Source organism: Dasypus novemcinctus, chromosome 24, assembly GCF_030445035.2.
Source record: "Dasypus novemcinctus isolate mDasNov1 chromosome 24, mDasNov1.1.hap2, whole genome shotgun sequence".
Taxonomy (NCBI): domain Eukaryota; kingdom Metazoa; phylum Chordata; class Mammalia; order Cingulata; family Dasypodidae; genus Dasypus; species Dasypus novemcinctus.
Window position 1 is genome coordinate 20,551,718 of NC_080696.1, and position 72,089 is coordinate 20,623,806.

Genomic DNA, 72,089 nt, shown 5'->3' on the forward strand with positions numbered 1-72,089 from the left:
GTACATCTGAAATCAAACAGATAGTTGAACTGATAGATAAAAAGAGAGAAAATCCAACAGGGACTTTGGGATATGAATGACAACACAAAATGCATAAACTTATGCATTATAGGCATTCCAGTAAGAGAAGAGAGGGAAAGGGAAAAGAAGGGGTTTTGGAGGAAATAATGGCTGAAAACTTCCCAGACCTATTGAGGGAGATGGATGTACATGTCCAGAAAGCACAATGCACCCCAAACAGCATAAATTCCAACAGGACTACCCCAAGACATATACTTGTCAAATTATCCAATGCTCAAGAAAAGAGAAAATATTGAAAGCAGCAAGAGAAAAGAGAACCATCACATACAAGGCAGGCTCCATAAGATTAAGTTATTTCTTTTTCTTTTCTTTTTTTCTTTTTTCTTTTTTAATTTTATTTCTCTCCCCTTCCCCCCCAACCCCCATTGTCTGCTCTCTGTGTCCATTTCCTGCATGTTCTTCTTTGTCCGCTTCTGTTGTTGTCAGCAGCATGGGAATCTGTGTTTCTTTTTGTTGTGTCATCTTGTTGTGCCAGCTGTCTGCATGTGCGGTGCCATTCTTGGGCAGGCTGCACTTTCTTTTGTGCTGGGCAGCTCTCCTTATAGGCGCAATCCTTGCGTGTGGGGCTCCCCTATATGCGGACACCCCTGAGTGGCACGGCACTCCTTGTATGTATCAGCACTGCATCTGGGCCAGCTCCATATGGGTCAAGGAGGCCCGGGATTTGAACCATGGACCTCCCATGTGGTAGACGGATGCCCTATCCTCTGGGCCAAGTCCACTTCCCCAAGATTAAGTTCTGATTGCTCATCTGAATCCATGGAGGCAAGAAGGCAGTGGTGTGACATAATCAAGGTACTAAAAGAAAAAAATTCCAACCAAGAATACTCTATCCAGCAAAGCTAGCATTCAAAAATGATGGAGACTTCAAAATATTCACAGGTAAACAGAAACTAAGAGAGTATGCCAACAAGAAACCTGCCTTTCAAGAAATAATAAAGAAAGTTCTGCAGGAGGAAAAAAAACCCAGGAGAGACAGAGTTGGAAGAGAGTGTAAGAACAACTAAAAAAACAAAAAGAAAGAAAAGAAAACCCCAACATATGACAAACACAAATACAAAGAAAATATGGGTAATGTAAGTAATTCCTTGAAAGTAATAACACTGAATGTCATGGGTTAAACTCATCTGTAAAGAGAAACAGATTGGGAGAATGGATAAGGAAATATGACCCACCTATATGCTGTCAACAAGAAACATATCTTATACCCAGTGATTCAAGGAGATTGAAAGTGAATGGTTGGAAAACAATCTTACAGGCAAATAATAACCCCCCCAAAGGGCAGGAGTAGCTATATTAGTATCAGACAAAATAGACTTCAAATGTGAAACTATTGTGTGAGACAATGATGGACACTACATATTAGTGAAAGGGATAATCTTTCAAGAAGCAAGAACAATCATAAACATTTATGCCTCTAACAAGGATGCCTCCAAGTACACGAGGCAAACACTGGAAAAACTAAGTGAGGGAATAGATGCCTTTACAATTATAGTGGGTGACTTTAATACACCACTATCAGCATTGGACAGAACATCTCAACAGAGAACCAATAAAAAAAAAAACACTTTGAATAATATATTAGAGGAGCTGAATCCTAACAGAAATTTACAGAACATTACACCCAAATACTGCAGGATATACATTCTTTTCAAGATCACATGGATCATTCTCCAAGATAGACCACATAGTAGGCCACAGAGAAATTCTCAATGAATCCAAAAAGATTGAAATCATACAAAATAATTTCTCTGACCAGAGTGGAATGAATCTGGAAATTTGCAAGGGCCAGGGACCCAGATATGGCACCAAGATATGGAAGTTAAAGAACACACTCTTAGACAAACAGTGGGTCAAGAAGGAAATCTCAAAAGGAATCAATAAGTACCTTGAAAATAATGAAAATGATAACACAACATATCAAAACTTATGGGGTGCAGCAAAAGCTGTACTGAAAGGGAAGTTCATAGCCAGAAATTCATACACTGGAAAAACAGAAAGAGCTAAAATTCAAGTCCTAACTGCACATTTGGAGGAATTAGTAAAATAAACAACAAATTAACCCTAAAAGAAGAAGAAATAAATAAATAAGAAAGATCAGGGCAGAACTAAATGAAATAGAAAATAAGAAAGTGCTAGAAAAAATAAACAAAACAAAGAATTGGTTCTTTGAGAAGATCAATAAAGTCAACAAACCCTTAGCTAGACTAATGAAGAAAAAAAGAGAGAAGATGCAAATAAGCAAAATAAAAAATGAGAAAGGGGATATCACCACTGACCCCACAGAAATAGACTATCATATGAGGATAATTTGAAAAGCTATATTCTAACAAGAAGGACAATTTAGAGGAAATGGACAAATTTCTAGAAACACATAAGCACCTACATTAGTGAAAGAAGAAATTGACAATCTCAACAAACCAATCAAAAGTAAAGAGATAGAATCAGTCATTAAAAACCTCCCAATTAAGAAGAGCCCTTGGCCAGATGACTTGACAGGTGAATTCTTCCAAACATTCTGGAAAGAACTAACACCAATCTTGCTTAAATTCTTCCAAAAAATCAAAATAGAGGGAACGTTGCCCAACTCATTCTATGACACCAACACTACAATGCCAAACAAAGACACCACAAGAAAGGAAAATTATAGACCAACCTCTCTAATGAAACTAGATGTGAAAATCCTCAAAAAAATACTTGCTAATCATATTCAACAACACATTAAATGAATTATACACCATGACCAAGTGGGTTTCATTCCTGGTATGCAAGGATGGTTCAGCATAAGAAAATCAAATAATGTAATACACCACATAAGCAGATCAAAGGAGAAAAAACACATGATCATATCTACAGATGCTGAAAAAGCATTTGTCAAAACACAGCACCCTTTCTTCATAAAAACACTGCAAAAGATAGGAATAGAAGATAACTTACTGAACACAATAAAGGGTATATATGAAAAACCCACAGCTAACATAATTTACAATGGTGAAATTCTTAAATCTTTCCCTCTAAGACTAGGAACAAGACAAAGATGCCCACTATCATCCCTTTTATTTAACATTGTGTTAGAAGTACTTTCTTGGGCACTGAGGTAAGAACCAGATATAAAAGGCATCCAAATTGGAAAGGAAGAAGTAAAAATTTTGCTATTTGCAGACGACATGACCTATACATAGAAAGCCCTGAGAAGTCTACAACAAAGCTTCTAGAACTTATAAATGAGTTCAGTTTAGTCGCAGGTTATAAGATCCATGTGCAAAAATCAATAGTACATCTGTACACCAATAATGAGCAATCTGAGGAGAAAATCAAGAAAGAAATACCACTTACAATAGTAAATTAGAAATTCAAATACCTCAGAATAAATTTAACTGAAGATGTAAAAGAGTTATACACAGAAAACTACACAACGCTGTTCAAGGAAATCAAAGGAGACTTAAATAAATGGAAGAATATTCCCTGTTTATGGATAAGAAGACTAAATATCATTAAGATGTCTATCCTACCAAAACTAATCTACATATTCAATGCAATCCCAATAAAAATCAACACAGCATTCTTTAATGAACTAGAAAAACTAACTATGAAATTTATTTGGAAAGGAAAGAGGTCCCAAATAGCCAAAGACATATTGAAAAAGAAAAACAAAATTGTAGGAATCACACTACCTGACTTCAAAACATACTACAAAGCTACCATAGTGAAAACAGCATAGTATTGGCACAAGGGTAGACATACTGACCAATGGAACCATATTGAGAGTTCTGATATAGATCCTTATATATACAGTCATCTGATATTCGACAAGGCCACTAAGCCCACTCAACTGGGAGAGAATGGCCTCTTCAACAAATGGTGCTGGGAAAATTGGATCTCCATATGCAAAAGAATGAAAGGGGATTACCACCTCACGCCTTATACAAAAATGAACTCAAGATGGATCAAAGACATAAGTAAAAGAGCCAAGACCATAAAGACTTTGGAAAACAATGTAGGGAAGCATCTACAGGATCTTGTAATAGGAAATAGATTCATGAACTTCACACCCAAAGCAAAAGCAGCAAAAGAACAAATAGAGATATGGGACCTCCTCAAAATTAAAGCCTTTTGTACCTCAAAGGAGTTTGTCAAGAAAGTGAAAAGAGAGCCTATTCAACAGGAGAAAATATTGGGTAGCCATATATATGTTAGGAGACTAATAACCTGTATATATAAAGAACTCCTATATCTCATAAATAAAAAAACAACTCATTTAAGAAATGGGCAAGAAATTCAAACAGATGTTTCTCCAAAGAAGAAATATAAGTGGCTGAAAAGCACATGAAAAAATGCTCAAAATCACTAGCTACCAGGGAAATGCAAATCAAAACTACAATGTGATACCATCTTACTCCCATAAGACTGGCGGCTATAAAAAACAAAAAACAAAAAACAGAAGACTGCAAGTGTTGGAGAGGATGTGGAGGAATGGGAACACTCATCCACTGCTGGTGGGAATGCAGAAGGACAGTTTGGCAGTTTCTGAAAAAGCTAGCTATGTATTTGCCATATGACCCAGCAATCCCATTGCTGGGTATATACCCAGAAGAACTGAAAACAAGGATACGAACAGATATATGCACACCAATCTTCATCGCGGCATTATTCACTATTGCCAAAAGTTGGACTCAACCCAAATGTCCATCAACAGATGAATGGATAAACAAAATGTGGTATATACATACAATGGAATACTACTCAGCTGTAAGAAGGAATACAGTACAAACCCATGGGATAACATGGATGAATCTTGAGGACCTTATATTGAGTGAAGCAAGCCAGGCATTGAAGGACAAATAATACATGACCTCTCTGATATGAAATAAGAAAACCAAGCTGTCTCAGAGAGCTAGGGACTGGATGATAGTCTTACAGGAAATTGGGGTGGGTGAGAGGAAGGTTGTCTGCTGACACCTATGTGGGTGAAATCTATGACAAAGTGGAGGTAAGTATTTGTACAGGGAAGGGATAAGATGGGGGCATAGGGATAGCTTTGGGTGGAGCTTTGCATGCTTGAGGGGGGCTAGCATTGGGAGGATGGGTCAGATGGCCCAAGAAAATGAGGGGAGGCTGGGGGGAACAGTTGAACATGGGAGATTGTCGGGTATGTGGTTGAAACTATAATGTTGAGAAAACTCTTTAGAAAACATAATAAGGAAGGATGGCCTGTTTAAGGTGCTCAAAGGGGAACCTTCTGGCACAGAAGCAGGCTTCTAGGGAATGTGTGAGTGCTTATCTCATCATAGTGTGCTAGATCATTGAGTAAAGACCCAAAGAATGAGTGGGAAGTTGTACCCACATCCTGGGGTGGCCTAAAGTTCTGAAATAGAGGGAATTGTGTCTCTCAAGAGAATTGGTGTCTCCCAATGTGGGAGGACAGTCTAGTATGTGAAGCCCTTAGCATTGTTGCAAGTATCTGTGAATCTGGTCTTTCAAGCAGTGAAGATTGCTTGTCACTGTGGGCCCTGAAGGGAGGGAAGAGAGGAATAAAGTAGATGGAAGCAGGGTAACTGGGGGGCAATGGAAGTGCTCCACAAGATCGTGCAATAATGGATATAGGACATGTTAAATTACACCAAAAATGTATAAAAGTCCATAGGCTAAAATGTAAACTATAATGTAAATCATAAGGTAACTAAAAATTTAGAAAATTGTACAGTCTAAAATATAAACCATAGTGTAAACCAAAATGGATCCATGTTTTATAGCTATGTTTCAATATCTGTACATCAGCTGCAGCAAATATAACATGAACATGTAAAAAGATAATTGCTGGAGAGGCAGAAAATGGTTTGATGTTGGATATATAGGAGTCCCCTATATTGTACATGTGACTTTACTGTGATCTAAAACTTTTTTGAAGACAAAATTAGAAATTAGGAAAAAAAAATAGGATATAGGCATTGAGGAAGAAATGAAAGAAATTGCCTTACCACTCTACATACAGGGCAACACCTATTACAGTGATGAAAGACAAAGTGTCAAAAACAAAGCTTTATGACATTTTTCATTTTTTAATACCCCAACTTATTTTTACTTTACTTTAGCTTTTCTAAATTATTATGTATTCTATTTTTAATCCTTAAACCTATCACTACTATTTCATTTTCCTATTAATTGAATTTGGCTTCATTTTTTAAAGACATTTTGGACTACAGAGGGCTTCAACTATGGCAGGGAGGAATGCTGGAGTGGGGTGTTATTGATGGAGGACTCATGGTTGGGAGGGAGTTCTCCAGGGCATGTATATGGGGTATATAAAGATGTTCAGATAATCGTTGGGTATTTTCATAGTAGTTAGAATTACAAATGACAAGTGAGGGAGTGCTGAGCTCCTAGCCAGGAGAGTTCTGTTGCATTCCCCCAATGGAACAGCCACCATCCCTCAAGTGCAAAGGCAAAGACCAATGAAGAAGGATGCTCCAATGATGAGCCCTTAATACTGATGACTATGCTTATGAGCCTGTGTGCCTGAAATTTCAACTAGGCCTAGAGCTGCAGGGTGCCTAAGAGTTATCACCTGAGAGCCTCCGTGTTGCTCAAATGTGGCCATTCTCTAAGCCAAACTCAGCATATAAATGTATTATCTTCCCTGCACCATGGGACATGACTCCCGGGGATGAGCCTCCCTGGTGCTGAGGGATTACTACCAATCACCAACAGGTGATGCAACTAGAAAAAGACCTTGAATAAAAGGGAGAAATGGTAAAAGCATTCAGCCAGATCCCATTGACAGCCAAAGTAGATACAATCCCAGGTACCTGTGCTCCTCAGAGCTATGGACACACACAGGTTCTATGATCATGGCAATTGGCTCTGGATTTCAGTGCCTCATCAGTGGGCCCTACTTTGGAATTTGTGTTCCTGAGTGTGATGGAGTTGGACTCAGATGTTAACTTTCTACACATGCCTCTTCTGTCACTTTTACTGAACCTGTGGTTGGTGCTGGTGTTGGTGTATACCCAGGAGACTTGAATCTCTGGGCTGACCATGTGCCACCTGGGTTCTGAGCCTCAGCAGAGTTGCAGGTCCTCTTCTCCAGTTTGTTGGACTTCCACAGGTCAGCTAACAAGGAGATGAAGATGGTTAACCACCATAACAGGGAACCAAGAGTGCCTTCAAGTCCAAGCAGGAGAATCACATCCATCAACCATGTGGGATCTAAGCCCCTCTTGATATAGAGTAGACATCATCAACCCAGGGTCCACAGGATGGAGGAGTAAAATATGGATGAACTTACTGGTATTCCATGATACCAATTCATTCTAAAATGAACTTACTGGTATTTTACTGTAGAACTATTATGACTAGTAATGGAAGAAACTGTAGCATTGATGTGGAGACAGTGGCCACAGTAGTTGCTGAGGGCAGGGAGAGGGAAGAAGAGGTGAGATGTGGGGGCATTTTCGGGACTTGGAGTTGTCCTAAGTGATATTGCAGGGACAGATGCTGGACATTATACATCCTACCATAACCCACTGAATGAACTGGAGGAGAGTGTAAACTACAATGTAAACTATACTCCATGTGGTTCAGCAGTGCTCCAGAATGTATCCACCAAATGCAATGAATTTGCCACAATGATGAAACAGGTTGTTGATGTGGGAGGAGGGGGGGTGTGGGATGTGAGGTATGTGAGAACCTCTTATATTTTTTAATGTAATATTTTTTGTGATCTATATATCTTAAAAAAAGAAAATTTAATAATAAAAAAACCACTTAGCTTAGTATTATAGGGTGCCTAAGATTTACCTCCTTAGAGCCTCCTTTTTATTCAAATGTGGCCTCTCTCTAAGCTGAACTCAGCTTATAAATGCATTACTTTTCCACCAGAGTGGGACATGACTTCTGGGGATGAGCCTCCCTGGGACCAAGGGATTGCTACCAAGCACCAACTAGCGATGTAACTGGAAATAGGTGTTGATCAAAAGGGGGAAAGGGTAAAGACAAAAGTGTTTATATAGCTAAGAGACATCAAAGTGAGTCAGGAGGATATTCCAGAGGTTATGCTTATGCATGTCTCAGCAGGATCTCATTGACAACCAAAACAAATATTGCCTCAAATAGTAGAGACATCCAGACACTATAGGCAGGGTAGACATCTCAGGAGTTTGGTGCCCTGCCAGTGGACCCTACTTGGGAATTTATGCTCCCCAGTGTGACAGAGTTGGACTCAGTTATGATTTCCCTACAAATGGCTCTTCTGATCGAGTTGCAACACCTACTCTCCAGTCCATTGGACTCATCCATGGCAACTAACAATGGGATGATGATGGACTGTGACCATCCCAAGGAACTGAGGGAGTCTACAACTGCAAGCCAGAGAGTCCCATCCAGCTACCCTTTGGGATTGAAGCCTCCTCTCAATTAGAAGTGGAGTGGGTATCACCATCCCAGAATCGTCAGGATGGGGGAATGAACTATGGACTGAAGTAGACTTACTAATATTCTACTCTGGACTTATTGTGATTCTAGTAACAAAAGAACTTATGCCATTGACATGGAGGCAGTGGCCACTGGAGATTCTGAGGGCAGGGAGAAGAAGAACCAAGTACAATGTGGGGGCATTTTCAGGACTTGAGAATTGTCCTGAATGACATTGCAACAATAGATATAGGCCATTACATATCTTGACATAACCTACAAAATTGTGTGGGAGAGAGAGTAAACTACAATATAAGCTATAATCCATGCTAGTGGCAATGCTTCAAAATGTGTTCATCAATTTTATCAAATGTACCACACTAATGAAGGATGTTGTTCATGTGTGAAAATGTGGGAGGGGTTGGAGTAGGGCATTTGGGAATCCCCTATATTTTTTATGTAACACTTATATAATCAAAGTATCTTTTAAAATAAAATAAAAAAGTATATTTTAAAAAATAAAACAAAATAGAAAGCTACAGTGGTCAAAGCTGCATGATATTGGCAAAAGGATAGACAAACTGACCAATGGAATTGAATTGAGAATTTTGATATAGAGCCTCACATATATGGTCAATTGATTTGACAATGTTATTAAGCCCACTCAGCTGGAATGGAATGGCTTCTTTGAGAAATGGTGCTTGGAGAACTGGATATCTGTATCCAAAAGAAAGAGAGGATCATCATCTCATGCCCTATACAAAAATTAACTCAAGATGGATCAAAGATCTAAATAATAAGAGCCAAGACCATAAAGCTCCTAGAAGATAATGTAACCAATCATCTATGAGATCTTGTAGTAGGAAATGATTTCATAAATTTTATACCCAAAGCATGAGCAATGAAAGAAAAAATAGATAAATGGGATCTTCTCAAAATTAAAAACTTTTGCACTTTAAAGGAGTTTGTCAAGGAAGTGAAAAGGCAGCCTACTGAATGAGAGAAAATATTTGGTAACCAGTTATCAGATAAGGGCCTAAGATCCTGCATATAAAGAGAAATCTTACATCTCAAAAATAAAAAGACAAACAACCCATTTTAAAAGTGGGCAAGAGATTTAAATAGACACTTTTCCAAAGAAGAAATACAAATGGTTAAAAAGCACATGAAAAGATGCTCAACAAAATTATTAGGGAAAGGCACATCAAAACTCTATGAGCTATCTTTCACCCATTAGACTGGTGGCTATTAAAAAACAGAGAACTACAAGTGTTGGAGAGGATGTTGAGGAGAGGGGTCACTTATCCCCTGTTGGTGATAATGTAGAATGGTGGAGCTATTGTGGAGTACAGTTTGGTGGTTTCTCTGGAAACTACAGAAATGCCATATGATCCAGCAATCCCACTGCTGGTTATATACCCAGAAGAATTGAAAGCAGAGATATCAACAGAGATATGCACACTGATGTTCATAGCGACATTAATGACACTTGCCAAAAGTTGGAAGCAAACAAAATGTCCATCAATAGATTAATGGATAAGCAAATTGTGGTATATACATAAAATGGAATATTACTCAGCTATAAGAAGGAATATAGCATTAACACACATGATAACAAGGATGAATCTTTGTTTTTAATTTTTTAATTTATTTCTCTCCCCCCCCAAGTTGTCTATTCTCTGTGTCCATTTTCTGTGTGTTTTTCTGTGACTGCCTCTATCCTTATCAGCGGCACCAGGAATCTGTGTTTCTTTTTGTTGCATCATCTTGTTGTGTCAGGTCTCCATGTGTGCGGTGCCATTCTCGGGCAGGCTGCACTTTCTTTTGTGCTGGGCGGCTCTCCTTATGAGGCGCACTCCTTGTGCATGGGGCTCCCTATGCAGGGGACACCCCTGTGTGGCAGAGCACTCCTTGCGCGCATCAGCACTGCACATGGGCCAGCTCCACATGGTTCAAGGAGGCCCGGGGTTTGAACCACAGACCTCCCATGTGGTAGGTGGACGCCCTATCCATTGGGCCAAGTCCGTATCCCTGGATGAATCTTGAAGACCTTATGTTGAGTGAAATAAGTCAGCCACTGAAGGACAAATATTAAATAACTTCACCAATATGACTTAAGCAAACTGAGCAGACTCACAAAGCTATAGTCTAGAAGATAGGTTATCAGGAGATAGAAAGGGAGTAGAGTGGGTGATCTGATGCTCAATATGGGCAAGTCCTACAGTAAGGTGGAAGGGTGTTGTTGGGCTGTGGTTGGGTGTGATATTGGTACAAGGATGTGAGAGGGGTTGACAGTGCTGTAATGTGAGGGGGAGTAAGGTGGGGGGGTTGGGCTGGACTATCCATGGAACTGGGGAAGGGCTGGAGGAAGGAACAGGTGAACTCTGGTGATTTGTAGGTTTGTGGTTGAAACTACAATGGTGGGAATATTCTTATGGCAAATAAGACAGAGAAGGGTTACTGGTGCAGGGTGTTGGGGGTGGGGGATATTTGGGGTAGGGTGCACCTGAAGCATGCTTCTATGGAATATGAAAATGTTCATCTTGTCATAGTGTGTTATCTCAGTGTAGAGCGACCCACACAATAAGTAAGAAAACATTAAACTTCCATCCTGGGGAGTTCTGCTATGTTCTCAATTAGAGGGACAAGAGTCCCTTGAGAACATAGGCAATGCCTAATAAAACAAAAAGATCAATATTTTAACCCCTCAATATTAATGCATGCTGCTATGAATCTTATTCTTCAAAAATTGAAACAGTGGTTACCATAGGCCCTGAGGGGAGGTGGAGGAAAGAATAGAATAGGTGGAACAAAGGGCACTTTTAGGGCATTGAATTGTTCTGCATGATCTTGCAATATAAGCCATTATAAATTTTGTTAAAACCTATAAAACCTATAAAAGTGTATGGTGCAATATGTAATCCATAATGTAAACCATTTACCATAGTTAGTAGCAATGCTTCAATATTAGTTCCTCAATTGCAAAAAATGTACCATACTTATGTAGGATGCTATCAATAGGGGAAAATGTGAGAAGGGGTCGGGGTGGGATATAGGGGAATCTCTTATATTTTCTATGTGACTTTTCTGTAACTGAAAGCTTGTTTTAAAATAAAGCCAAACAACAACAACAACAAACTCCAAAAAATTCCTGGGGGAACATACAGAAGAAATTGTCACGATACAGAAAAGATAACATATCTTATGTTGATAAAGACATTAAAACCTTTTAATTTTTATTTATTTTAGTTTTGTATTTTATTTGTTTTTTAAATTATTATTATTATTCATTTTTTTTTGCTTTATATTTTGGGAGATTTTGGATTTCAGAAGGGTTGCAACTCTGGCAGGGGAAGATCACTGGTGATGTGGGGTGTCAGTGATGGGAGATGTGTGGGCTGGGTGCACCCGGGGATGCCTTTAGGGAATATGAATATGTTCAAGTGGTCATGGGGTGTTGTCTTGATGAGTGAAGACCCATAAAATAATTGAAAGAATATTGAATTTCTGTCCTGCGAAGTCCTGCTACATTCTCTAATAGAGCAGCAAGAAGAATATCTAGAGTACCTGGGCAGTGCCTAGTGAAGGAGGACAGAACAATACACCAGGCCCTTGACACTGATCGTTGTACTTATGAACCTTGTTCTTGTGAAATTGAAACACTTAGCCTAATATTACATATTGTCTAAGAGTTACCTCTTGAAAGCCTCCTTGTTGCTCAGGTATGGCCTCTCTCTAAACCAAACTCAGTATAGAAACTCACTACTTTCCCCTGGCATGGGACATGACTCCTGGGAATGAGTCTCCCTGGCACCTAGGGATTATTACCAAGCACCAATTAGAGAAGCATTTTAAAAAAGACATTGACCGAATGGGAGGACTATCAAATAAAAATGAGTTTTATAGCTAAGAGATTTCAAAGTGAGTCAGTAGGTCATTCGGGGGTTATACTTAAGCATGCATCAGGAGGCTCTCTTTGACTGTCATAATAAACAGTGCCTCAAGCAGGGGGCCTCTTGAGGGCTCTAGAGACATTTAAACACAATAAGCAGGGCAGATAATCTCAGGAATTTGGAACCCTGTCAGTGGGCCTTACCTTGGAATATATGTTCACCAGTGTAACAGAGTTAGACTCATTTATAATTTCCTTATACATGGCTCTTCTGCCTCTTTTATCTGAACCTATAATTAGCACATTACTAGTTAAATAAGTGTACCTGAGACTTAAATCTTCAGTCTGTTCATATGCTAACTGAGCCCTGAAACTCAGCAGTGTTGCAACCTACTCTCTAGTTCATTGGACTTGCCCAAGACAACTAACAAAATGATTATGATGGACAATGTCCATATTGAAAAACAGAGTATCTACAATTGCAAGCAAGATGGTTCCATCCCTCAGCCCTAGGGGATCTAAGCCTCCACTCAATCATAAACAGAGTGGGCATCACCATCCTAAAATCCTCAAGATTGAGGAATGAACAAACATAAGGTGGGAATGCAACTATGGACTAAGTAGGCGTATTATTATTCTAGCAATGGAAGATCTTGTAACATTGATATAAAGGCAGTGGTCACCAGAGGTTCTGAGAGGAGGGAGAGGGAAGAATAGATGTAACATGGGTCATTTTTGGGACATTAGAATTTGTTCTGAATGACATTGCCATGATGGATACAGGCCATTGTACATTTTGTCAAAACCTATAAAAATGTGCAGTGCAAAGTGTAAACTATAATATAAACTATTGACCATGGTTAGTAGCAATCCTTCAATTTGTGTTCATCAATTGTAGCAAGTGTGCCACAGTAATGAAAGATGTTGCTAATGATGAAGAAGTGGAGGAGGGGAAGTGGGTGTGGTATATGGGAATCTCCTAATATATAGATGTAGATATATAGATATAGATATATAGATATAGATATAATTTTTGAAGTACTGGGACCAGGGATTGAACCCAGGACCTCATATGTGGGAAGTCAGCATTCAACCATTGAGCTATATTTGCTCCCCTGAGTTGTTTTTTTCATTTGTTTGCTTGCTGTTTGTTTTTAGGAGGCACTGGGGACTGAACCCAGGATGTTCCATGTGGGAAGCAGGCACTCAACCACTTGAACCACATCTGCTCCCCCCTATATATTCAATGTATCATTTATGGAATTTAAAGCTTCTTTAGGGAAGTGGATGTGGCTCAACTGATAGAGCATCTGCCTACTACATAGGAGGTCCAAGGTTCACTACCCAGGGCCTCCTGGCCTGTGTGGTGAGCTGGCCCATGCACTATGCTGCTGTGTGCAAGGAGTGCTGTGCCGCTCAGGGGTGCCCCATGCACAAGGAGTGCACCCCGCAAGGAGAGCCACCCTGCAGGATAAAAGTGTAGCCTGCCCAGGAGAGACACCACACATATGGAGAGCTGATGCAGCAAGATGACACAACAAAAGAGATACTGATTCCCGGTGCCACCTGATGAGAATGCAAGCAGACACAGAAGAACACACAGCGAATGGACATAGAAAGCAGACAACTGGGTGAGGGCGGGGGGAGGGGAGAGAAATGAAAAAAAAAAAGCTTCTTTAAACATAAAATATAAAAATTTTTAAAAATTAATGTAAAAAAGAATCCCTATTTTAGTGAAAACTCAAATACTAATTCTTAGATATAGGGGATGATTTTATAACTGATCTCATAATTGATTCACTGACCATCTTCTTCACCTGTAAAATCCATACTTACCATTGCAAAGACATGTCAGATGTGCATGCTTGATACACCACTTTCCTGACCAGTGCTGTGCAATAGAGAAGGAAATGTTCAATATATGCCCAATCCAATATGGTAGCCATTAGCCACACGTAACTATTGAGTGCTTGAAATGTGTCTAGTGCAATGTGTCCAGTGCAGCTGAGGAACTGAACTTTGAATTTTATTTGATTTAAATAATTTAAATGTAAACAGCTCCACTATATCTGACAGTACAGTTCTGTAACATCCACAATGACTTATTAAGAGTCATTGGATTTGTTTCCAAATATCTTTAGGCCTTTTGTACTTCACTTTTATTAAACACTGTGAAAACCTGTGAAACACAAGTGTGAAATAAAGAAAACCCAACTGAACACTTTGGAAAGAATTTATGAAAGGAAGTCACATAAACATTGTCCATTTAGAACTGTGTAAGATAACAGTATGAGTTAGGGAATATTATAAAAGTTTATCAAATTTTCTGCACTCTAACCATTTAGCAAGTGCCTTTAATTTCTTATTGCACTTAAAAATCAAAACTGTAATTAGAGATGATGTATTAGATGTGTGGTTTATGGGAGAAAAAAATTGTGTATCTCCAGTCAGAAGATCTATTCTCGAGAAGAGAAAGTTTTTCTATGAAAAAAATAGACAACTGTATATATGTGTAATTAAAAAAAATTATATTTATTCTTTTACTGACTTTTTCAAGGAACTATTGGCTTTAATAGTAGAGAGAGTTTCAATGCATTTTTCATGTCTGTTGTATTCAGAAGGAGGTATTTTCTTTTTATTATATATTTTTAACAATTTTTGCTTGTGTTTGCTAGTAACTTTGGCAGGAAAACATGATACAAATGTTGTAACAGACATTTGGGGTCCATATCGTTTAATTGCTTCCAGTAGTTTCATTCTCTGAAACCAGAATATCTACATCCCAGGGAACTGAGGACTCAGTAGTACAAAACCTCCAGTTTCAGCAATGTTTGAAGAATCATGGACAGTGGCATAGCTGGGGCAAGAATGAAAAAGAGTGAACAGATTTGCTTAGATCCTTGTTGAGTTTGACAATTTCAAGGAGTCAACATGGGGCCATTACAAACCAGTCAATTTAAACTGGTCTCAATTCCTTTTGTAAAGGAGCACTAGAGGGTGGATTGGGAGGATGCTGTTAGGATTCAGAAATAATACTTGATGCTTAGTTCTATGCACTGGGCTCTTTTCTAAAGGCTTTGCATTTGGATTTTCTCATTTAAACTCCATTCCTTATGAAGCGGGTTCTGTTTTCATCTTGATTTAGCAATAATTAAGCTGAGCCACAGAGAGGCTAACTAGCTTGCTTAGTCACTCCAGTCAAAGGAGTGAAGCCAGGATTAGGACCTACATATTTTTACTTGATCGAGAGGGAATTTAAAGATATTTTGAGTTATTTTTTTAGAACAGATGGAGAAACCTGGGTTGAAATGGAATTAATGGACACATTTTAAAATAGCTGATCCATAGAACTAACCCTTGTAACCCCCAGGCATGCCTTTAGATTTTACTAGATTCTGTCTGGTTTAACAACCTTTTCTCTTTATTATTTTGATCCCCTTAATACATAAATATATTTTCATGGTAAAATACTTAATCAGTAAATAATAAAGAGAAACCTCAAGGTCCCTCTTCACTTCTTATTCAACTCTATTTACGTATATCTTTTCCCCATGCAAATATATACAATGCATATTGGACCCATCTTGTTCCAAGTCATGGGTTTTGGAACTCTTTCTACGATCACTCATATAAGTCTCTCTTATTCTTCTTAAAGATTCCTACATATTCTGATCTTCCAGGAGGCAAAGGATTTGTAGCAGTTTGATATGGTTATGAATTCCAAAAATAGATATTGAATTATGTTTGTAATCTGATCTGTATCTGGGCATGATTGAGTTATGAGTAGGGTGTTGAGTCAGCACCCCCTGTAGGGTGGAGACTAACAGATACAAGGCATAGCAAAGAACAGAGTTGAGGTTTTCTGATGTTGGGGTTTGATGCTGAAGATTTAAACTGAAGCCCCAGGAAGTAAGCTTCCAAATGAAAGAGAAGCCAGCCCCAGGAAGAAAGGAATCTTGAACCCAGATAAAAGCTAGCCCCAGTAATATAGGAACCCAGGAAGCCTGAACCCTCGCAGACATTGGTGGTCATCTTGCTCCAAATAGACTTTGGTGAGGGATGTAACTTATGCTTAATGGTCTGGTATCTGTCAGTTCCTACCCCAAATAAATACCCTTTATAAAAACCAAGCAATTTCTGGTATTTTGCATCAGCACCCCTTTGGCTGACTAACAAAGAATTTCGTACCGAAGAGTGGGGAAGCGCTTTTGCAATGAACGAAATGCTGGAATGGTTTTATAAATGGGTAAGGGGTATTTTTTGGAGGAATTGTGAGATGCTTGGAAGAAAAGACCTACAATGCTTTGAAGAGACTGCTGATAGCAATATGGATGCTAAAGAGACTTTTTATGATGCTTTAGAAGTAAATGATGAAATTATTACTGGAAACTGGACGAAAGGCAATCTATTTTTTAAAGTTGCAGAGAACTTAGCAATATTAACTCCTGGTGTTTTATGGAAGGCAGAATTTGAAAATGGTGAGCCTGGGCATTTAGCTAAAGAAATTTCCAAAGTAAACTGAGAGAATGCAGCTTGGCTTTGCCTCGCAGCTTATAGCAAAATGCTAAATGAGCGGTATAAGCAGAGAACTGAATTGTTCGGCACAAAGAAAACGGAAACTGATTCTGGAAATTCCAAGCATCTGGAAATCAAGCTCCCAGATGAAAGTGCCCCATTGGAGGACTTAACTAAACTTGGAACTTGTAAATCAGGATGGAAGATGCAGTTATGTTGGGAAGCCTTGTGGAAAGTCTTACTGTCTGATGGCTTGGACCCCTGCTTCCTGCATGCTAAACCAACAAGTTTTTTGAGAGAGCTGTATGAACAAAACTATTGTCAGCCTGGAATGAAAAGGACATGGAAAGGAGAAATTGAAGGAGAAACAGCTTTAAGAGGAAAACCATGGAAGCTGAGATCTGGAATTAGGACATCACCTTGGGCCAAGAGAGGAACCCCACCCATGTGTACAGAGAGGATGAGTTTGCCCCAGCAGTTGAAGAGGGTGTATGTTCCTGTCTGATGTTCTGGGAGAGTTTTGCTGCCCCAGAGTACAGAGAGGGTGGAGCACATTCCCCAAGGTTAGGGCAGTTAAGGTCAACACCCCACAGGTTTGAGAGGGGTGGACCTGTCCCCCAAAGGTTAGGGAAGGGCAGGTGGTCAAATCATTGCTCTGAGAGGGTTGAGCCTGTATGTCTAAGGTTAGGGGGAATGTTGTCTTCACTTCACTGTAGTAGGGGGGTTAAGACTCAAACCCAAAGATTGGATGAGGTGTGGCAATCACCCCGACACTCTTGGAGGGAGAGGTCTGGAGGTTAGTGGACACCCAGATGCTTGATGAGGGTGGAACCAAGAAAATGGCTGTTGGGCAAGACCATGGAAAGGGTGGGTACCCATATGGCCCCAAGGAGAAGAAACATCATTCTAAGAATGACTCTCAGACTAAAATCGAATGTAGGATGCTCTGCAGGTTTACTGAACTGTAGAGGACCCCTGACTCATGTTTCCCTCCCAATTTTTCCTTACTGTAATGAAAATGTTTATCCTATGTCTGTCCATTTGTATATTGTAAACAGATAAATTGTATTGTAAGTTTCAGCAGTCTACAGCAGACAGGACTTTGTCCCAAGACAAACTGTATTTCTTCAAATTGATTGTGATATGATTTAGTACTTGCATTGTAAGTGATTGTTTTTTTTTAAATATTGTAATGCCCTTTTGGAATTCAGAGGGTAGAGTTTAGCAGTTTGATATAATTGATGAATTCCAAAAGAAATATTGGATTATGCTTGTAATCTGATCTGTACTGGGCATGACTGAGTTATGATTAGGGCATTGAGTCTCCGCCCCATGGTGGGACTCACAGATAAAAGACATGGCAAAGAACAGAGTTGAGGGTTTCTGATATTGGAGTTTTGGTGTTGGTGTTTGATGCTGAAGACTTAAACTGGAGCCCCAGGAAGTAAGCTCCCAGAGGAAAGAGAAGCCAGTCCCAAGAAGAAAGGAACCCTGAACCCAGAGGAAAGCAAGCCCCAGGAACATAGGAACCCAGGAAGCCTGAAACCTTGCAGACATTGGCAGCCATCTTGCTCCAAAAAGACCTTGGTGAGGGAAGTAACTTATACTTTATGGCCTGGTATCTGTAAGCTCCTAACCCAAATAAATAGCCTTTATAAAAACCAACCAATTTTTGGTGTTTTGCACCAGCACCCCCTTGGCCGACTAATACAGGAGTATAGTGGTTAAAAAATATATATATTGTTACATATAGTAACATTTGCTCCTTTAATGTATAGTTCTATGAATTTTGACAAATGCATAATCATGGGACTTCCACTGCAATCAACATAGTAGAATTCCATCACCCCAAAACTCCCCTTAGTACCCTTTGTAGGCAATTCTTCACCCTCAGTTCCTGATCCGTGGCAACTATTGATCTGCTCTCTGTTCCTTTACTTTAGTCTTTTCCAGAATGTCATATAAATGGAATCATACAATAATCTTTTGAGGCTGGCTTCTTTCACAGTGGAAAACATTTCTTGTTGACGGTGTTGTTGCATGTATCAATAGTTCATTTTCTTTTTACCTTGGAGTATTATTTCATGGTATGGATGTACCACAGGTTGTTTGTACATTCATTCATCAAAGGTCATTTGTGTATTTTCCTGCTTTTGGTGATTGTGAATGGAGTGTTATAATCACTTGCTTTTGTGGGAATAGATGTTTTCATTTTACTGGTGTAAATACCGAGGAGGGGATTTCGGGGCTTTATGGTAAGTATATGCTTAATTTGATAAGGTAATCGTAGCTGACAATATGATAGCCAGGCCCTGAACCTCAACAGACTTCAGGTCCTACACTCTGATTTATTGGACTTATCCCACTCAGCTAACATGGAGTTGAAGAATGCCAACCACTACACCATGGAGCCTAGAGTGCTTACATCTGAAAGCAGGAGAATTGCATCCAGTATCCATGTGGAATCTAAGCCCCCTCTTGACATAGATGTGGAATGGACACAACCAAGCCAAGGTCCACAGGAAGGAGGAATACAGTAAGGATTAGAGTGGACTTAATGATATTCTATTCATGAACTATTGTGGTTAATAATCGAGAAAATGTGGCATTGGTGTGGAAAAAGTGGCCATGGTGGCTGCTGGGGGTGGGGAGTGAGGGGAAGAGATGAGATGTGGAGGCATTTTCGGGACTTGGAGTTGTCCTGGGTGGTGCTGCAGGGACAATTGCTGGACATTCTATGTCCTCCCATGGCCCACAGGATGGAACGTGGGAGAGTGTCGGCTATGGTGTGGACCACAGGCCGTGGGGTGCAGCGATGCCCAGGGATGTGCTCACCAGGTGCAATGGATGTGTCATGATGATGGGGGAGAGTGTTGCTGTGGGGGGGTGGAGGAGGTGGGGGTGAATGGGGACCTCATATTTTTTTAATGTAATATTTTTTTAAAAAATGAATAAATAAATTAAAAAAAGAAGTAAGTGTTGTGTCCATCTTTTCACGTATAGCCACTCACCTAATGAGAGGTATTATGAACATCACAGAGCTCCTCAAAGATTTTTAAAGACAACATTGCTCTATAAGGAAAGTTAGCAAGTGTCTTGGAATTTCCTTGGTGATATTTATGCAGAAGGATTACAAAAAGCAAATTTATCTCTTAAGAAATCAACATGAAAGCATGCATGTCAATTGCAAAACTTCCATCTTCTGTGGTAACATCCAAGAAGGGTTTTCTTGTTCTTTCATGCTTAGTTTTCATTTCTCTGGAGGGAATAGTGATGGAGTAACTTGATACATAGCAAATATCGTGTTTTAAACAGAACCATTCCATTGTGATGGAAGCTTTTTCCAGTGATAGAAAATGAGCACTGAAGGACCATTAAATAAACACTGTTATGTGGTGACATTATGCAGGCAACATTGTTAAGAGTAAAAGATATTTTTTATTATATCACGTTATTAGTTCCATCAGTTTGCATCAGATCAGTGGATGGGATGGCCATGGGTTTCTTCTGCTCATATAACTGCATAGATTTATTGTTTTGAAACAAAATCTATACTCTCTAGAATAAGCAAGGACAGTGGGACTTATAACTACCTATTCTCAGAAAAGGAATGTTTTAAATTTTTGTCGTGATTGTAAGAAAATCAGATAAAAAATAATATATAGGAAAGTGAAGTTTATCTCATAAAAAAGGAAATCTCCCACCCTTTATGAGTGCAATAAAGTTATAGCATCAGTTTAATGTAGATAAAAAAATTTCATTTGGAAAAAATTTACATTTTGCTTTAAAGAATAGTAAGTCAAATCCAGTTAATCAAATTAACAAGCCATTGTGATTTTTTCCCACCTTTTAAAATAAAGATTTGTGATTAAAAAAAAAATCCAGCATAGCTTTTGGCTAAGAATGATATGATTTTGTTCAAATGAACAATAACTAATCTTAAGAGCATAAGGATAATGCACCACGTTATTTCTAACTGTAGTTTTAAGCTACCATAATTATTAAACTAAGCAATCTATTGAATGGAAGAACATCATTAAGTGCTAACTGTGAATTGGTCTTCAAATAAATTGGAAAGAAAGTCTGAAGTTCTGAGATGATAAATTTTCCCACCTTTTGCAGTAGATTTTATTGCTTATAACACCCTTTTAGTAATTGTTAACTCTTGAAATGTAATTTTTAGTAGTGATGGAGAAAAATAATGTATTGGCAATAGAAATCTACTCAGTTTCAAATCTCAAGCAATTGTTTTAAAGTGCTCATATGATGGAATGAAATGCTTTGTATTGTGACCTTTTATTTCATAAATGACAAGTTCTTAATTCTTGGTTATTGGCTAATACCCAAAGTTAAATGGTCGAAATGTATGGGAGATGATTAGTAATTAATCATGCCTCATCCATGTGCCAGGAAAGTCAAACCACCAGGAGTGCCTCTTGGTTCACTATTATGTTACTAAAACTCAATTTACTTTTTTGGATTAGTAAAGTGATACATTGTTGATTTTGGAAATTTGTAATATTAGATGATTTCTTTGCATGTGTTCAGCAAACCATAAAATAGTTTTTTTTTTTTATAATTTCTAGTTTCATGCAAATATAGATTATTATATTAGGTCAATCCACAGAGTTTACAGAAGGAGGGCCTCTAGGGGATGGGCTCACCTACAGAGGAATGAGTTCTTGATGACACTACTAAAGTGAACAGTTTACAATTTCTCCTTGAAAAAAGAAAACAAAACAAGGATGCAGTTTTGTGATGTACACAGATTTATTACTTAGACATTGTATGGTTTTAGATTTTGTAAGTCATATATACTAATGCTCACAGAATTATCTGTATTCTTTGATACCCCACAAGAAGGGTTTCCGTGATTTCCGTGTGTATGAACAAGATAATTCTTTGAGGGGGATGGGGTATCAGCTAAGCCAGAAGCTTATTTCCAGTGTTAAGTTCGAAGTTCCAGAATATATATTGAGTTATTTACAATTTCTTTTTTCAAATATTTCTGTTATACATACACGCGCATGCACACACACACTCAATTTTTATCGCTCCTTCCCCAGACCTATTAAAGCAGAAACTCTGAGGATGGATCCCCCACAATCTATGTTCTAACAAGTCTTTGGGGGATTCTGCTACGTATTTAAGTGTAAAAACTACTGACCTAGGTAGTGCTACATTACAAAGAAGTAAATTTAGCATAGAGCTTTTTTTTCTGGAATTGTGGAAAGCTTCTTTGCCCTTGGGCCACAGGGCACACCTGAAGTGGGAGGAAATGTATACCTGGGGGAGGGGCAGTGAGCAGCCCTCTTTCAGGGTCTTCTAAGATTTGACCTTGAAATATCCCAGCTCCATTCTCCTTGGGTGGGATAATTCTTGGGTGTGTTTTCCATACTTTCCCGTATGTTCCTGGAGTTCTCCCTGCAGAATTGAACTCTAGTTGTCCCCCACAATAACTGGCTTAGCACCTTAGCTTTTATGGGCAGCTTTTCCTTCTTTGCACTACTCCTTTCCTTGGAAGTGTTCTCTGAATCCCCAAATTAACCACACTCAAATTCTTGTCTCAAGGATGCTTCCCAGATTTCCCCAGATTCAGCCACTCACATATGGTAAGTGCTTGATAATCATGATGAATTCAACTTTCCCTTCATTCTAACCTGGGTGAAGAGGCATTACTCCATTTATAACAGTCCTGACTGTAGGCAGAAACAGACCCAAAACCACAGGGGCTAAGGCCAAGAAGGTGGGCTTTAGAGGCAGATTTCTGCTATCGAATCTGGGTTTGTTTCTCACTTGGGCTCAAGTCTTAACCACTCTGTGCCTCAATTTCCTCTTCTGCAAAACAGGCACATTTACAGATGCCTCAGTGAGTTGTTATGGAGATTTAATGAGTTAAACATGCAAGGTGGCACGTGGTAAACACTTCATTAACGTTATTATTATTTTCCCAATTTGTTCTTTTTCTCCTGGCAAGTGATTTCTGCTCTATTTCCCCGAAGGACTTTTTCAGCATTTTTTCATCATTCTCCAAGCTGTTTATCAAGGGGTGTTTTCTGTTGAGCCTGGGGGCTTTGTGCAGCAAGGAGCACTCTAATAGGACTCAGTTATTGACACTGCATTTTATAATAAACCCTTGGCAAGTAGATTCTTAAAGAAATTATTCTACTGACTCTTCTTAACAACCTTAGGATGTTGGTAATGTTAATTCTTCCCTCTGTCTAACAACTGGGAAAATTGACACTGGAGAGGTAAAATAATTTGTGTAATTCTACAGAGCTATCAGCTGGTAGGGAGAAGATCCAAACCCAAGCCTCTTGACTGGAGATGCCACCTCTCAGCTTTTAAACATTATACTGTACAAACAGAAGAGTTTGTTTTTGTTACCTCCCTATTAATGATTCTCTTACTTTAGTGTGTGTCAGAATAGCTTGGATGGATAGCTAAAATACAGATTGCCAGGCCCTTGAACTGGAGAGTCTTAGCTTATAGGTGTAGGGTGAGGCTAACAGTGTGTATTTCTAGCAAGTTTCAGATGCTGCTGCTGCTGCTTCATGAATTGGGACCACAGTTTGTGAATCATTGCTCTGTGTGAAAGCTTGGTTGGGACATTTGAGCAAAATAAATAAGATAAAAATGATTGGGACTAAGACCTTTTTTCCTTGATATGTTTGACATATGTGATGAGAATGCCTCCTAGGGCAAGTGTCAATTGGTTGTCCTTAGGACATTATTACCAAAATTTTTAAATGAGGCATATTTTTCATGGCTGCATGTACCAATACTACCATGGGGAGGAAACAGGCTAAGCTAGACAGTTTTTTGGTCTTCTTTCTCTTTTTTGACTGGTTGTAACTGAGTTGTGTGGGTGTCCAACAAATGCCCTTTTGGAAATGCTGGGTCATTGTTGTAATGGAAAAATAGTGTAGGGGAAAGCTTACTTAGATATCTGTTGGTCTTTCTTTGGATCATTCAAATTGCCACAGATTCTCCCAAATGAAATTTTAAATATTAGATAGCATCAAGCATTAAAATTTTTGTCTCAGCAGTGGAACAGAATCCTTGCCAATACATTTCATGTCAAACCATCTAATATATAAAAGGTTGCAGAAGGAATACTGCTGATGTTGAAGTGGGGGACAGGGAAGGAGTAAAGGCCTAGGACTCCAGATTTTGCCTCCCCCTCAGGAGAAGACCCCTAAAATTTAAAACAGGCTCAACTACTCCCCTCCACCACCACCAACAAAGATCCTAACATTTGAGATTCTTAAATATTTCTATGATGTCATTTAGAGGAGTTAGTTGAAAACTTCATTATTCCCAAATTCACATCTTGTCTTATTTTTGAGTTTTTATGGATGTCTTAGGGTCCTATATAAATAAGTGAGCAGAATGTTATGGAATAAACATGGGTTTGGGTGCTAAGAGACTTTTCTGCTAACCCCGCTCTCTTGTGAACCAGCTTTGTTACTTGAGGACATGAGTTAATCTCTCATTTGTAGAATGAGGTAGCTGAACTAACTGATCTCTTAGGGTTTGTTCCTTGAAGTCACAACCCTCTCTGGTTCTTCATAATGCCTGCATATAATGACCTTACTGGTGGTGGAAAGATTATCTTGGGAAATGCTGGATAAACTAAACCCCTTTCTTTCTTCAAACATCTGGTCTAATTTCCTTCTGCTAGGTAAATAGGCACTCTGGTGGCCTTCCAGTTCAGGTAATTGCATTCTGCCCACCATGATTTTCCTTGCATTGTCAATTGGCCACAGTATTCTTTTCTGTTTCTCCTCACTAACGTCTCTCTTAATAGTGTTGTCTCTTGTTTCCTAGAGTGGAACTCAAATTTCAGCTTCATTGGGGGGATTTTTGTGTTTTAAAAAACCAAATTCCATCTCCACAACTGGCCTTTTGAGAAGCCGTAGACATTTCAAACTTTCTAGATGTTGTGGAGGGGTTGGCTCAAAAACACGAGGTAAGCTTTTCTACTGGTCTACTTTTAGTAGTGCTATCTCTGAAACTTTCCTAAAAGGTGTCTTACTGGAAACTACACTGATAATAATGGTGAATATTTATCTAAAATGTTTCCAATTGGAAACCACAGTGACCATAATTGCTAATCTCCTTTGAATGTTTATGGTGTCATATACTCTTTTATGTGTTTTCCATGTATCCATTTATTACTGTTACTCCAATTTGGCAGAAGAGGAAACTGAGGCATAGAGATGCTGAGTTACTTGCTTATAGTTAAAAAGGTGGCATCTGGGTTTTGACTGGATTCTGGGTCTAATTCTTGACTCTATAGTTCTTCAAACCGTCCAAGAGGGGAGAGGATGGATCAGTTAGGATAGACATCCATGAAATGAACCACTAAAAATAGTAGGGTTGACCCAAATCAGGCAGATGCAACAAACTCTCCAAGATACACATTCATGTGACAAAGGCACTATGTTAAATAGTATAGATGTTAGACTCTTTGTCATATAAATAATGTAAAGGACTATGTATATTTTGTTGGTCTATGCATTTCTTTTTCTAGTTTGGAAGGAGACTCAAAGCAGTATGAGCAGCAGTTACCTTTGAGGTAAAGCTTTATTTTATTTAAACAATTATTTTTACCTTTCATAATGTTTGATTTTTTTGTACTATGATCATATGTTATTTAAAAAAAATTTGTAATTGTCAACAAGAGTTATCTTTGTCTTCTTCTATGTCCCTATGTCAGAAATAAAACATAATAGTTAGTTGTTATGGGCAATGTGTTCTAAAGTTGAGCTTAGAATTTCCAGGCTAAGAGCTGGAGAGCTTCATTATTTTGAGCTTTTGGGCTGGCTAGTGGTAGACGGATAAAGGTGAATCTGGATTGGCTGCTGCTGGTGGTGGTGGTGATGATGATGGTGAATCTAGGCTGGTGGTGATGGTGGTGGATGAATCTGGGCTGGTGGTGGGGCTGATGTGGGTGCTGGGGCTGCTGCAGGTTGATTTCTGAGGCCCTCAACCTTATAAGCAGAGCAAGGACATGGGTCTGATTTTGTTCTTTTTGACCCCTCTCATAAAAAGAGAAGCCAGAAAATATATCATAGCCTCAAAATGCCTTTTTTCTGTTCTTTGATGTTGCAATACATTTTTCTTAGAGAAAAAGATATTGAGATTTCCAAGTCAAGTTCACAATTAAAAACAAAAACAAAAACAAAGCCTGAGCAGTGCGAGAGTCATCTTAACATGACTAGCCTACATGACCATATAACTGGGAGACCTCGTTTGGTACAAAGGCATCAAGGGGAAGGAGTATGGACTCTTTTTTGGACTACCTCACCTATTGGGTCCTGAACTATCTCAGATTCTGCTACCACTGTGTTAATGAAGCAAAAGACCCCGGAAAGCCAGCTGGCCACTTCATGGGAATTGCTAGTACTAAATGTGAGCACACATAGCAGTCAGTTATCTCTTTGGGGCTTAAGTTACCCCATTCAGTGTCTGCTTGTGCAGACAATGGGCGCAGGCCAGTGACACCAGAGTAATCCTTTTACCTGCCCTATCTGAAGTGACATTGGAATGAAGGGCACTCTCCGAGGATATCAGTTTTCTAGGTAAGTTCTACAAACAAGCCCCCGCGGATCCTGAGCTTCCTAATTGTGCTTCCACTCTAGCCCAAAAGGAAACCACCCTACTTGTCACCCCCGTAAACAGATGAAAGACTTACTGCATGTCGGGTGGAATTCCATTGTTGTGGTGTTTACTTATGGGTCACCCAGCTCCTCCAGCTAAACACAGACTGCAGGGAGACTGGGTTTCAGACCAAGCGCCCCACTCTGAAAGCATAAACAATGATTAAATCCTATTATAAAAAGAGTTGGAAGAGCAGACAGGGCTTTCTGTCTGTCTCAGTGAATAAATTCAGCTTCAACATGCCTACGCCCTGCCATTACCCAATACTCTGTCTTGTCATTTTTCTTTCAATGAAGCCACACCTTCCATCTTTTACTGCAAGGAAAAGTGGTGACAGACACTTAAGAATTTTATTTTCTTTTTGAAGGAATTCAGATGACAGCAGGGCTGTGATGAGAAAGATGAAGCAGAAGAGCAGATAGGGAAGGAATGGAGAAGGAGTGTTCAAATTTTGTGTTGTCCAAAAAAACAAAGGCTGCTGGGCTGAATCAGAGACTGGAATCAGTTCTGGGGATAAGATGCACCTACTTTTCTCTGCATTGTATATACTAGCTCTACTTTTATGCCAGTGGAAACTTCCAGGAAACTAGGAATGGTGGTTCATTCACATTTAATCAATATGCATTTCCAACAGGGCTCTGGCTGCTGGAAAAAGAACAGGAGGACAGTCCCAATTCTACAGGCCAGAGACCACTCTATTAATGTTATACTTTCTGGCTTTTTCTCAAACCAAGCAAACCTGATTATGCCACCCTCTTGTTTTATACCTTTATATGATATATTTTAACATCCAAACAGCTTAGCAAGATGCTGGTCCCAACCTTCTCTTCCAACCTGCTCTGTGCCCCTTCCCCTCTGTTCTCTGATCTGTTAATCAAATATACCAGCCACAAACCCTGCCATTACCTTGAAGTGCTGTTGTCCTGGAACGCCTCTCTAGTCCTCTTCATCTACCTTGCCTCTGTCCATTGGAGAGCCAGCTCAAAGGCCATTTTGACAGGGTAGGCATACCTCAGTCTTCCAGGGAATATTGATTGCCCCTCACTTGAGAGTAAATTATTATCAGAAATAGATTTATTTGTGTTTAACTCCTCCAAAAGTTTCTTGGGAATTGCAGGGAAGTACATTTTGCTCATCTCTATGTCTTCAGTTCCCAGCAGGGTACTTGGGAATCAGCGGTCAATAAACAGTGAAATCAAATATCCAAGATCATCAGAATTTTTCATGCAGAGAATTAGGAGAAGAAAACAAAGTGAAATACACTAAATGCTAGGGCATCTTGGGACAAAAATACAGTTTTTCCTTTGGTCTGCCTGGGTCTTGTGCGGAATTCCCTCTGCTTTGTGCCAGATGTGGGCCTGATTCACTGGCAGGCATGCCCTGGAAGCTCCTTTTTAAGATTCTCTCCTTGGTATCAGTTTCTTTAATTTTTTTCTAAAAATAGAGGTAGATTTATTATTTATTTCTGATATGAAATATATGCATGCTCATTGTAAAACATAAATGAATGACCCAGAAATGTAAAAAGTAATAAAACCCACCAAAAACCAAAAAAGTGAAATTTGTCTTAAGTCCCACTGCACAGAGATAATACAGTTTTCGTTTTGGTAAAAATTCTCCCAGACATCTATACAAATCCACACAAATGAAAACATGCTCAGTTTCATGCATTTATTCTCAAAACATATGAAACTTTGCATAAGCAGAATCATACGGTATCTGCTCTTATATAACCTCCTTTTTTCCTCCATGTGTTGGATACGTTGCATATCAATATATAATACTCAGCATCATCTATGTTACTGGTTGCAGAGTCTTCCATTCAGTGGTTGTCTTACAATGTTTTTCAAATATCTGCTGATGGATCTTGGGGCTATTTCCCATTTTTCACTACTATAAACCCCCACTGTGCCTGGCATTCCTGCTCAGTAGAGTCACACTGCATGTGGGGTTTTGGGAAAGACGATGTGTACAACAAACTTTGTGTGGAGTCAAAATCACCATGGAGATGACAAATGGGAAATGTATTCTTGGTCCAAGTAGTCCAGCATTGCCAGGTTTCCTCCGGCTTTGGGTCAGATGGTTGTTTCCCACACAAGCACCTGATGAAATAGCTGGTTTGTATTTTGGTTGGGGCCACACATTAAGTGAAAGATGAACACCTTTGACTAGGTAAATGATAAAAGAGGATATTTACCTTTAAACCCTGGAACCCAGTCCAGCACGGTAAGATGTTTTTATTTAGGTGAGACCTTTCCAAAGATGCGCAGAGGAGGCCAAGAGTGGATCCCTGCCTCACTCCTGATATCAGCCTGCTGTGTGAGGGACAGGGGCAGAAATCATCTCATGATTTAAAGGTCCTCTCTCTCTGTCACTGTTTCTAGCTCTTGCTCTGTTTAATCCTCTTACAGAGACCCTGTACTTCCTTTTGCAAAGGTAAAATTTGAATCCAGTGTCCAATTAAGTCAAATTTTAGAAATAGGTTGACTGGACCAAACTGTACCAGGTCAAAAGTTGATCCATTTGTCATCCTCATAAAAATACAAACAAGTGTTTATTTCCTCCAAATGAGTGTTGTTGATTTAATTCCCCTTTGCCAGTCTGACAGGACCCAGATGTTTCCTTTTTTATTTTTCTTTGTATTTCTTTGGTAATTTTGTTATAACAAAATCATTTTACTAAGCTTATTGGCTATTTATAATTATTGTGACTGGTCCAATATTTTCCTTATTCTCAGTTGTGTGGTCATTTTTTTCTCTTAGTAATTTTTCTCTTAGTAATCTGTGTACTGGGGATATTAACTCTCTGTTATATGCCTTGCAAATACTTTTCCGGCTTTGTAGTTTGTCTTAATCTTATTTATGGTGCTTTTTTCCCTAGTACTGAAGTTTTTTATTTTTATGTAGAATCAGTATAGCTATCTTCCTGTACTTTTCTAACTCATTTTCTTTTCTTTCTTGAAGGGCAGAGTGTTGGATTTTAATTTAAGTTTTTGACAACTTTTGGAATTTGGGATAAGTGGGTGTTTGTTGTACCTATTATATTATATTAAATAATTTCATAATATTTTCATGCTCCTAAAATAGTGATGATAATGTTTTAAAACATATGGAAGTGAACAGAGATTCTGCAATTAAGTTGTGAAATTAGTAAATTAGTTCAAGTATACCTCACTTTGGTAGCTCACATAAAAACTTCTGAACATAGAAAATATAAATTAGAGGATAATGAATTAAAAAACTTAAAGAATCTTCTTTTTTAAAAAAGGATCATTCTTGAAATATCAACTTCTTTTACTTAAATAAATTATGTGTAAATTTTTTTTTTGTAAATTGCAAGACACTAGTCAAATGAAAATGTTTGATGTTATTACTATTATTAATAGAAAGAAAGAGAACTTAGTATTAAGTCCATGGGAAAATAGAATTTTATTTAACATTTGTTAAGACACAGAGCAGTTTCAGAATCAAATCTTACATAAAGTAGCTCACATCAGCATTGGAACCAGTTCTGTAGTTTATATCTTATTGGATATAAGAGTTGATAGATCACTTTGATATCACCTTCTCTCAAGGAACACATGCTTCCAGGGACACTTTCAGTCCAGTTCTCAGTTCTGAACTCCACACCTTTCAGAATACTACATGAGATAGTTCAAACTGCCCATATAACTCAATTTTCCTTAAAATTGGTCACAAAGCCCCACCACATCCCTTTATGCAACGCATCATTTTTCTATCAATATTAGATGGCCAGGACATTGTACAAATCGATGTTGTCTACAGTGGTACCAAGAACAGCACAACACATCAGGAATGTGGTGTCCCACAGGCTGCCACCACATGGACCTGCTTAAGATAAGGGGGTGACCCCTGACTGCCAGTCAACGTCTTCCTCTACAGACTACTCCCAGAATGAATTAACTGCGGCTGCAGTGACACCTTCCTTGACCTGTGGGGGCAAAAGCAGACAGCCCCTCCCCTTTTCCTTCTGAAGGAAGGTGCTGGCCTGTTGGCAGGTGCTGGCAGGACTGGGAGCTCCTAATCCCCTCCCTTCCTGCTTCTCCTCTCCTCTCTCGTCCTCACTCCAAATGCTTCCAGAGCAGACACAATGAGAGAGGACTGAAGAGAGAACACCACCTTACAAAGAACTATCTCGACAGTCACATGGGTGACCGTTTGTTGCCACATTGTGTTTGGAACAGTCGATAGCTCTCTGTTAGGCCTGGGTGCTTTATTTTCTCTGAGATATGGCAGGCTCCAACAGAGGATAAAAATTGATAAATTTTATCAAATTTCAGGAGGACAGAGGAAAAGAGGAAATTTTCTAGGAAAAGGGAAATGGGGCTAAATGAATTTTTAAGGAAAATGTAGCCTTGGTCTGACCTCAAGGCCATGAAACATTTTAAGAGATTAAAATCACCAATTTGTATATTTCTCCAAAATATAATATGTTCTGAAGTCCTTGTTCTCCAGTGCCCAGATGCCCACCGGTACCTTGGATGAGACATACCACACCAACTCACTCCCATCTCTGGATCCCGCTTTTCGGCTTCCCAGTCTGTGGGACACACACATGTACACATATACACCTCTGAGTCTTTTCTCGATGCTACCATGGACTTGGCCTCTAAACCCATGGGTTTGTCTCTAAACCCCACCCACTAACTCCACATTGGTACTCCCCCTGTGTTCTTTACTGTCCCAGCTACTTCTTGTCTGGATGTTAATGGTCTCCATTGGACTTCTTGGCTTTCTGCTTTTATCCTTAATATCCATCCTTCTACTCCCTTGCCAGATGAAACTTCGGAAACCAAAGCTCTGGTTATTTCATTCTTAAGAACAAAAGTGCTCAATGGCTTTGCAAATTCTAGAATTCACATATCTGACCCTACACTGCCATTTCTTCCAGTTCCCTCCACCTCATTTCCCTTCCTCCTCTCCATCTGAACTGTCTAAGCTCAGTGGGATGCTTTCTCTGTTTTGTTACATGTACCTCTTGGATTATTTATGCCACCTGGAATCCTTCCCTTTCTACTGTTGCATTTTCCATTCAAAACCATATTTCATGATCCAGAAGAAATATCACCTCCTCTTTGGAGTTTGCCCTGATTTTCCAGGAAGAAATGATATTCCCTTTTGTGTATTCTCCATATGAATTAAAGCATATGTGTTTTTTTGTGCTGTGAAAATAAATGTTTAAAATTTACAAATACAATGCATCTGTATTGAAAAATATTCAAACACAACAAAAAAGTGAAAATTTTTCATGTCCCCAAATCTTCTATACCTTTTGACCACTCCTGGCAGTTAACTGCTACCAAGAGTTTGGTAAGTATGTTTTTCAGATTTCCTTCTGCATATAAAACCAGATATAAATGTACAGGTATATTTGTTTTAAACTAATTTTGGGTCATCTTATACTGCAAATATGACAAGGTTGCTTGGTGGAAAATAATCTGAGTTTGGAAGTCAGAATTACACAATTAAGAATCACCTGGGGAATGTTAAAAAAATCCCAAAGCCCAGGTTTCACCCTAAACCCTTTAAATCAGTATCTCTGGGAAAACGACTCAAGCACCGGCACTTTGTAAACTTCCCAGGTCCTACTAATGTGTAGTCAAAGCCGAGAACTATTGTTTAGACCCCTAACCCCTAACCCCTAACAAGAGAATACTTGGTCTACCTTACAGGTTTTTTTGATGGCAAAATGAGATAAGAGTTGTGAAAACAATTGTAAAATATAAGAAATATTAGAAGAAAAGACAAAAGCTCTCATGATTGGTTTTCATTTGGCCAGTCACAGGCAATATAACCTTTCTACACATGCCTCTTCTGTCACTTTTACCAGACTTGTGGTTGGCGTTTGGGTTGGTGTATACTCAGGAGACCTGAATCTGAACTGCCCATGTGACATCCAGGCCCTGAGCCTCAGCAGATTTGCAGCTCCTACCCTCTGGTTTGTTGGACTTACCCTGGCCAGCTGACAGGGAGGTGAAGAGGGTCATCCATCACACCAGGGAGCCAAGAGTGCCTACAGCTGCAAGCAGGAGAATTGCATCCATCATCCATGTGGAATCTAAACCCCCTCTTGATGTAGAGGGGGACTGAACATACCCATCCCAGGGTCCACAGGCTGGAGGAATAGAATATGGATTAGAGCGGACTTACTGGTGTTCTGCTGGGGAACTATTGTGATTAGTAAGAGAAGAAATTGTAGTAGTGATGTGGAGAGGGTGGCCATGGTGGCTGCTGATGGTTGGGAGGGGGAAGAAGAGATATGGTATGGGGGCATTTTCAGTATTTGGAGTTGTCCTAGGTGGTGCTGCAGGGGTGGATGCTGGACGTTGTGTGTCCTGTCATGGCCCACTGGGTGGACTGGGGGAGAGTGTGGACTAAAATGTGGACCACTGTCCATGTGCTGCAGTGGTTCTCCAGAATGTATTCGCCGGGTGCAGTGGGTGTGCCACATGATGGAAGAGTCTGTTGATGTGGGAGGGGTGGTGTGGGTGGGGTGGAGGGTATATGGGGGTCTCATATTTTTTGAATGTAGCTTTTAAAAGAAGATAAAGGAAAAAATAAAAAAAAAACCCAAAGTATTTAGGAAATGTTTAAAAGGTCTAAAATTCAAATGGTTAGAAAACAGTATTTCTGAAGAAGAGTAATATTTGGGTTGCATCCAGCACTGCTACCAACTCAGAGATGATTGCTGTGTATGGTGCCTCCCCATTTATCTAATTGAGAACAACACCTCGACTTCACAGGGCTATAGTATTGTGAAGGTACGCAAGAGAATGTCACAGAAAATTGCAATATAAATATTTTACACTAGCAGTGATAAGAACAAATTACTTCCTCTGGGAGTTCTGCCTCAGCTGTGTGACCATTTGCAAATTAGTCAAATGTCCAAATGCCAGAAGGTTCAAGGTGTTATCTTTTCCCTTCTGTTCTTCATGTTGACCTCAAGCCTCAGGAAAGAATGAGCAGAGACATGAATGAGATGGTCTTCCAATTTAAGATCTAAATTGGATGACTGCTTTTACCCTGGGTGTGCCCTGAAATAGACTGACAAGTGTGCCAGTTGCCTGAGGTCTGAACACTCAGATAGTTTCAGAGCCACTTGCAAACCCTCTCCTCGCTCTGAGAGTCACAATGGGTCAAGCATGTTGAGAGCTCTGAGAAGTCCTGTAGTAAGAGAATCCTGTTTATCTCATTTGCATCTACATGTCCTAAACTTCATGGAGCTGTTTATTATCATCTCTTGAGTAACCATGGAAGCATCTGGAAGGAGAACATTGAAAGACCTGGCGCATATGACAGTTTAGTGGAATTCAAGACTATTCAATCTGGGCTTAGTCTAACAGACTTTACCCTTCAACCCTACTACTTTTCAAATGAGTAAACTGAAGCCTAGAGATGTTAAGCACAGGGAATGAAATTCAGACCATTTTGATCCCTGTCTGCTTTCAATAGGCATGTGCTCCAGGGATCAATCAGTGGCAGTTAAACCCTCTCTGGAAGTAGTAAACTATCAATGTATAATGCAAAGAGAATAAATTAAATGCTCAGTTGAGTGGCATAGGCTGTAAGCAGTGGTGTGCTGCTAAACAAGCTCTCTGGAGGAAAAAAAAGCCTGATCTGTAGCAATTGCCAATCTCCATGATATAAATACCCCCACCACAGCTTCTTTCAAGCTACTAACATGTCATCCTGAATGTGGAATTGGGAAGAAACGAGAGCAATCAGTCACTGTAAGGCGGCAGCTGTCACTGCAGGATGGTATATGAGTTCAGAGAAGAGGGAGGTTGGCGATGGCTGGAATTCAACCTGATAAATGGTAAAGTCTACTACTTTTCAGATGAGTAACACTTTGATGGTTTTGAGGAGTACTGAACAGGTATTTTGCAGAATATTCCCCAGTTTGGGTTTGTCTGATATTGGTCTTGGGGTTACGGGTTTTGGAGAGGAAGAATAAAGAATGCAGAAATGAAGTGCCTTGTCCATCACATTTTATCAAGGGTACATGCTAGCAACATCACTTATCACTGATAATGCTAACCTCCAGGTAGGGTTTTCCAGGTCTTTCCACATCCTCCCTTCCCTACTATACTCTTTGGAGGAGGTACTTCATCCAAGCATGTTATCTTACTCTGACTTTTTATTATGCCTTCCTTACTCCATTTCATGATATTTCCTCCATTTCAATCAGTTCCAGATGCCATCAGATGGGATATTAAAACCTAATATTACCTCTGTTGCATCTATGTTTCCAACTTGCTAGTGACACTATCACATTAAATGCAAATCCTATGGTACTTGGACCCTACAAGGTGTCATTACTTTGCTGAACACTGCTCCACCCAGACTCACCTGGGTGCTGCCCTCTGGCTGTTCTCTGTCTTAGTGTTGCCTTCAACTCTGATAAAAGCCCCTGTCTTAGTTTAAGTTTCCCCAGAAGCAGAACCTGAGACAGGGATTTGAGTGCAGGTGGTTTCTTTGAGAGGTGATGCCAGGTAGGAAAATGAAAGAGCAAGACAGGAAGGGGAAGGAAGCCATCAAGGTTGGAGCAGGTGGGTACTAGGGGTTCAATCCCACTGATGTCCTCTTGGGAGGTTGTGTATGACACAGCTGAGTCATCTCCACTGAGGGACAATGAAGCTGGGGCGTTTATCCTCAAATCCCTATTCCATCAATTGAGGTGTTAAGTTCCTGACACTTATAACTTATCCCAGACCTTTGGTGGGCAGAGAAAGCCCTCAGGCAGAGTTGCATGGACTTGCAGTAAAAAATCAGGCTGCGTGGTCTGGAAGGTCCAGTGCTGAGGGGACAGGAGGGCCACTGTAGTAGGTTCAATGGTGAACCCCAACAACACATGTTCTCAGTCTTAACCCGTGTCCTTGCGAATATGAACCCATTGTCAATAGGACCTTTCGAAGATGTTATTTTTAGTTAAGGTGTGGCTAATGGAAGCATGGTGGTCCTTAGTCCAGGTTACTGGAGGCCTTCTGAAAAGAACATGGAAATTACAGAAGCAGAGAAAGGAGAGGGCATTGCCATGTGACAGGAAGCAGGGAACCCCAAGGATTGCAGCAAGCCAGCATCGGAATGCTACAGACTTTGGGGGAGAAAACATGCCTTGATTTCAGACTTCTAGCCTCTGAAGCTGTGAGCCAATAAATTCCTGTTTTTCAAGCCCACTGATTATGCGGTATTTGTGATAACAGTGCTGGCAAACTAAGACAACCTCCCTCACCTCTAGGTGTGGGAGTCAAGATGAATCCAAACAGTCAAAATGAGAGAATCCTAGATAGAGAACAAACTACAGAGGCCAGTTATGGATCAAGGTCTCTTACTAACAGAAGTAAGCTCATGTCTAGGAAAATAACCTTCAGAGAGATCTTCTAGATGAAGTAGTAGAAGTAATAATAATAATGATGATGATTATGATGCAGTGATAACACTAGCAGGAACAGGAGAAATACTTTAAAGTCTATAAAGCTCTATCACATATGCTATGTGATTAAAAAGAAATTTTTTTTTTGAGTTTCATGAGAACCCTATGAGGTATTAGGAACCTGTATTATTTGTATTTTCCAGGACCTCAAGGTCCAGAGAAGTGAACTAATAAGTGGCAGAGTCAAAACTGGTCACCAGTTCTACTGAGTCCAAGACTATTGTTCTAGAGTTAACAGGTTATTAGAATTTCTATCTACTTTGGGATCAGTGTCTGGGGAATCAGTTTGCAGCTCAAATATTCTTTACCCTATTTCTGGTGGTAGAGACAAGCCAGGAGCAGGACTGCCAATTTTAAGATAAATCCAGTCTTTAAAATTCTAGATGGTTTTGAGAAGTACTGCCAAATGAGAAAATAGAATATAGTAATTCTGGAATAACCAGATAAATTTCCTTTTTACTGATTCAGTTTCATGTTTCCCAGTTTAGCCCACATCCTACAACAAGCAAGAAAACTGTACTTTAACCTAGAAATGGACAGAATTAGAAATACAGAAGTATAACAGTTAAGAATCCAGGTTAATCACTGAAAAAAACAAGACTCATAGTCATTCTGGAAGTTCTAACAAACACATCAGACTTCAATTTATAAAAATTGAAATGTGGTATAGATATAAAAAAGGTTGCATGTTGTAACACTGTAGTGACTTATAGTTTGTATCTGTCCAAAGCTTTTATCAGAAAGGGGAAAAACAAACCTTGGGATCACAGGATAAGAGAAGGGTGTGTGTGTGTGTTTGTGTGTGTGTGTGTGTGTGTGAGGGGGTAGATGGGATGAGTGTACTGGATGGCCCTTGAGCATTAATTAAGGTTAGTTTTCATGCTATTTAAAATCCCAGTTCTCTGCAATACACTTTCACAAAATTCAGTGTTCTCTTCCTATTAAGTTCCTCTATTTTTCAGAAGTTCTCTTCCCCTGTAACTTCTGTTGAGAATCCCAAGTATTCCAGTGTTTACTTTAAGCTTTATGCTTTTCATTATTACTGATAACATTTTGTGTTTTTATTTAACCCATGCAATTGAGGGAATTTCAACATGGCCATGTCTTAGCACTTATTGCCTGGACAGCACATATCAGACTGTATGCAGCCAACCCAGCCAGTGGTCATGTCTTTCAACATGTAAAAATGCCTAAGTGCAAAATATGATTGCAAACTTAAGCAAATATCAGAATCACCTGGAGAGCTGGTTAAAAGAAAAAAGGCTAGATATCACCCACAGAGATTCTGATTCAGTAGGTGTGAGGGTTAATTTCAGGTATCAATTTGGCTAGGTTATGGTGTCCAGGGGTTTGGCCCACTTGTTACTGTGAGAATATTTTGTAGCTAGGATTTGCATTTACAATAATCTTGATTGCACCTACAATCAACAAACTAGTTTGCCATGAACAATGTGGGAAGTCTCTTTATCCAATTAGTTGTGGGCCTTAAAAGCCAGAGCTGAGGATTTCAGAGGTCATAAGAATTTCTGCCTTAACTTTAACAGTGATTTTTGCCAGAATTTCCAGTCAGCTAAGCTTTCCTTGGAGATTTTGCACTGAGGACTTCAGAATCACCTTTAAGTTTCCAGCTTGTGGCTTTCTCTGTTGGAGTTTGGGTTTGCCAACCCCCACAGTTGTGTAAACCAATTCCCTCTAATAAATCTTTCTTTCTCTCTCTCCCCCACCTTGGCTCTCTCTTCATATATATATATCAATATCTCCCATTGGTTCTGTTCCTTGGAGAACCCTGACTAATACAGTTGGTCTGTGTGGGACTCAAGAGTTTGCATTGCTCTCAAGTTCCCAGGTGTTGTTGATGCTGCTGTCTCAGAGATGACACTGAGTAGCACTAGTGTTGGGACAAGGATTATACTGGGACCTCCTATCCAATAGAAGTGGGCAGCTCTTTTACCACTAAAGAAAATTTCCAGAAAAACTGACAATAAAGCAGATTATTTTTTCAATATGGTGGGCAGGAGCTGAAGTCTGTCTAACACACATGTGTCTTTACATACAGGATCAGTGGCTGCTGCCAACTGTCAATTATTTCTGGGGGAAAAGACACTTTATTGGTGTATGCCTTGGAATTCTGTCCACGTAGTCTGTATTTAGTGATTTAGAAATGAGCACAAATAAATAATTCCCTGGACTGATATTACTCTAAGCAAGGAGACCAGTGGTAATGCATAAATCACCAAACTAAGTTAGAAGCTCAGGGCTCAAGACCCGGTTATGCTCTTTCTATTTTTTTCTCCTGCTGTGTGACCTCTAGCAAGTCACCTAACCTCTCTTAGCCTTAGTATCCTCTCCTGTTTCAAGGTCAAATGACTATAACATGAGCCATCCTGACTAATGTCTTAGGTTGCAGTGATTATCTAAATAGAGGTGAGATGATTCCCGCTTTGCAATTGCGAATTCCTCTGCATGTGTAAAGGTTTGTGGGGAGCTGCTTGTTCCTGAAGTGGAGATGGGGAGCCATCATCTGAACACAGCCTCAGCTCCATCTGCCCCCTGCCTGGTGGATTGCCATCTGGTGCCTCACCTTGTTCCCTTTCAAGATGAACTCTCATTCCCCTCCAAAAATTCTCATCCTTAAAGTTGCAACTTCAAAAATGCAGTGGGGACCACATTTAAAGGTCTGGGGAATTTTTGGTTGATTTAATTTTTTTAAACATCACTTTCAAAACAAATCCAAATATAGAGATGAAAGCCAAGAATCAAAATATACATACAAAATAGAAAACATTAATATATTCAAGTACAACGAATTGAATAGTCATCATAAGGAAACAATAAAATGTGAATTACTCGGACCAGATGATCCTTTTGGGCTGAAACATGTGGTCCAGGCAGAAGACTCAGGGAACCCAGGGTTGGCTTCCCTTTTCCTACAAACCTTAATTTTTCTTCCTACACAAGAACCCCATTGGTTAATTAATAGGTTTACCCTTAATTGACTGAGGTAAAGGTGTTGGAGTAGGGAGGAGTCCATAGGAAGTCTGTTCAGATGACTCAGAAGTTAACAGCACTGGATTATATAAGTGAATGTGGTTACATAAGAAAGTTTAAGGTTGTCTATTTGTTACTAGAATAAAATTGAAAAAAAAATCCATGAAACTGCACAACCAAGTGAATTCTAAGTTTATTATTATAAACCATAGTTAATAGATAGAAAGATAAAAATGTGCTTTTATCAATTGCAACAAATGTTCCACATCCATGCAGCATAATAAGGGAGTGGTATTTGGGAAGCCTGTATTTATGGCATGATTGTTCTGTAACCTACAACTTAAAAAAAAGACAAATAACAACAACGAACAAAATCAAATAAAAATGACTTACAGGGTTAAATTCTAAAATCAGGTCCTATTAGAAAACTGTTGTCTCCTTGCCCACAACTCTTTGATTTTTTCATCTGGTTGTCAACTCATTCTATCATCTTTACCTCATGGTCATTTTCATCCTGGAGGGCAGCTAAGGAGTTGAGGTCTGTAGTCCATTAAGAAAATGGTGAAAAAAAGGAAGGGAGAGCTCCTTCTACTCTCCTTGTCCTTTACAAATTCTCGTCTTAGTTCTCTGGCCCACTGTCCCTCTAAAGTTTTACTAATGGAGGCAGATTTTCCACACATCAACCTGGAAGAACTTATGAAGAAGCAAGGAGTGTGTGAACTGACTTAAAAGGAATGGAATTTAAAGAGTGATGACGGTGGTGTTCTCTCTGTTCCACCCCAAGCCACCGAACACAAGCACATGAAAAGAATGCTCCAGGCTGGGGAACAGAGTTGTATGGCTGTGTGAGGCTCCACTCTTAGATGTAGATGAGATGACTCTGGGCTGGAAGCAGTGGATGTCAAGGAGGCCACTGTGTCCATTCTCCCCCACAAACAATGGTTGACAGAAAGCTGCCTTTGTATAGAGACATTTTCTCATCTACCTAGCTAGGTAAGGCTTTAGAACAAGAGTGTTCAGTATTTTCCTTAATAAAATCAATTTTTAAAATGTAAATATTAAGAGATTTGTTATAGGAATTGACTTAAGCAACTGTAAGGATTGGCAAGTCTGAATTCTGTTAAGGCAGGTTGCAAGTTGGAAACTTCCATGAAGGTGAGGTTGAATTTCCCAGGAGAAGTTGGCTGGCTGAAATAGAGGCAGGAATTCTTTCTGGCTTCTGAAATTCTCAGTTCTATCTTTGAGACTTCCAACTGATTAGATTAGAAGACTCCCCCAATTGCTAAAGGCAATCTTCTTTGTTGATTGTAGATGCAATCAGCCTGTATTAGTCAGGGTTCTCTAGGGAAACAGAATCAATAAGGGATATCTATGCATAGTAAGAGACTTATGAGAGTCTCTCACACAGCCATGGGGATGCAGAAGTCCAGGTTCTGCAGGCAGGCTGCAACCAGGAGCTCTGATGAAAGTCCAGTGAAGATTCTTAATGAGTTCTAAAGATGTTGCCTGGCCAAAGATGAGCTGGGAAATTCTCTCTCAATGTTGGAATCATTTCTCCTTTTAAGGGATTCAACTGATTGGGTTAAGCATCACCCATTGCTGATGGCAATCTCCCTGATGTAATTATAACCAGCTATCTATGACTTACCATGGCAATAAAGTCAATGGTGACTAAAGTCCATAAATGCCCTTGTATTACAGTTAGCCCAGTGCTTGCTTGACCAAACAACTGGGCACAATTATCTGGCCGAATAGACACAACAGCCTAACCATCACAGTCCACCCTTTCTCAACTTTGCAACCATACAAATTACATTAAACTGCACTTAGTCTCTAAGTAAAAACAATAACAGACATGTATATATATGTATTTTCACCCAACAATGTTCAACTCTCCTGTATACAACTGGAAATGCATTAATTCCATACAGAATAGGGTGCAAGTTCTTGGGTAATATTTACTCTCAAGCTTGACATCCTCATATATTATGACATGAAATGGATACAACTTGTTATATGATAAGGGGAAAGTTTGGAGAAGAAGACAAAGAAATTCATTTTGTGTACATATTCAATCATCATCAAAATGAAACAAGGAAGAAAGATTCATGAGCATTATAGTCCTCATTTCTGTAACTGGTCATATGGTTGAAGTTCATATTTATCACTACCAAACTTTCATTCCTGAAGATTCTGGGCCACTGTTAGTCCTGCTTGAATTGGGTTGTTGCAATTTTCCATTGACTTTAATCATAGGATATGGCAGTACTAGGAGTTGCCCTAGAGGATCTCCTGTATTCCAGGCAAACTCTTCTTTATCCCCATTATATAGATGCAGTCTTATTTCCCCCTGAGAGTCAGGATCAATCACCCCAGCCAGTACAGTAATTCCCTTCTTTGACTATTGATTCAGAGGTAATAGGAGCCCCAAATGGCCAGGTGGCAGTTTTAACTTCCAGTTCAATGGAATTATTGCTGTGTTCCCTGGTGAAAGCACTCCTCCTTTTGGGACTAAAATCTGTAGACCAGCAAGCAGAGTTTGAGGTTGCAGGGACAGGAAACAAAAATTTTCCTAGTGGGTCCCTAGAGGTAATAGTGAGTGGTGTCCCTCCCATTTCCACCCCTTGATTCCTGGACTCATGGATCCTGTTTATGGGAGAAACAGCACCATAGAGTGGATGCTGATTTAGAGCATAAACAGCCTCCTGGAGAACATTGCCCCAGCCCTGCAAAGTATTGCCACCTTGTTGGTGCCATAATTGAGTCTTCCAAAGGCCATTCCACTGTTCTATCAATCCAGCTGCTTCAGGGTGATGGAAAACATGGTAAAACCAGTGAATTCTATGGGCATGTGCCCATTCCTGCACATCATTTGCTGTGAAATGGGTTCTTTGATCAGAGACAATGCTGTGTGGAATGCCATAGTGGTAGATAAGATATTTGGTAAGTCCATGGATGGTAGTTTTGAACGAAGCATTGTGTGCAGGAAATGCAAACTCATATCCAGAGTATGTGTCTATTCCAGTTAAAACAAATCACTGCTGGTGGCAGACTAGGCCCAGTGGTTAGGGCATCTGCCTACCACATGGGAGGTCCGCAGTTCAAACCCCAGACCTCCTTGACCTGTGTGCAGCTGGCCCATGCACAGTGCTGATGCATGCAAGGAGTGCTGTGCCACGCAGGGGTATCCCCTGCATAGGGGAGCCCCATGTGCAAGGAGCATGCCCCATAAGGAGAGCTGCCCAGAGCAAAAGAAAGTTCAACCTGCCCAGGAATGGTGCCGCATGCACACATGGAGAACTGACACAAGATGACGCAACAAAAAGAAACACAGATTCCCATGCTGCTGACAACAACAGAAGTGGACAAAGAAGACACAGCAAATAGACACAGAGAACAGACAACCGGTGTGGGGAAGGGGAGGGGAGAGAAATAAACAAATAAAATAAATCTTTAAAAAAAACAAACAAAAAAACAAACCACTGCCCTTTCCATGGTGGAAGTGGTCCAATGTAGTCAATCTGCCACCAGGTAGGGGGCTGGTCATCTCAAGGAATGGTGCCGTATAGGGGACTGAGTATGGGTCTCTGCTGCCTGCAGATTGGGCACTCAGCAGTGACTGTAGCCAAGTCAGCCTTGGTAAGGGGAAGTCTGTGTTGCTGAGCCCATGCAAAACCTCCATCCCTACCTCCACGGTCACTTTGTTCATGAGCCCACTGGGCAATGAGAGGAGTGGCTGGGGAAAGAGGCTGAACATTAGCCACAGAGCTGGTCATCTTATCCACTTGATTATTAAAATCTTCCTCTGCTGAAGTTACCCTCTGGTGAGCATTCACATGGGACATAAAAATTTTCATGTTTTTTGACCACTCAGAAGGGTCAGTCTACATACCTCTTCCCCAGACCTCTTTGTCACCAATTTTCCAATCATGTTCCTTCCAAGTCCCTGACCATCCAGCCAAACCTTTGGCAATAGCCCATGAATCAGTGTATAAATGCACCTCTGGTCATTTCTTCTTCCAAGCAAAATGAACAACCAGGTACACTGCTTGAAGTTCTGCCCACTGGGAGGATTTGCCCTCACCACTGTCCTTCAGGGATGTCCCAGAAAGGGGCTGCAGTTCTGCAGCTGTCCACTTTCAGGACTGATGCCAGGACTGAATTTTCTCTTCCTCAGTCAACTGATTGTAAGGGACTCCTAAGAGGCCAAAGTTGTGGGTTGGAAAGACAAGGTAAATGTGGCAGGGATGATGACCATGGGCATTTGGGCTACTTCCTCATGTAACTTACTTGTGCCTTGAGGACGTGCTCGAGCCCTATCTCATATATACCACTTCCACTTTATTATGGAGTGCTGCTGTGCATGTCCAACTTTATGGTTTGGTGGGTCAGACAATACCCAGCTCATGATAGGCAACTCTGGTCTCATGGTAAGTTGATGGCCCATGGTTAAGCATTCAGTCTTTACTAAGGCCCAGTAGCAGGCCAAAAGCTGTTTTTTAAAAGGGGAGTAATTATCTGCAGAGGACGGCAGGGCTTTGTTCCAAAATGCTAAGGGTCTGCATTGTGATTCTCCTATAGGGGCCTACCAAAGGCTCCAGACGGCATCTCTATTTGCCACAGAAACTTCCAACACCATCGGATCTGCTGGATTATATGGCCCAAGTGGTAGTGCAGCTTGCACAGCAGCCTGAACCTGATGCAGAGGCTCTTCTTGTTCTGGTCCCCAATCAAAACTAGCAGCTTTTCTGGTCACCTGGTAAATGGACTGGAGTAGAGCACCCAAATGAGGATTGTGTTGTCTCCAAAATCCAAAGAGACCAACTAAGCATTGCGCCTCTTTTTTGGTCATAGGAGGAGCCAGATGCAACAGCTTATCCTTCACTTTATTTTTTATTTTTTTTAAAGATTTATTTTATTTATTTTTCTCCCCTTCCTCCCCACCCTGGTTGTCTGTTCTCTGTGTCCATTTAGCTGCATATTCTTCTTTTTGTCCTCTTCTGTTGTTGTCAGCAGTACAGGAATCTGTGTTTCCTTTTGTTGCGTCATCTTGTTGTGTCAGCTTTCTGTGTGTGTGGCACCATTCTTGGGCAGGCTGCACTTTCTTTCGTGCTGGGTGGTTCTCTTTACGGGGCGCACTCCTTGCATGTGGGGCTCCCCTATGTGGCGGACAACCCTGCGTGGCACGGCACTCCTTGTGTGCATCAGCACTGCGCATGGGCCAGCTCCACACGTGTCAAGGAGGCCTGGGGTTTGAACCATGGACTTCCCGTGTGGTGGACGGATGCCCTATCCACTGGGCCAAGCCTGCTTCCCTTATCCTTCACTTTAGAAGGGATATCTTGACATGCCCCACATCACTGGACACCTAGAAATTTCATGGAGGTGGAAGGACCTTGTATTTTAGTTGGATTTCTCTCCCATCCTCTCTCATGCAAATGCCTAAGTCTAGAGTCTTTGCTACTTCTTGCTCACTAGGTCCTATCAACATGATATCATCAATATAATGGACCAGTGTAATGTCTTGTGGAAGGGAGAGCTGATCAAGATCCCTGTGGACAATATAATGACATAGGGCTGGAAAGTTGTTTTACCCCTAAGGAAAGTATACTGCTGACCTTGCCAACTGAAAGCAAACTGTTTCAGGTGGTCCTTGTTAATAGCAATTGAGAAAAAAGCATTTGCCAAATCAACAGCTGCATACCAGGTACCAGGGGATGTGTTGATTTGCTCAAACAATGATACCACATGTGGGACAGCAGCTGCAATTGGAGTCACCACCTGGCTAAGTTTATGATAATCTACTGTCATCCTCCAAGATCCATCTGTTTTCTGTACAAGCCAAATAGGAGAGTTGAATGGGGATGTGGTGGGAATCACCACCCCTGCATCCTTCAAATCCTTGATGGTGGCACTAATTTCTGCAATCCCTCCAGCAATCCAGTATTGCTTTTGGTTTACTATTTTGCTAGGTAGGGGCAGTTCTAGTGGCTTCCACTTGGCCTTTCCAACCATAATAGCCTTCACTCCACAAGTCAGGGATCCAATGTGGGGATTCTGCCAGTTACTGAGTATGTCTATTCCAATTATGCATTCTGGAACTGGGGAAATAAACACAGAATGGGTCCAGGGACTCACTGGACCAACTGTGAGATGGACCTGAGCAAAAACTCCAATAATCACCTGACCTCCATAAGCCCCTACATTGACTGGTGGACCACAGTGATATTTTGGGTCTCCTAGAATTAATGCCACTTCTGAGTCAGTGTCTAATAATCCCTGAAATGTCTGATCATTTCCTTTTCCCCAATGCACAGTTACTCTGGTAAAAGGCCATAGATCTCCTTGGGGAAAGGAGGGAGAAAGATTAAGAGTATAAATTTTGGGCAGTTTAACAGGATCTTTCCCCAAGGAGACCTGGTCTCCTCCTCATTCAAGGGGCTCTGGGTCTGTAAACTGTCCCAAGTCTGGGAATTGATTACCGAGCCATGATTCTTTGCATCTGCAATTTGAGTTAGGGTTTTGTTCACTTGATCCAGAGCTCTTCTGTTTATGCAGATCCCAAACAAATTTAGTAGATTGCCCATCTATTTCACTGCTAGGTACCCCATGATGTATTAGCCAATGCTGTAACTCTACACGACTCAGACTATTTTGAATGCTTTTTAGAATCTGCCTTTATCGTGGTAGCCAAGCCCACCTTGACTTTGGTGATTAACTGCCGATACTTGACGTTTACCAGACTGACATTCAATCATCCCCATAATGTTTAAGAATTCTAATTCCATCACAGCCCTCCCTATAGTAGTATCTGGACCACAGAGAAGAGCAGCCACAGAGCTCTTCAGGGAAGACGGAGTTAGTCTTACAAATTTATTCCTCACAGTCCTGGCTAAAAGTGTGTCCTCTCGACATTCCTGGGTGGGCAACTCTCAATTGGTAAATCCGTTTTAGCATTCCAATCTCCCTAAGCAATTGAATTCCCTCTTCTACTGTATACCAGGGCAAATCGGGCATCTCAACCTCGGACATACTAGGCCATCTTTTAAGCCATGTTTCAATCAGCCAACCGAACAAACTGTTAGAGCCCTTTCTAACCCTTTGAGCTACAACGTTGAATACAGAATTTCTGCTTAGTGGGCCCATATAAATAAATTCAGCCAGATCCAGCTTTATATTCCTTCCACCATTATCTCATACCCTTAGTATCCATTCCCACACATATTCTCCTGATTTCTGTCTATATAAGTTGGAAAACTCATGCAGTTCTTTCTGAACTTCCTCATGGGTCACACTTTGTATTCCATCTTTGGGAGCTTGTTGTGATTTTAGTCTAGTAATAGGTCTCAAAGACAAGAGAGGTGGTGGGGGTGGGTAAGGAAAAGGATTAGAAATGCCTTGCAAGCTACTGACCTCAGGCCATTCCCTTGAATTTTCTTCTGGTGGGACAGGATTAATCTCTGCAGGCAGGGGTTAGAAGGCAGTTTCCTCAGGGCAGACTAGAGACTTGGCAGTGCATGCTGGAGTTTGGATGGTGCCTGCCCAGGGCTGGGAGGACTTCCAGACTCCCTGGGGCAGGCTGGAGGCTAGGTGATACAAGGTTGACAAGGTGTGGTCTGGACAGGGTAGGCCATGGCAGGCTTATCTGGTAAAGTCTCAGCAGAATTCAAGGTTCCAGTGTCTCATCATCCCATATGTCTCCATCCCAATTCTCTGGATTCCTCTCTTTTCCAATTAATGCCTTCACTTTAACTGCAGAAACCCTGTGGAGTTGAGAGTTAAGTTTCCTTTGTAACTCTGCTACTTGTACAAAGAGAGTCTGAGTTTGGTTCTCAGATATTTTGAGTCTGTGGCTACAGAAGATAAGATTTTCTTTCAGAGCACACATAGTAACTTTTGCATTATCCATTCAGTGTTTAAGTTTCAAATTTGAAGCCTTTAACTCATCTCTTTCTTTTATAACAGTATCCAGAGTATCTAGGAGGAGTCAGCCAGCATCATTATACCATTTGACTCCACAAAACTCCATTAAGGTGTTGAAAACACTCACCCAGATCCTTGCATCTTGTAAGTGTTGAACTAGGGGTATCCAGTGATGTTATTTTGTGTATCTTGATTGCCAACTCTTGTCATGGACTGTTAGCAGACTCTTCATTATTGGAAAGGAAGTTGTTAGTACCCTTGAGCCCAATTAGGGTAGAGAGACAATTGTAAAACTCCCAGAACCATCTCAGATACCTCATGTTTAAGACTCTGTTCCTCAAGAACCACTCCTGGTACCAAGCTGTATTAGTCAGGGTTCTTTAGGGAAACAGAATCAACAAGGTATATCTGTACATAGTAAGAGATTTATCAGAGTCTCTCACACAGCCATGGGGATGCACAAGTCCAGCCTCTGCAGGCAGGCTGCAACCAGGAGCTCTGATGAAAGTCCAATGAAGACTCTTATGAGTTCTGGGAGATGTTGGCTGTCCAAAGATGAGCTGGGAAATTCTCTCTCAATGCTGGAATCACTTCCCTTTTTAAGGCATTCCACTGATTGGATTAAGCATCACTTACTGCTGATAGCAGTCTCCCTGATTGATGTAATTATAAACAGCTATCTATGATTTACCATGGCAGTAAAGTCAATGGTGACTAAGGTCCATAAATGTCCTTGTATTACAGTTAGCTCAGTGCTTGCTTGACCAAACAACTGGACACAATTACGTGACCAACTTGACACAATAGCCTAACCATCACACAGCCATAGATGCACTTAACTAACTGTAGCTGCAAATCCATCTACTAAATACTTTCACTCTAACCTTCAAGTCAGTACTTGCCAAACAACTGAATATCATAACCTAGCCAAATTCACACATGAAATTCACCATTACAGTCTATAAAGCTGTTCAGTATAGACATGCTGAGTAATAAGCAAGTGAATGAAATGGTAGAGTAGGCAGCTGGGGACAGCCTCCTGGGTGACAGGCCTGAGGTCTTTACCCTGGGAACATCAGGAAGTCTCTTTGTGATTTTTTTTTTAATTGGAGAAGTTACATGTTTACAGAAAAATCATGCAGGAAATAGGGGTCCCATATACTTCCCTTACATACAAAGTTTTCCCTATTATTAATACTTTGCAGTAGTGTGGTACATTTGTTAACAATTGATGAAAGATTATTATATTGCTATTATTAAGTCTAGTCTGTAGTTTACATTAAAGTTCACTGTTTGTGTTATGTAGTCCTAAGTTATTTTTTAAACATTTTATTCTGGTAACAATTAAACCTAAAATTTCCTCCTTTAACCACATTCAAATATATTAATTATATTCAAGGTTATGCTGCCATCACCACCATCCATTACCAAAACTTTTTCATCAACCCAAATAGAAAGTCTGTACTATTAATATTTAGGCATGAACTCCCTATTTCCTACCCCAGCCTCTGGAAAACTGTCTTCTAATTTCTGCTTCTATGAATTTGCTCATTCTAATTATTTCATATCAGTGAGTTCACACAATATTTCTCTTTTTGTGTCCAACTTATTTCACTCAATATGATGTCTTCAAGTTTCATCCATGTGATGATATGTATCAGAATTTCATTTTTTTAACAGCTGAATAATATTCCTTTGTATGTACATGGCATGTTTTGTTTATTCATTCTTCTTCTGATGTATTCTTGGGTTGCTTCCATTTTTTGAAAATTGTGATCTATGCTGCTGTGAATGCCAGTGTGCAAATATCTGTTCAAAACCCTGCTTTCAATTCTTCTGGGTATATACCTAATAGAAGGATTGGTGGATCATGTGGTAATTCTATACTTAACTTTCTGGTCAATAGCCAAACTGTTTTCCACATCAGTTGCACCATTTTATGTTACCATTAATAATGAATGGGTGTTCCTATTTATCCATATCCTCTCCAATGATTGTTATTATCTACTTTTTTAAATAAAGATTTATTTTTTGTTTATTTCTCTCCCTTTCTCCCTCACCCCATTGTCTGCTCTCTGTGTCCATTCACTGTATGTTCTTCTGTGTCCGCTTGCATTCTTGTCAGCTGCACCCGGAATCTGTGTCTCTTTTCATTGCGTCATCTTGCTTTGTCAGCTCTCCGTGTGAGAGGCACCACTCCTGGGCAGGCTGTGCTTTTTTCACATGGGGCAGCTCTCCTTGTGGTGCACGCTCCTTGTGAGTGGGGCTCCCCTACATAAGAATACCCCTGCATGGCAAGCACTCCTTGTGTGCATCAGCACTGCAGGTGGACCAGCTCACCACATGGGTCAGGAGGCCCTGGGTTTGAACCCTGGACCTCTGATGTGGTAGGCAGATGCTTTTTCAGTTGAATCAAATCTGCTTCCCATTATCTACTTTTAAAAACAGTAGTCATTCTTGTGGGTGTGAGATGGTAGATCATTATGTTTTTGATTTGCATTTCCCAAATGGCTAATGATGTTGAGTATCCTTTCATGTGCTCTTTGGCCATTTGTTTATCTTCTCTGGAGAAAAGTCTGTTCAAGTCTTTTGACTATTCTTAAAAATTGGGTTGTTTTTTAGTTGTTGAGTTACAGGGTTTCTTCATACATTCTGGATATTAAACCCTTATCAGATATGCAGTTTCCAAAAATTTTCTCCCATTCTATAAGTTGTATTTGTATCTTCATAGTAAAGTCCTTTCATGCACAAAAGTTTTTAATTTTGATGAAGTTCCATTTATCTATTTTTCATTTTCTTGCTCATGATTTTGATATAAAGTCTAAGAAACCATTGCTTAACACAATCTTGAAGATGATTACCTAAGTTTTCTTCTAGGAATTAAAAAAAATCTTATATTTAGATCTTTTTGCTCCAATTTTCAGTTAATTTTTGTGTATGATATGAGGTAGGGTTCACCTCCGTTCTTTTACAATTGAGGCCCAATTTTCACACCATTTGTTAAAGAGACTATTCTTTCCGCGTTGAATGTACTTGACATCCTTGTGACAATTCAATTGACCATAGATGTGAGGGCTTATTTCTGAACTCTGTTTGATTCCATTGATCTTTACATCTATCTTTTGCCATTACCATGATGTTTAAAAATGTTTTAGGGAAATTGTGGGTTTACAGAACAATTGTGTATAAAATACACAATTCTCATACATCACCCTACCACCAATACCTTGCATTGGTGTGGGACATTTTATACAATTGATGATAGTTCTCTTATGTAACTGTATTATTTTTTAAGCTTTTTAAATTATCTTTTTTTAAAAGATACATAGATCACACAAAATGTTACATTAAAAATATAAGAGGATCCCATATACCCTCACTCCAACCCCCCTCCCCCCACATCAACAATCTCTTTCATCAGTGTGGCACATTCATTGTATTTGATGAATACATTTTGGATTTTTTTAAATTGACTTTGTAATAATATTACATTAAAAATATATATATATGAGGTCCCATTCAACCCTACCACCCCCACCCCACCTCTCCCCCCCCAGCAACACTCCTTCCCATCATCATGACACATCCATTGCATTTGGCAAGTACATCTTTGGGCACCTCTGCACCTCATGGTCAATGGTCCACATCATGGCCCATACTCTCCCCCATTCCATCCAGTGGGCCCTGTGAGGATTTACAGTGTCCAGTGATTGCCCCTGAAGCACCATCCAGGGCAGCTCCATGTCCCAAGGACGCCTCCACCTCTCATCTCTTCCTGCCTTTCCCCATACCCATCAGCCATCATGTCCACTTTTCTCAATCCAATGCCACCTTTTCTATGTGGACATTGGATTGGTTGTGTCCATTGCACCTCTATGTCAAGAGGAGGCTCAGATTCCACATGGATGCTGGATGCAATCCTCCCACTTTTAGTTGTAATCACTCTAGGCTCCATGGTGTGGTGGTTGTCCTTCTTCAACTCCATCTTAGCTGAGTATGGTGAGCCCAATAAGTCAGATTGTAGGTGCTGGAGTCTGTTGAGGCTCAGGACCTGGCTATCACATTGTCAGTCCAGAGATTCAAATCCCCTAAATATATCTTAAACCCCGATACTAACTGCACCTCCAGCACATTAGCATGAAAGTCTTATGAAGAGAGATCCCATCTGAGTCCAGATTCATCACACATAAACACCAGTTCCAAAGAGGGGCCATCTGACCTGGTAGTTAACCCCATCAGCCATGACCATAACTCCCATGGGTCTCTTTAGCCCTCGAAGGAACCGATATCTGGGGGTTGTATCTGCTTTATCTGTCTCTCAGACTCTGCTCAGTTGTGCATAAGGGCAATCCTTCTGACAGCGTCCAGACTCTTTTTTAGAGACTCGTAGCCATATAAACTCATTTCTCCTTTCCATTTCCCCCTTACATTAGGTCAAACAGCATTTTAAAGTCATGTTATTTTATGTAGACAGGGATATTCCGCTGATCCACGTTGAACCTTCCGTATAAGGTCATTTTCCAGTTGCATCATCAGTTGGTAGTTGATAGTGGTCCCTCGGTGCCAGGGAGGCTCATCCCCAGGTGTCATGTCCCACGCTGGGGGGAAGGCATTGCATTTACATGCTGAGTTTGGCTTCGAGACTGGCCACATTTGAGTAACATGAAGGCTGACAGGAGAAAATTCCCAGGCACAATGCTGCTCTAGGCCTTGTTCTTATTTTAGGCTTATCAGCTCACAAGCATAGTCATTAGCGTCAGGGGCTCACTGTTGAACACTCACTCCCTCCTGGTCCCTGCTGCTGCACCTGGGAGACTGTCACTGCTCCCCTAGGGACCACGACAGAGCACCACTGGCCAGGAACCCAGTAACCCCCTGCTGTGGTTTTTAATTGTTGCCACTATGAGTATATCCAAACATTGCCATGCACCCTGGACATATGTTCTGTACAGCTCCCTGTCAGCCATATATCCCCTGTCAATGGTATCCCATACCAGTATTCCTCCATTGCCTTTGCTGAACCACTCTGTGATCCAGAACTCCCTGAAACTTGAAGCCCAATATTACATTTTGGATCATTGCTACATAAAATAGATTATAGTTTACATTGCAGTTTACACTCTCTCCCAGTCCATTCAGTGGGTTATGGCAGGATATATAATGCCCTGTATCTGTCCATGCAATATCATTGAGGACAATGCCAAGTCCTGAAAATGCCCCCATATCACACCTCTTTTTCCCTGGCCCACTGTATACACACCAGTGATACAGTTTCTTCCATTGTTAGAGTCACAATAATTCTATAGTATAATACCAGCAACTCCACTCTAATCTCTATTCCTCCATTCTGAGGACCCTGGGATGGTGATGTTCACCCCACCTCTAAATTGAGAGGGGGTTTAGATCCCACATGGTTGATGGGATTCTCCTGCTTGCAGTTATAGACTCTCTTGGTTCCCTGATGTGGGGTTTGACCATCCTCACCTCTGTTAGCTGACCTGGGTAAGTCCAACAAACCAGAAAGCAGATGTTGCAACTCTGCTGAGGCTCAGAGCCCAGCTGGCACATGGACAGTCCAGAGATTCAAGTCTCCTGAGCATATATCAACCCCAGTGCCAATCACAAGTTCAGTAAAAGTGACAGAAGAGGCATGAGTAGAGAGATCACATCTGAGTCCAACTCTATCACACTCAGCAGCACAGGTTCCAAAGTAGGGCCCACTGGCAAGGCACTGAACTCCAGAGCCATCAGTCATGACTGTAGGACCTCAGTGCCTCCATAGCCCTCAGGAACATCACTACCTGGGGTTTTATCTACTTTGGCTGTTTCTGAGATCTTGCTGAGATGTGTGTAAGCATGACCCTTCTGATGACCTCATGACTCAGTTTGAAGTCTCTTAGCCATATAAACTCGTTTGTCTTTACCATTTCCCCTTTTTATTTAAGATCTTTTTCTAGTTGCATCACCAGCTGGTGCTTGGTAGTAATCCCTTGGTGCCAGAGAGGCCCATCCCTAGGAGTCATGTCCTACACTGGAGGAAGGTAATGCATTTACATACTGACTTTTGCTTAGAGAGTGGTCACATTTGAGCAATATGGAAGCTCTCAGGAGGTAACTCTTAGGCACCCTGCAGCTCTAGGCCTAGTTGAAATTTTAAGCACACAGTCTCCTAAGTATAGTCATCAGTATCAAGGGTCCATCATTGGACCATCCTTCTTCACTGGTCATTGCCATTGCACTTGGGGGACTGTTGCTCTTCCATGGAGGAATGTGACAGAACTCCCCAGGATGGGAACTACCCTTGTCATGTGAAACTCTACGCACTATGTCAATACTCAACGAACATCTGCATATATCCATATATTTTATATGCATGCCCTGGAAAACTCCCTCCCACCTATGCATCCCCATCAATGACACCCCAGATCAGTCCTCCTCACCTGCCATAGTTGAACCCCTTTATGATCCAAAACATCTTCAAAAATGAAGTCTGATATATTGCCAAATTCTATTAATAGGAAAATGAAATAGAACTGATAGGCTTAAAAATTAGAAATAGAATGCATAATAATTTAGAAAAACTAAAATAAAGTAAAAAATAAATTGGGATATTAAAAAAAGAAAAATATCATAATAAAATTTTTTTGATGTTTGCCTTTCATCACTCTAATAGGTGTTGCCCTGTATGTGCAGTGGCAAGACAATTTTTCCATTTTTTCCTCAGTGTCTATGTTCTTTTTTTTTTTTCATTATGTCTTCAAAAAGTTTTAGGTCACAGTAAAGTCACATATAGAATATAAGGGACTCCCATATACCCAACATCAAACCCTTCTTTTCCTTGACCAGCAATGTTCTTTTTACATGTGGATGTTACATTTGCTGCACCTGATGTACAGATATTGAAACATAGCTACTAACCATGGTTCCATTATGGTTTACATTATGGTTTTCATTTTAGACTGTACACTTCTATAAATTTTTGGTTACATTATGGTTTACATTGTGGTTTACATTTTAGACTATACACTTCTATAAATTTTTGAAGAAATTTAACATGGCCTATGTACATCATTGCAGGATCATGCAGAACACTTCCATAGCCCCCCAGTTACCTCCTCTTCCATCTATTCTATTTCTCTCTCCCCTTCCACTTGGGGCCCACAGTGACAACCAAGCTTCACTGCTTGAAGGACAAGTTCATAGATACTTGCAACAAAGCAGTAGTTATCTTTGTTATAATTGATGAAAGATTATTAATATAGTACTATTAACTATGATCCATGGTTTACACTAGGTGTATTTTTCCCCCATATACCACCATCTTATTAATACCTTTATTAGTGTTTATACATTTGTTATAATTCATAAAAGAACATTCTTACACTATTAACTATACTTCATCATCATAAGGTTCATTCTGTTATACAGTCCTGCTGTATCATTTAATTTTCACTCTAGTAACATATATGACCTGAAGTTTTTTTAACCATATTAACCTATATAGTTCAATGTTGTTAATTACATTCACAATAATGTGCTACTATCATGACCATACATTTCCAAACCTTTCCAATCAACCTAAATAAAAATTCCGAATAAGTTAAGCATTGACTTCCCATTCTCTAACCCCAGTCTATCTTCTGGTAACCTGTTTCTAGATTCTAACTGTATAAGTTTGCTTATTATAATTAATTCATATTAGCAAGATCATTTAATATCTGTCCTTTTATGTCTGGTTTATTTCACTCAGCATAATGTCCTCAATATTCATCTACATTTTCGCATGCATAAGGTTTTCATTCCTTTTCATGGATGAATAATATTTGAGTATTCCATGCATATCCATTATTAAGGAAATTACCTTTTTCTTGTTCAATTATATTCTGACTTTTATAGGAATTAAAGAGTAGAGTTGTATATTGCATATATAGTACTATTGGGTTTTGCCATTTAGTTATCCTTACTGATAATCTTCATCTCTTTACACTACTACAAGTCATTCCTGTCTTTTCCTTTCAACCTGCAGAACTCTCTTTAGTAATTCTTGTAGAGCAGGTCTTCTGTTGATGAACTCATTCAGTTTTTGTTCGTCTGCAAATATTTTAAAATTCCCCTCACTTTTGAAGGGCAGTTTTTGTGGATAAAGAATCTTTGGTTAGCAATTTTTCTCTCAGTACCTTAAATATATCATACCACTGCCTTCTTATGATCATGGTTTCTGATATGAAATTGGCACTTAGTCTTATTGAAGAATATCTTGTATTTTCCCTTGCTGCTTTCAAATTTCTCTGTCTTTGACATTTGATATTTTTGTTAGTATATGTCTTGAAATAAGTCTATTAGGATTTATTCTATTTGGAGTACATTGCACTTCTTGGAGATATATAAATATTTATATATCAGATATATATATATATATATGTATGTATACACACACACATATATCCTTGATATGAGTTGGGAAATTTTTGGCTGCTATTTCCTCAAATATTCTTTCTGCACTTTTTCCCTTCTCTTCTCCTTCTGGGATATCCATGACATGTGTTTGTGTGCTTTGTGCTGTCACTCAAATCCCTGAGAACCTGCTTGATTTTTTTCCTATTCTTTTCTCCTTTGTTCTGGCTGCATGATTTCTATTATCCTATCTTCTATTTCACTTATTATTTCTTCTGGCTTTTCAATTCTGCTGTTATATTCTTCTAGTGTATTAAAAAAAAAACTCTACTATTGTGCCTTTCAGCCCCATGACTTGTTATATGTTTCTTTTTATACTTTTGAATTCTTCTTTATGTTTATACATCACCATCTTAATATCCTTTATCTCTTTATGCATATTTTCCTTTATCTCTTTCAATTATTTAGGAGATTTGTTTGAACTTCTTTAATTAGTTGTTCCAGATTCTGTGTCTTCTCTGAAGTTTTAATTTGTTTTCTTGACTGTCAAGTGCATCCTGCCCTGGGGATCTGTATTAGGCAGCCAAAGGGGTGCTGATGCAAAATACCAGAAATTGGTTGGTTTTTATAAAGGGTATTTATTTTGGGCAGGAGCTTACAGATACCATGCCATAAAGCATAAGTTTATTTCCCTCATCAAAGTCTATTTGGAGTAAGATGGCTGCCAATGACTGCGAGAGTTCAGGCTTCCTGGGTTCCTATGTTCCTGGGGATTGCTTTACTCTGGCTTCAAGGTTCCTTTCTTCCCAGAAGGTTTCCTTCTTCCTGAGCTCAGTGCTCCTCTCTTCCTGGGCCTGGCTTCTCTTTCCTCTGTGTGCTTACTTCCCAGGGCTCCAGCTTAAGGCTTCAGCATCAAACTCCAGCATCAAAACTCCAACATCAGAAACCCTCACATCAAAAGCTCCAACTCTGTCCTTTTCCATGCCTTTTATCTGTGAGTCTCCACCCACCAAGGGGTGGGGACTCGGTGGGGACTCCACACCCTAATGATAACTTAATCATGTCCAAGTACAGATCAGATTACAAACATAATCCAGTATTTCCTTTTGGAATTCATCAATTATTCAAACTGCTACAAGATTCAATGGGGTCAATCCAGAAAGGTGGATCACTCCAGAAAATTCTGCTCTGAATATACATAGTCCATCCCAAAGAAACTGGATTGAGTGAGTGCACCCTTTGCCATTCACAGTTCTGTTGAGGCCTCTCTCTCTTCTCCCCCCAGCCCCAGAGCCCTTTTGTGTGAAGCACTCCTCAGAGACCTATGTTCCACCCAGAGCCTCTGTGGACTTGGAAGCCTGTGCCTGGATATTCATGGGTTCTACTTCACTGCTGCATAGTCTGTGTCCCTGGCAGGAGGTGGGAAGGATCTAAGCCACTGCCTATGAGAAATTCCCAAGCTGCATGGGACTGAATAAGGAGAAAAAGAGGGTATCAGTGGTCCAGGGGAGAAATTTCCTACCTGATGTTTTCCTTTTTCTTTGTTTCAGCATTTGTGGAGTTTTTCTCTAGTCTTTACTGTCCTCCAGAGTTCTAAGCAAGTGGAATTTGTCCTTTTATTCACTGAATGTCTGGGGACATTTTTTTCAGGGGCTGTCTTATATCACCTTATTGATGACATCCTCTAATGTATTTTTTCTTTTTTTAAATTAAATTTAATTAATTAATTAAAATTTTAAAGGTACTTTGTTTATACAAATGTCACATGAAAATAGAGGAGCCAAAATTTATGGGATGCAGCAAAAGCAGTACTGAGAGGGAAATTAATTCATACATCAAAAAAGAACAAAGAGCAAAAATTGAAGAACTAACTGCACATTTGGAGGAATTAGAAAAAAAGCAACAAAGTAATCCCACAGGAAGAAGAAGGAAGGAAATAACAAAGATAAGAGCAGAACTAAATGAAATAGAAAATAAGAAAGCACTTGAAAAGATAAACAAGACCAAGAGCTGGTTTTTTGAGAAGATCAATAAAATTGACAAACCTTTAGCAAGACTAACAAAGAAAAAAAGAGAGAAGATGCAAATACACAAAATAAGAAATGAAAAAGGAGATATCACCACTGACCCCACAGAAATAAAGACTATCATAAGAGGATACTTTGAAAAACGATATTCCAACAAAAACGACAATTCAGAGGAAATGGACAAATTCCTAGAAACACATAAACAGCCTATATTGATGAAAGAAGAAATTGAAGATCTCAACAAACCAATCACGAGTAAAGAGATAGAATCAGTCAACTAAGAAGAGCCCAGGGCCAGACAGCTTCACAGGTGAATTCTACAAAACATTGCAGAAAGAACTAATACCAATCCTGCTGAAACCCTTCAAAAAATCGAAACAGATGGAACATTGCCTAACTCAGTCTATGATGTCAACATTACCCTAGTACCAAAGCCAAACAAAGACACCACAAGGAAGGAAAATTACAGACCAATTTCTCTAATGAACCTAGATGCAGAAATACTTAACAAAATACTTGCTAATCGTATTCAACAACACATTAAATGAATTATACACCACGACCAAGTGGGATTCATTCCAGGTATGCAAGGATGGTTCAACATAAGAAAATCAATCAATGTAATACACCATATAAACAGATTGAAGGAAAAAAAGCACATGATTATATCTATAGATGCAGAAAAAGCATTTGACAAAATACAGCATCCTTTCTTGATAAAAAACACTTCAAAAGATCGGAATACAAGGAAATTTTTTGAACATGATGAAGAGTATATATGAAAAACCCACAGCCAACATTGTTTACAATGGAGAAATACTAAAATCCTTCCCCCTAAAGTCAGGAACAAGACAAGGATGCCCACTCTCTCCCCTTCTATTTAACATTGTCTTAGAAGTACTTGCTCGAGAACTGAGGCAAGAACCAGATATAAAAGGCATTCACGTTGGAAAGGAAGAAGTCAAAATTTCATTATTTGCAGAGGACATGATCCTATACATAGAAAACCCTGAAAGGTCTACAACAAAGCTTCTAGAACTCATAAATGAGTTTAGTAAAGTTGCAGGTTATAAGATCAATGCGCAAAAATCAGTAGCATTTTCTGTACACCAATAATGACCAAGATAAGGAGGAAATCAAGAAACAAATACCATTCACAATAGTAAATAAAAAAATCAAATATTTAGGAATAAATTTAACTAAAGATGTAAAAAACTTATACACCAAGAAGTATACAAGATTGTTCAAGGAAATCAAAGAAGACCTAAATAAATGGAAGAATATTCCCTGTTGATGGATAGGAAGACTAAATATTAAGATGTCTATCCTACCAAAACTGATCTACACATTCAATGCAATCCCAATAAAAGTCAACACAGCCTTCTTTAAGGAACTAGAAAAACTAACTATGAAATTTATTTGGAAAGGAAGGAGGCTCCGAATAGCCAAAGACATATTGAAAAAGAAAAACGAAATTGGAGGAATCACACTTCCTGACTTCAAAACATACTACAAAGCTACAGTAGTGAAAACAACACGGTATTGGCATAAGGAGAGACACACAGACCAATGGAATCGAATTGAAAGTTCTGATATAGAACCTCATATATATAGCCATATAATATTCGATAAAGCCACCAAACCCTCTCAACTGGGAGAGAATGTCCTATTCAACAAATGGTGCCTGGAGAACTGGATATCCATATGTAGAAGAATGAAAGAGGATTACCATCTCACACCTTATACAAAGATCAACTCAAGATGGATCAAAGATCTAAATATAAGAGCCAAGACCATAAAGACCTTGGAAAGAAGTGTAGGGAAACATCTACAAGACCTTGTAATAGGAAATGGCTTCATGAACTTCACACCAAAAGCATGAGCAGCAAAAGAACAAATAGATAAATGGGACTTCCTCAAAATTAAAGCCTTCTGCACCTCAAAGGAGTTTGTCAAGAAAGTAAAAAGGGAACCTATGCAATGGGAGAAAATATTTGGTAACCATATATCCGATAAGAGACTTATAACTTGCATATATAAAGAACTCCTATACCTTGAAAATAAAAAGATAAACAACCCATTTAAAAAGTGGGAAAAAGATTTAAACAGATACTTCTCCAAAGAAGAAATACAAATGGCTAAAAAGCACTTGAAAAAATGCTCCAAATCATTAGCTATCAGGGAAATGCAAATCAAAACTACAATGAGATACCATCTTACTCCCATAAGATTGGCAGCTATGAACAAAACAGAAGAATACAAATACGGGAGAGGATGTGAAGAAATGGGAACACTCATCCACTGCTGGTGGGAATGCAGAAGGATATAACCATTCTGGAGGACAGTTTGGCGGTTTCTCAAAAAACTAAACATAGATTTGCCATATGACCCAGCAATTCCACTGCTGGGTATATGCCCAGCAGAACTGAAAACAAGGACACAGATGGATATATGCACACCAATGTTCATAACAGCATTATTCACTATCGCCAAAAGTTGGAATCAACCCAAATGCCCATCAACAGATGAGCGGATCAATAAAATGTGGTATATACATACAATGGAATACTACTCGGCTTTAAGAACAAATACACTACAAACACACGTGATAACATGGATGAATCTTGAGAACCTTATGTTGAGTGAAGCAACCCAAGCATTGAAGGACAAATACTACATGACCTCAATGATATGAAATAAGCAAGGTGCCTCAGAGAGCTAGAGACTGGAAGATAGGCTTACAGGAAATCGGGGGGTAGAGGAAGAATGTAAGCTGACATCTACAAGGGTGAAATCTATGATAAGCTGGAGGTAAGTATGTGTACAAGGAAGGGATAAAATGAGGCATAGGGTTACCTTTGGGTGGGTCTTTGGGGGTTTGAGGGGGGCTAGGGATGGGCGGATGGGTAATATTGCCCAAGAAATTGGGGGGAGGGTGGGGCAACACACAAACATAGGAGATTGTCAGGTGTTGGGTGAGAGTATACTGCTGAGAAAACCTTTTCAAAATATAATTAGGAAAGTTACCTGTTTAAGGTACTCAAAGGGGATAACCTGACGCAGGCCAGACTCCTACGGAATAAGTGAATGCTCTTTTTGCCAGAGTGGGTTATACCATTGGGTAGAGACCCATAAAATGAGAGTGAAGGTAGACCCACAACCTGGGGAGGACTAATGCCATTAAATAGAGGGAACTGTATCTCTCAAGAGAAATGGTGGCTCCCAGGGCATTAGGACAGTTGAGCGTGTCAGGCCCTCAGCACTGTTGCAAGTATTTCTGAACGTGGCTCCCCAGGAAATGAAGATTGACTGTCACTGTGGGCCCCAAGGGGAGGGGGAAATAGATATTGAATAGATGGAACCAGAGTAAATGTGAGGGTAAGGGAAGTGTTTCACAAGAGTACACAAGGATGGATATAAAACATGTAATATTACACCAAAAACATATATGGGATGACAGACTAATAATATAAAACATAATGTAAAACATAGGGTAACTAAAAAATTTAGAAAACTGTATAGCCTAGACTATAAACCACAATGTAAACACAAATGTTACCTTGTTTGAAAGCTATTGTCTCAATATCTGTACATCAGTTTCAGTAAATATGATATGAATAAGTTAAAAGATTATCTCTGTGGAAGGGAAAAGGTTTTATAATGGATATGTGGGACTACTGTATATTGTATATATGAATTACTGTGATCTAAGGCTCTTGTGAAGAGAAGCTCAATAATTAGGGAAAAAAGAAAAGAAAAAGATAGGATGCAGAATTTTTCCAAATCAATATATATTCTATATCTAACCTTTAAACTCATCGCTATATTCCATTTTACTAGTAAGGGAACCTGACATTATATTGGGCTTCACTTTTCAGGAAGTTTTGGATCACAGAGTGGTTCAACAATGGCAGTGGAGGAATACTGGTATGGGATGTTATTGACAGGGGACATATGGTTGACAGGGAGTTATACAGGGCATGTGTCCAGGGTGCAAGGAAATGTTTGGATATACTCATAGTGGAAACAATTAAAAACAACAGCTGGGGGGGGGGGGTACTGGGTTCCTGACCGGGGGGGGGCGGGGCTCTGTCATGGTCCCTAGGGGAGCAGTGGTAGTCCCCCAAGTGCAACGGCAAGGACCAGGAAGGAATGAGGGTCCAACAGTGACCCCCTGATACTAATGACTATGCTTGTGAGCCTATACACCTGAAATAAGAACAAGGCCTAGAGCAGCACTGTGCCTAAGGGTTCCCTCCTGACAGCCTCCATGTTATTCAAATGTGGCCAGTCTCAAAGCCAAACTCAGCATGTAAATGTACTGCCTTCCCCCCAGTGTGGGACATGACACCCGGGGATGAGCCTCCCTGGCACGGAGGGATCACTACCAAGTACCAGCTGATGATGTAACTAGAAAATGACCTCGAATTAAAGGTTCAACGCGGACCAGCAGAATATCCCTGTCTACATATAATAACAGGAGTTAAAAATGCTGTTTGACCTAAAGTAAGGGAGAAATGGAAAGGACAAATGAGTTTATATGGCTATGAGTCTCTAAAAAAGAGTCTGGAGGTTGTCAGAAGGATTGCTTTTATGCACACCTGAGCAGAGCCCCAGAGACAGATAAAGTAGATACAACCCCAGGTGTTGGTTCTTTTGAGGGCTAAAGAGACCCACAGATTCTATGGTCATGGCAGATGGAGTTCACTGCCATGTCGGTTGGCCCTTCTTTGGAGCTGGTGTTTCTGCGTGATGGAGCTGGACTCAGATGGGATCTCTTTTCAAAAGCCTTTCCTGCTACTTTACTGGAATTATATTTGGTGCCGAGGTTTAAGATATATCTAGGGGATTTGAATCTCTGGACTGACAATATGATAGCCAGGCCCTGAGCCTCAACAGACTTCAGCTCCTACACTCTGATTTATTGGACTTACCCCACTCAGCTAACATGGAGTTGAAGAATGTCAACTACCACACCATGGAGCCTAGAGTGCTTACAACTGAAAGCAGGAGAATTGCATCCAGTATCCATGTGGAATCTAAGCCCCCTCTTGACATAGATGTGGAATGGACACAACCAAGCCAAGGTCCACAGGAAGGAGGAATACAGTAAGGATTAGAGTGGACTTAGTGATAATCTATTCATGAACTATTGTGGTTAATGGTCAAGAAGATGTGGCGTTGGTGTGGAAGGGGTGGCCATGGTGCCTGCTGGGGGTGTGGAGTGGGGGGAAGAGATGAGATGTGGAGGCATTTTCGGGACTTGGAGTTGTCCTGGGTGGTGCTGCAGGGACAATTGCTGGACATTCTATGTCCTCCCATGGCCCACAGGATGGAACGTGGGAGAGTGTCGGCTATGGTGTGGACCACAGGCCATGGGGTGCAGCGATGCCCAGGGATGTGCTCACCAGGTGCAATGGATGTGTCATGATGATGGGGGAGAGTGTTGCTGTGGGGGGAGTGGTGGGGTGGGGGTGGGGGGGATGAGTGGGGACCTCATATTTTTGAATGTAATACTTTTTTAAAAAAATGAATAAATTGAGTAGAATTTGAAAAAAAAAAGCAAGCTTAAGACAAAAAAAAAAATAAACTAAAAAAAAAAAAAAAAGAAAATAAAGGAGGTTCCCATATTCCCTGTTCCTCACACTTCTCACATTTTCCCACATTAACAACATCCTTCATTAATTAGTGAGGTACATTCATTACAATTGATGAATACATTTTGAAGCATTGCCACTAAGCATGGATTAAAGTTTACATTGTGGTTTATACTCTCCCCCACACAATTCTGTAGGTTATGACAAGATTTCAAATGGCCTGTATCTGTCATTACAATGTCATTCAGGACAACTCCCAAATCCCAAAAATACCCCCCCTATTACACCTGTTTTTTCTCTCTCCCTGTCCTCAGAACCTCCAATGGCCTCTGCCTTCACATCATTGTTATAATTTTTCCATTGTTAGAATCACAATGAGTCTATAGTAGTATACCAGTACTGCTACTTCAGTCCATAGTTCATTTTCCAATCCTGAGGATTCTGGGATGGTGATGTCCACTCCACATCTAATTGAGAGGGCATTGTGTAATCATAGGGACTGTTGATAGGACTCCCTTGCTTGCAGTTGTAGACACTCTCAGTTTCTTGGTATGGTAGTTGTCCATCATTACCCCCATGTTAGTTGTCTTGGGTGAGACCAATAAACTGGAGAGTAGGTGTTGCAACTCTGATGAGATTCAGGGCCCAGCTGACAGTCTAATGTATTTTTTTTAAAGATTTATTTATTTTTTTATTTCTCTCCCCTTCTCCCCCCCCATCCCAGTTGTCTGTTCTCTGTGTCTATTTGCTGTATGTTCTTTGTCCGCTTCTGTTGTCAGCGGCACGGGAATCTGTGTTTCTTTTTGTTGCGTCATCTTGTTGTGCCAGCTCTCCATGTGTGCAGCGCCATTCCTGGGCAAGCTGAACTTTCTTTCGTGCTGGGCGGCTCTCCTTATGGGGCGCACTCCTTGTGCATGGGCTTCCCCTGCATGGGGACACCTCTGCGTGGCATGGCACTCCTTGTGCACATCAGCACTGCGCATGGGCCAGCTCCACAAGGGTCAAGGAGGCCCAGGGTTTGAACCAAGGACTTCTCATATAGTAGACAAACACGTTAACCATTGGGCCAAGTCCGCTTCCCCTCTAATGAATTTTTAATGTAAGCTCCTCCTGCTCATTCTCTGGCACTGCCACTTCCACAGCAATGGAGCAGCTTGCCTATCTTTTTCATCAACACAACACCAGTTATAAGAAAGATGGTAGGGCTCTGCAACCAGTTCTTATTGGTGGATATTAGAACACCATATTGCCTTATTGGTGGAATGAGAGTATCCATGATATTTTGATTACTGTACCTTTTTACAGTTTTAAAATTGATAAGTGAGCATCTTCCAACTTCCTTCTTTATCAGGATGTTTTTTGACTATTTGGTGCCATATTAGTTTGATGATTAGCTTTTCCATTTCTGCAAAGAAGGTTGTTGGAATTTTGATTGGTATTGTGTTGAATCTGTAAATCATTTTGGGTAGAATTGCCATCTTAACAGTATTATGTCTTCTGATCCATGAACATGGAATGTCCTTCTATTTATGTAGGTCTTCCTTATTTTCTTTTAGCAATGCTTTGCAGTTTTCTATATACAAGTCCTTTACATCTTTGGTTAAATTTATCCCTAAGTAATTGATTCTTTTATTGCTATTGTAAATGGTTTTTTTTTTCTTGATTTCCTCCTCAGATTGCTCAATACTCTTGTATAGAAACAATATTAATTTTTGTGTGTTGATCTTCCCACCTGCCACTTCACTCATTTTGTTTATTAGTTCTTATAGATTTCTTGTGGATTTTTCAGGACTTTCTATATGTACAATCATACCATCTGCAAACAAGAAACTTTTTACTTCTTCCTTTCCAATTTGGATGCCTTTATTTCTTTTTCTTGCATAATTGCTCTTGTCAGAACTTCCTGTACAATGTTGATTAACAGTGGTGACAATGAACATCTTTGTTTTTTTCCTGAACTTAGGGGGAAAGCTTTCAATCTTTCACCATTGCATATGATGTTAACTGTGGGTTTTCCATATATGGCTTTAACATGTTGAGGAAGTTCCCTTTTACTTTTAGCTTATTAAGTGCTTTTATCAAAAAAGGTATTGGATTTTGTCAAATGCATTTCCTGTCCCAATTGAGATGAAATATTTTCCCCATTTGTTCTATTAATGTGGTGTATCACATTAATTTATTCTTTTGTGCTGAGCCAACCTTGCATACTTGGGATACTTACTTGATCACAGCATCTAATTTTTAAATATGTTGTTGGATTTGGTTTGCTAGTATTTTATTGAGGATTTTTGCATTTATATTCATACATTTTAGTATACAATTTTTTTCTTGTAGTATGTTTATCTGTTGTGATATTAGTAAGATGTTGGCCTCATAGAATGAGTTAGGAAGTGTTCCCTCCTCTTCAATCTTGAAAATTTGAGCAGGATTGGTGTTATTCTTCTTAGAATGTTTGGTTAAATTCACAGGTGAAGCCATCTGGTCCCAGGGTTTGAATTATTGGGAATTTTTAAACTACTAATTCAATCTCTGTACTTGTTATTGGTCTGTTGAGATTTATTTCTTCTTCAGTCATTGTGGGTAGTTTGTGTATTTCTAGAATTAAAAAAAAAATTCATCTAGGTTATCTAATTTGTTGATGTTCTTTTGTTCATAGTTACCTTTAAATCCTTTTCTTATTCCAGTGAGGTCAGTAGTAATGTCTCCCCTTTCACTTCTGATTTTAGTTATTAGCATTCTCTCTCTTTTTTCGTTGCCATTCTAGATAAAGTTTTATTGATTTTTATTGACCTTTACAAAGAAACAACTTTTCGTTTTGTTGACTCTATTGATTTTTTCCCCATTATTTCACATATCGCCACTTTAATCTTTATTTCCTTCTTTCTGCTGACTTTGGGATTAGTTTGCTCTAGTTGTGAGGTTAAGTATCTGATTTGAGATCTTTCTTCTTTTTTAATATAAGCATTTAGACCTATAACTTTCCCTCTCAGTACTGCCTTTGCTTCACCCCATAAGTTTTGGCATACTGTATTTTGTGCTTTTATTTGACCCATTGGTTGTTTAAGAATTTTTAAAATTTCCACATATTTGTAACTTTTCCAGGTCTCCCTTTGTTATTTATTTCTAGCTACATTCCATTGTGATTGGAGAAGATATATGGTATGATTTCAACATTTTTGAATTTGCTGAGACTTGTTTTGTGATCTAATATATAGTTCATTTTGGAGAATGAGCCGTGTGTATTCTGCTGCTGTTTGAGTGAAGTTTTCCTTGTATGTTTAAGCCTAGTTGGTTTATAATATCATCTAAGTCTTCTACTTCTAAAGTAATCTACTGCTAAGATGCTCTATTCATTACTGAAACAATGTATTGAGTATCCTACTGTTAACATAAAACAATCTATTTCTCCAGAGAGTTATGGTAGGATATATATTGTCCTGTATCTGTTCCTGCAATATCATTCAGGACAACTTCAAGTCCCAAAAATGACCCCACATCACATCTCTTCTTCCCTCTCCCTGCCCTCAGCAACTACTGTGGCCACTGTCTCCACATCAATGATACAATTTCTTCAATTGCTAGAGTCACAATAGTTCTATAGTAAAATACCAGTAAGTTCACCCTAATCCATATTTTATTCCTCCCATCCTATGGACCTTGGATTGATGATTTCCACTCCACCTCTATACTGAGAAGGGGCTTAGATCCCACATGGTTGATGGATGCAATTTCCTGCTTGGAGTTATAGCCACTCTCCGTTTCCTGGTATAGTGGTTGACCATCTTCACCTCTTTGTTAGCTGACTTGTGCAAATCCAACAAACAGGAGAGTAGAAGATGCAACTCTGCTGAGGCTCAGGGCCCAGCTGGCACATGGCTAGTCCAGAGATTGAAGTCTCCTAGATATATACCACTCCCAATGCCAACCACAGCTTCAATAGAAGTGACATAAGAGGCATGTGTAGAAAGTGGTGCTCTAGTAAATGGCCAGAATTATCTAGGAGTAACAGATATATAGGTGGGGCTTGGCCACCTGGGGCCGCCTATAGATGTTAGTACATCAATTTACTGAAGCTAGAAAATGTGGTTAATACAAAGAAAATGTTCTGAATTAGGTAGTACAATGTTGTAAATAAAGTAAAAACCACTGAATTGCAAAAAGAAAACAACCAAAATCCAAAAAACAAACAAACAAAAAAGAGTGCATGAGTGAGAGAGTTCTGCTTCTACCTTGTGAGTTTAGAACTGCCTTCTGTATTCCTGGACATATCTATCCACCAGACTAATAGAAAGATGCACTAAACCTGCTAAAATCTAACTGATATCTTGTTTGTTGTGACGTGTTTTTGTTTTTGTTTCAGGCATTGTTTTTATGTATGTATGTTTCTTTCATTCATTTTCATATATGAGTAATGGGAGTGTGGGGTTAGTGGATGGAACTGCTTTCATGAGCTAAGTAGCTGCATTCTTATAGTTCTTGGATGGAGTTGCTATTTCTACAAGGAGAAAATTGTCTTGATAATATTAATTGTTAGTGATGGCAAAAAGTGCATTTTACTTCACCTTGGTCACAGTCCCATTTCCATTTCCCCACTTTCATCTCTTTCCTTTACATTTATTCCAGGTCCCCCTAACCTCTATGGTTGCCTTTCTGTGAGTAACTATTTCAAGGGCTTTATTTACACAGAAAGGATATGAATGGATATTTAACCCCTTTTCTGTAGGAGTGCTTTTGTATGTGAATCTTATATTTTGAATTTATATACCACTCCAGGGATTCACCTTTAATTTTCCTGAAATTAAGAAAGTTTTTTTTTTCTTGAAGGAAGGACTTTTAAAAAGTTAGAATGGAAAGAAGTTAACTGAGTAGGTATTTTACTTTTGAGGTATCCTGATGTAGGCATGAAAGTAGACTTTGTATAAAACAAAAGATTGGGCTATCACTGAAAAAGCCCCCACTCTTCCTCAGGAACCCTCCTCCTCCATTTGATGGAAAACAGCATTGACTTATACAAAACTCCTTTAAGCTGCTGAATTTTTGTTGCAGTGCATTTACTGACCAATAAACATGTTGAATCATGAAAAAACAACAACAACAATAACATCTTATCTCCACTCCCATTTATTTCTAATGAAAATATCATTAATTATCTTGACCCAGATCTAGGGATGGATGTAAGCAATAGCTATAATATTATACAAGGCTTAAGATAATGATGTCACCCTTGAATTCCATAATTTTTATGAATAGTTTTACTTCAGATAATTTCATGGATTCTGAATATAAAAACTAGATCTTAGTCTAAATCACATGATGATGTGAAAAAGATGTGTACTGCATTTATACCTGCTATCATTAGAAAGTTATGGGGTATTTTCTTTCAGTAGCATAGTTGGAATGAGTAATACCTGTTTTTTTACTGGTATTGCTAAAAGTTGTTATTATAAATCTCTACCCACCAGTAATTAAAAATATTGCTGGATTAAGAAAGTTGTTTTAGGCTAATTTATTTAATGGTTCTGTTGGAGAAAATATGGCTCTTACTGGGACACGGAGACTGATTGACTACAAGCAGAAAATGTATTTATTGAGAAGCTCGCCCAATGGTGGGGGTTTGAAGAACAGACTTCAGCTCACCCAACAGCATGGTGGGGGTCTGAAGAGAGACTTCAGCCCACTCCTGGAAGGGGGGGACTTGAATTTATACAGAACTTTCCTAGGCAGGGAAATGATAGTTAGTGGGAGGGGATTGAGGGTCTGAGTGAAGTGCAGGGACCGATAGGTCCCTAGAGATGAAAACTTTCCCTGATAGTTACTAGAAGATAGTGGGTTAGGGAGTTATGGTTTTTTGGAATGCTGCAGGAGCAGATGTTTCTTTGTTCTGTAGGGATTTTTATCTCCCTCTGATATGCAGGTAGGGAAGGTTTCCATTTCCCTTTACTCCCATCTCTATGTGGCTTCTTTGTTTCACCTGTGGGGAAGTGCTGTGCCCTTGGACTTGTAGGCTGATGGGGGATGGGCTTAGCCTTTCCCCAATGCATATCAGGGGAAACTGAGCTACAGCTTGTTAATTATTGCAAACCTCTAACAGGTTCCATTTTCATCCCTTCATAGGTTTTATGCATTTCTCATATGGTTCTTTACTCATTAGTTCACCAAGTTCAGATGGAATACTCAGTGTAATCTTGATTAGCCAATCATCATCATAACAAGATTTGTCAACAAGTCCTGGATGTTATGCAAGAGCTTCATTAAATTTCTGTTACTTGTCCTGATAGCAGAGAATAAAGTTCATTAGCAACTTTCACACTTTCCAAAGCACCAAATTCATCTTGTTTACATTTCAATTTTGTCCCAACCTCGGGAAAACTACAGTAAACATTTCCCCAACCTTTGTATGCAAAATTGTTGATTCCCACTGTTTGAGTACCATTTTCTGTTGTTACCCATTCATATTTGTCAATTTCCGCACTGCAAGCAGAGCTGGGTCAGTGCCCAATGCCTGGATGGCACCCACCCCCAGCCTACAGGGCCACAGCAGGCAGGATGTGGCAAGTGCGAGGCTGTATGCAGGTGGCAGCTCTGGGCCGAGAGGAACGCCATGTTCCCAGGTGTGCGGAGGGTCACTGTGCAGCAACTTTAACACTTGGGGACTAGGCAGGGATGTCCTCCAATCTATTTTAAAAGCTGCATTTTCTTGATTTGGTTCTTGCCCAGTGACTGCAACCTTTTACCTTTTTTCCGGGGTTCTGAGGAAGATGGCTATGTGGTTCTCTGGGGGTGGGGTGGGAAATGGCACCCTGGAGCATCTTCTGCCACCATCCTAGTCGACTGGAAGTTCTTCTTTCTATAGAATTAGATTTTAAACTCTTTGTTCAACCTCTTCTTTTTCTGAAAAGCAAGTCATGCCATTGGAAGTACTACAGTGTTTAATTTTTACTCTGCTACTCTGATTTATAGTTTATTGGTAGAGAAATATATTGCTTTGCTCTGAACTGGAATTGAGCGGGAGTATACAGAAGTGAAAAGGGTAGAAGAATGGGGAGGGGGTGTCATTTACAGCATTAACTGCTTCTTTCTTCTTTTTTGGGGTTTCTTAGACTTTGAAGTGCTCACATAAGGCTTATAGTCAAGGAAGGACAGCAGAGCAGCTATTCATTCCCATATAAATCACAAATAAAAATCTTGGTCCCTCTAGCTAAAATATCCTACTGCTTACTCTGTTGTTGTTGCTGATAACAAGCACCTCCTCAGTTACTAGGACCTCCCATCTCTCCTGCGTGCTTCCAAAATTTTCAGCCTGCCAGGACAGAACTGGCACCCCAGCCTCAGCTCATTTGTGTGCTCACTCACTGAGGCAGAGTTTAGATTTTCCCTTTGTCTTGAGTGTACCATTCTTCTTTATCCAAAGGAGACCTGTTGAATTGACAAATGGAGTCTGGTGTTTCTTTAAGTGCCCCATTTGCTTGGGAAAGCATGTGGTGAAGATATTAGAAAACAAGAAGACAGTGAATTAGGGCAGGGAAGGACTACAGAAACCATCAACCCAACATCTTCAGTTTAAAGATGAGGAGACTGAGAATTAAGGACCTCACACACTTGTTTAGAGGATCATAACTAGTTGATGGTAGAGTTGGGATTAAAATCTTACTTATCTGCTCTAAGCGCTCAAACCATTCTGGTTGAGTCATGTAAAACTTTGATTCATGGCTGTGAGAAGGATGGCATGACCTCGGACTAGTAGGGTGGGCATAATTTCCCCTGATCCCATGCCATGGGAAGTTAGAATTCCCTGTTGCAGAACTTCCTGGAGCTGGTAATGTGCCATGTGGCATTGCGAGAAGGCAGGCTTGGATGTAACCCAGCAATCTGCTCTTTCATTTCATTTTGACTGCAAAATTGAGTTGGCAGAACACTGTACAGCAATAAAAAAGAACAAACTAACTGGTATACATAGCATGGATGTATCCACAGATTGTGTTGAGTGAAAGAAGCCAGACATGAATGAGAATGTATTGTAGAAATCGACTTACAGAAAGTTCCAGAAGAGGCCAAACTTATTTATGGTGACAGATGTTAGAATGGAGGTTACTTCAGGATGGAAGTTGGTGTTGACTAGGGAAGGGCATGTGGGAGCTTAACCAGGCAATAAAATGCTTGATATTTGATCTGGGTGGAGATACATATGTGTTTATATGGGCAGAAGTCACTGAGCTGTATGCCTAAGATTGGGTTTCTTATGTTTATAGTATTATTTCTCAATTAAGAAAATGAAGACAAAGTCAACACAACACACATAACATTAAGACCATAAAACTGTAAAGAACATTAGAGTTAAAAACCACGTTTTGTTCTACTGCTCATTTATTCTTTCAACACATGTCTACTGGGTTGTTGGTGCCTAGTTTATCTTCTCTCAGTACTCACCATCCCTCTGCAAGGCAACAGGGTCCTCCTGCAGGTTCTTAATATTTTCTTCCTCTAAGAGCAGTTTTGGCCAATGGATGAAGTGGGTTGGAGGGTAAGTAGCTCAGCTTCCTCACCCATCATGTGGGATGACACTGAAGCATCTTCTCCTTGGATCCCAAGGACTGAGCCCTGGTTCCACCATTATAACCTGATCTCTAACTCACCTGGTATCAGTTCCTTTCCTTCCCTGTCTCACTCCCTCTCTTTCCTGTCTCTGCTTCTTGGAATTGTCTCCTAAATACACTCCTTGCACTCACATTCTTGTCCCAGGGTCTGTGCTGGGGAACTCAATGTAAGGGACTACTTTCCTCTTGGGACTACCAAGACAGTCAGTGAACCGTGCCATTGTTCTCATATAACTCCCAGTGTGTTGGGGTGAATAGACAATATGACAATAGTAAAAATGAAGCAGGACAAGTGCTGACACTGGGAGAGCACTGAGCTAACAGGGAACCTCACCTGGTCAAGATGTCCCAAAGTGGAGTTGGGAGTGATTGCAGCTTCCCTCCTTTTCTTCTCCTTTCCTAACTTCCATCCCTTTCTATTTCCTTCCTTTCTTATATAACCAGAAATGAAAGGAGACATTCCTTTACTTCAGACACTTCCTTATTTTCCCATAAATATTAATAAGTACATTGAATTTATATAACCTGGTTGTTTATCATGCCACCTAAT